A 72,089-nucleotide genomic window follows, 5' to 3' on the forward strand; every position below is an offset into this window, starting at 1 on the left:
AATTGTAGATAAGGCATAGAATTATTAGAGAGTACATGAATCATCTACGAATGCATGAATCATAGAAACTGTATGATCCAAGATATTACATGAGTTTATGAAAACGTACGTACTCCTAGAAGTCCTACAAGTATATGAACACAGTCCCGCTTTAACTATAAATGTAAGCCATTTGTTCTTTTTTTAAGGCACTTTTTAATCAACATTTTTAAAACAAGAAATAGTGCCTTGTATAATCTTAAAAAGAACCAAACAAATGTTAATTTAAGAGTAATAATGTTAATACTTTAGTTCAAATATACATGTTACAGATTCCTTTATGTATATTAATTACATAAACATTTATTACAGATAATCCCCATCTAATATAACCTTCTGTAGTCAGTTTCTGGTATGGCGACATGTTGCTGCTATCAATTTTGACTTTCATCTCATGTACGTTGCTCTGTACTTATATGACCTCATGGCCCCCAAATTGGTTTCAATAAATCTACTCTGTGCTAGTTACGCACCATTGCATGTCGTTAACTGGCTGATACTGGTATCAGGATCCGCGCTGTAGATCTACGGTACTACAATACCATACAGTGGTCAGTTCCGACCATATACTACAATACAATGCAGTGGTCAGTTCCGATCACATACTACAATATACCATACAGTGGTCAGTTCCGACCATGTACTACAATATACCATGCAGTGGTCAGTTCCGACCATATACTACAATACCATACAGTGGTCAGTTCCGACCATATACTACAATACGAGACAGTGGTCAGTTCGGATCATATACTACAATACCATTACAGTGGTCAGTTCCGACCATAGAGTTCATTCATTCATTCATTTTATTCGCTCAAACCACAATGGAAGTGGTACATGAGGTACGATACAGAAATTTCAGATATATGCAATAAATATAATGAATATATATATATATATATGTACAACTATTTGAAGTTGTGTGTTAAGGAGAACAGACTAGTTACAGTACTACAACACCATACAGTGCTCAGTTCTGACCTTAGTGTCACGCAAATGACGTCATGATATCAAGACTTCTCTCAAAACACGGTGCGATACACAGACTTCATTACAGACCTGGTAATGATTCACGAATTCACTGAACAATAACGTCAAAAATTCACTTTATTTGCATTCGCAACATTTTCATTCAACGGACCAAATTTTCAATCTACCATTTTCCCAAGCTGTTTCATCAGAGAAATGCGATTACCGAGATCAAATTAAATTGTGTGATTTATTATATATCAATGTTGCATATTTATGAAAATAATTTTGTCGATGCATTCAGACATAATGTTTATTTTAAAATTTACCTTACAAATAAGATATTCTAATAATTTCCGAGGAAAAATTGAAAATAAAATCACTAACTCTGTGACGTCAGATTGGAACTGTAGAAGGAGTTGCAGCGGGGTGATTTTTTTTTTTTTTTTTTTTTTTTTTTTTTACAATATCTAACTTGAAAATTATTTTATATTAGAGAAATAGAAGAATGCTTTAAACTGAGGACAGGAATTTGGCGATTGGTAAATCAAGTCCTTTCTCAATATTCAAATCAAATTTTGATTAATTTAGGGATTTAAAAATAACGTAGTTATGATGTAAAAATCTTTAAGCTGTAATCAGTTGTCTCGCTACGCATTTTAGAAGATGTGCAGATTATTCAAACCCATGTAACATCACGCACCTGATGCGGCAGTTCACTATCCGACACGGAACCCGCGCGACAGGAATCGGTAGCATATTTCTTAATAACTAAAGTGCAATTAGAAATTTTCTAGTTTTTTTAACTGTCATTTTATTTTTTTTGCTAAGTGATATCAATGTGCCTTTTTAATTAATGTGCAAATTTTACAGACCGTATAACCAACAGACCTTTCTTCATTATGCATCTGATGCAGTATCTATCGAGCTGAGAAATGCGCAATTAAGACTCGCAGAGCCGGCTTGCGCACCTCCAATTATACCTCCGCTTGGGCCGCGAGAACTGACAGAATGATAAAGACATTTACTTCTAAAGATAAACTTAAAATGTAGCTTAAGGGATTTTTAGCGATGTAACCTGCCTGTGATATTCTGTGTCTTTTTATCTAGTTATCTTTAATTTACAATTAATGGCCGGGGTTGATTCGCTACATCAGAGATCCCGACGTTCACTTTCAGCAGCTAATGGTGTTTAATTAAACTCGTTATCTTGCCGTGATGACGATTGACTTTGAAATTCTTTACAGTAGTTAACACATATTTATTACTGTTTTCCAAGCGTGTCCGATTCCTCTATTAATATCAACCGGTATTGCACTGAGTGTCCGTTTTGCTCCGAGTTAGACAATTTAGGCGTGAGCCGTATCCTATTTCGTGTGTCATTTCCGGTTGAGCCTTCGGGAGCATTTATCATAATGCAAAGATAAAACAAACTAAATTTTATGCTGATCAAACACAACATTGATTTTTGTTTAATCACCGCCTCTCGCTCACCTTCCATTTCGAACAACATTTCCTCACCGCGATAAAATACCTTAAATTGATAGATAATTAACGTTAATAAGCTCCGTAAACGAGGCAGAATTCGCATAATGATGCCGATTCTATTTGATATCTTGGGCATGTACGGGGAAAAGTCATAACCGTTTACCGATTTGAATTTAAATATTTTGTTTTCGATGACAGAGAGGGTCCCCTCGGCCACGCGGCCGATCGATCGTCGCGATAGGTACGACAGTCAATCATTATTTCGCAGCATTTGACAAGGAACTATATTGTGATCGCGGAATTCCTGGGAACGAGCACGCGACCGTTTGAGAGAGGTGTACGCGCTGAATAGTCAATATTGCCTTATCGACGATTGCATCTTAAAAGCAGTTTGTTTTTTAGATGATCGACACGCTTTTCAACACTTACACTAAGTCCATTATCCGACATAGTGAATTAAAAGTTTCAAATTTACGCATAATTAAAAGTGATTTGAAATAAATGCCGATTTAATTGAATAGAGAGAAGAAAGGATTTTGTTACTTCTGCATTACAAAGAAACGTTTTCTTGCATTAGCACTTGACGGGACAGGTCATATTAGTACACGAGTTAAAAGGAACTGAACGGGAAAAGAAAGTGTGTGTGAAATGATTTCTAACTGTCGAATGATTTATCATAATGCATGGATTAAATGGCCTCATACACGAGTGTGCGTGAATTAAGAAAGAAAGAAAAAAAAACCCCAAAACTTGTTAACGTTGAAACGTGTATGGAATCCAGGTTCAAATCATTCAAAGCGATAAAGGCACATCTGATAGATTTCATTTTCATCTCATTCAAAATGTTGATTGCGATTTTTAGAATTCGTAGATGCAGGGTGCCGTCACCTAATTTGCTGAACCCTCCCTACCCCCCCCCCCCCCCTCCCTTTCCACCTTACACAGCCTGTGGAATTTAATTACAGACAACAGGCTGATGGGCCTTAACGCTCACCTGAATATCACACACAATGTCCTTACATGTATAAAGGAACTGTTGCATATTGATGGTGCAATGAATGCACAGATTCTATCAAACCCAGAGAATAGAATGTTTTGTGATCGATCACTGCATCTGGTCATAAGCCACTTCTGTGCTAAGTATAAACTTCTAATTTCTCTTTACTACATCACTGTAGACGTAAAATGGGAGGGAAGGACTAAAGATGGACATTTAGACGGACATTCAGATCAGTTGATTCCTATATACCACATCTAGGTCTGGTGTGCAGAGGGTATTGTTATATGAAACTTATTTTGTTTGATATGTGTTCAGGATTAAAGGAGAAAAGCCTTGAAAATCTAATGGGTCTTCTTTTAACTATATAATTCATATATACATGTAGTCCTATCCTTGGATAAGCGCTCTTGCTCCAGCAAGCAGAAATTTCATTTTTTGTAAACGTCTCCAACCATTATAACTGCGCAGACTCGGTTAATACACTGTGGTACACGCTACCTACACGGATCGATACGGAGGATTTTCTTCCTGGACGATCCGGGGTAAAAATTAAACATGTTTATTTTTATTTTTTTCACGGTTTCGCTTGGCCAGGCCGGATTATCCCGGACGACGCCGGATGCATACATGGTTTGTACACGGTGATGGCGGATTGTCATGGACCATCACGGATTGACAATCCGGGATAATCCGGCGTCTCATCCGTGATTGTGTGAAAGGGGCTTTAGCATATTCTAAATAGGTAGTACTTCATTTACATCTTGTGATGTCTCAATGTGAGTGAAAAATTATTGAAGGTACGTACACAAACAAATACTTCATAAGCTGCAGCCTAGCACCGGAAGCCGGACTCAAAGGCAGTGAATGTTTCGTAATATTGGTAGAGGCATTCAATGACTATACGTACAATCTTTCTAGGCCCTAGTAGATGTACCTGAGTAAAGAGGAAAATTTTTAAAGACTGAATCATACTTTTTAAAAATTGATTTTGTTCCTATTCCTCAACCCCTTGGGCGCACGGTGCCACAAGATTCACAATTCGTGTTATCCTTGCCCCCAAACAATACTACACGTCAATTTTGTCAAGTAGTACATGTATATAAGAAGTAGAGAATATTCCAGTGTTAACGTACGATAGAGAACGTACGACGACAGACATACTCGGGGAACCTGAAAACAATATTGTTTTGTTTCAATCTATCAACCTTCTGAGCAGTCGGGAATCCTAATTTTTTAACCTGAGCGTGAAATCCAGCGAAAAATAACACCATCCTCCCAAAGCAGAGGCTGGTTATAAACAAACTCTCGAACTTATCAACGTTAGTAAAATAACATTTTTCAGTAATAAAAAAAAATTAATTCCCGCGAGGCGGATTTGAACCACCGACCTAAGGATAACAGGTCTTTTCCACTACAGTCCTCCGCTCTACCAACTGAGCTATCACGGGTTGGGATATAAATGGATAAAGGTCGGATCGTTTATTTACCTATACACACTACTTGACTGACAACAACCTGTGTCGTATATTAAGACAATTAGATCACCGTCTATACAAGCACCTACACTGTACAAATGGAAGTGCCTGGGAGTTTCATGATTTATATGAAACAGGCACCACAAGTAGTGTGTTCTCGTGTTATTTCACAGTCAATATGAGTAATGGAAACTAATACGTCTATTTGTTATGTGGAGTTGCACTTTTCTATCTTTCTATTTATAAATACTCATATATCTGTCATCGAATATTTTCATCAAATTATTCGTCTAATATTCTGCTAAATTCATGCAAATGTTGGCATCACAGGTGTTTATCATGTTTATATTTTCAATGTAGGGAATAAATTATACCAAATCAACCTTTCAGTCATAGATAAAGTATTGCGTAAATCGTGTTTGTAAGAACGAAATGTAACAAGTATGTATCGGATATAATTCAAAACTGGTCACATTTGGCAATTAATCAAACTATTCTCTCTGTGTATTTAACGTACAAATTAATTAATATCTGGTAATTAAAAAGTACACGCGGTTGTTGTATATACGTCTATGTTTCGTACAGAAATACATCCGGGTCTCTAGGGGTCACCGACTTCGGAGATTTATTTCTTCTTTACAAGATTTCACTTTCAGAAGAGGACCTGTCAGTTTAAAGGCGCAAAGTCTATCCGAGCCAATTGATATACATGTATAGTTCCTTATCATTCATAACCTAATTCGAAATACATGTAACTATTTGAAAATTTCCCATGGTTTGATTTGAAAATGGACCTTTAACAAAACTCGATATGAATTGAAACTACTCGCATACTGCCTTCATTTCTCTTTTCCTGAAACAGTTGTGACAAGTGACGAATTTGTTTCCGTGTACAGTTAAACGTATCATTACACAAATTCTAAGACCCTAACAGACGCTAATATTCAATACAACAACCACAACAACTTTAAATATCCCGTGATAGCTCAGTTGGTAGAGCGGAGGACTGTAGTGTGTATTTACTGGTATCCTTAGGTCGGTGGTTCAAATCCGCCTCGCGGGATTATACCCTTTTTTAAAAGTACAATGTTATACGCAAATTGTCCACTAGATCGGCGCATTATATCACTTTATATATTTCTAAGTTTATCTTCAACATGATGAAATTCAAACCAGATTCATATGAAAGAAAAATCCACCCAGATGAACTAGGGTGAAAGAAGACGGAAGACGCAGTACTATGATTCAGTGGTAATGTCCGAGATATCAGCTCTTCTGTGAAGGAGGAACTTTTAGTATTCTATTTAAAGTATTGTTGACGATGAAAAATAAGAAAAGGAAAATTGTGTTTGTATTGACCAGTGATAGAGAGAATTGCCATGACAAGATGAAATTGATTTTGTAGGTTAGTTTTTGTCATGAATCAAACCATGTTGCCTCCTTGATGTCTAGAAGCAGAGAAGATTTTTTCTAATCTTTGTAAGAAGTAATGCATTTACGATATGTGACCAACTTAGCCCAAACAACCATGGTCCATAAACCCAGGGGTCATGAAATAAAAAAAAAATTCGGCGGAGGGCTCATTGCTTATTACATATGTATAATCATGCAAACATTTTGATTGCTTAATTAATGTCCAGGGGAAAACAGATTTTTGTAGATTGCATTAATTTGATGGTTTTGACCAAGGAGGCAGGGATAATGAAATTCACTATTTATATTCCGTTTACCTGAGAAGGAACTACACTGTACCTGTAAGAATACTACCGACTCACGTCGCCGGACGAAAACAGATAGCAATAGATCATCTATGCCATTCAAGTGAACTAACATACGGCTCACCACATTAAAGTAATTTGAAGGAGAAACAAATCAATTTAAGATTATCAGTTATGAAAAAAATATTAATTCCCGCGAGGCGGATTTGAACCACCGACCTAAGGATACCAGTAAATACACACTACAGTCCTCCGCTCTACCAACTGAGCTATCACGGGATGGATTTATAGCAGGAATTAAGGTTGATCAATGTAGAAATGTTTATTAACATACACAGAAAACTTGATTGTCAACACCTGTTAACACAATAGTTAGTATTAAAGGTGTTTATACATGTATATTCGATTTAGGAAGTAACTGCCGGCAAATCCCTTTCAAGACTTAAATCGTGTTTCTAATCAACGAAATGTAACAGATATGTATCGGATATAATTTAAAACAGATCATATTTTGAAATTATTAAAACTAATATTTTCTTTGTTTATTTAACGGGCAATTATTTTCATATTTGGTTCGTACAAATGTAAAATCATCACATAGTTGTTGTATAAATGTGTGTCTTGCACAAAGAGAGGGGTCTCTGTAGATCTACGAAAAGCTCCTCTTTACAAGATTTCTATTTCAAATAGGGAAAAGTTACAGTACTGTTTAAAGGCACGAAGTCTGTACGTGTCAATTGACATACTTCCTTATCATTCATTACCTGTTTCAAAATTAATGTAACGCATCTAAATGTTTGCAGTATTTGACATTAAAATGTGGACTTTTAATAAATATTGAAAATAACTGAAAATACTAGCATATTGTCTAGATATTAAGATATCTAAGGTTAATCAAGATCTCTCTTTCCCCGAGTAACAAGTGTGTTTCCATGTACAGGTAAACATATTTCATAACAATAACGAACGATTTAAAATGAATAATATACAACACAACGAGAGTCTGTATCCCGTGATAGCTCAGTTGGTAGAGCGGAGGACTGTAGTGTGTAGTTACTGGTATCCTTAGGTCGGTGGTTCAAATCCGCCTCGCGGGATTCTACACTTTTTTTTAGTACAGTGATTACGCAAAAAACATAGTCCACAAGATCAGCAAATTTTTTCAGTTAAGAGGTTCGCACCTGAGATTTTGAGTAATGTTAAAAAGAAATTGGAAAGCGTATACTGCGCAGTTGTGCTCAAAAGTTCAGGAGCCAACTTCCTTATATTTCTGATTTTATCTTCGAAAAACATACATAAGGGATGTACCGAAAGTTAGAGGACATTTACAAAGGATACTAGCACGTGACTGGTAGCTACACCATGGGGTCATTTACAAAGGATATTAGCACGTGACAGCTGGTAGCTATAACATGAGGGCATGTACAAAGGATATTAGCACGTGACTGGTAGCTACAACATGAGGGCATTTACAAAGGATATTAGCACGTGACCGCTGGTAGCTACAACATGAGGACATGTACAAAGGATATTAGCACGTGACTGGTAGCTACAACATGAGGGCATTTACAAAGGATATTAGCACGTGACTGGTAGCTACAACATAACGACATTCTAACCAGTCTGTATTTAAATTCAGATAAACTAGGGAAAAAGAAGTTGGGAAACGCAGTACTGTGATCCAGTACACCATTTTCGAGATGTCAGCTCTTCTGTGAAGGAGGAGTGTTAGTAATCCTAATAAAAATATGTACATTGGTATTGTGGAAAACGGTGAAAGATAAGAAAAAGAGAATCACGTTCATACTGACCATTGGTAGACAAAATTAAGTTATGGGAAGAAAATTATTAACAGGTTTTGCTTTGTAATGAATTTCACATATTCGGTAGAAGCTTGAGTAATTATCACAATCATCCAAAGATTTTGCCTCCTTGGGGTCTAGAAGTTTTTCTAAGGTATAATTCATTTGCGATATATGACCAACTTAGCCCAACCCTCGGGATTGGACCACAAACTCAGGGGGTAATAAAATTCACAATTTCGGTAGAGGGTTCATTAATTAATTGCTTGTTACCTGTATAATCATGCAAACAGTTTGGTTGTTTAATGTCCAGGAGGAGATTTTTGAAGATTGTAATAATTTTGATGGTTTTGACGAACCAGGAAATCAGGGATCATGACATTCACTATTTTATGTTCCGTTTACCTACAGGTGTTATATAAAAATGGTTAGAATTGGTTGGTTCGGCTCTTCAAGAGAATGAACATAGAATGTTAAAATGTTTATAACCGACTCGAGAGTCGCTGGACGAAAACTGACAGTGATAGATGACATGAATCACTATCAAATTAAGATGGGGAAACAGAATCAATATAAGATTTTTAGTAATGAAAAAAATTAGAATCCCGCGAGGCGGATTTGAACAACCGACCTAAGGATACCAGTAAATACACACTACAGTCCTCCGCTCTACCAACTGAGCTATCACGGGATAATGTTTAAACATATAATTCAGGTTGATGGATGTTTAATTGTTTATTAACATATATACAATGCTTGATTGACAACAACACCTGTTAGCAAATGTTGGTATTAAAGGTGTTTATATATTCAATATAGGAAATAACTGCCGGCAAATTCCTTTCAATCATCGATAAAGCCTTGCTTAATCAACGGACTGTAACAGATATGTATAGGATATAATTCAAAACCAGTCATATTTTGAAATTAATAAAGCTATAATTATCTCTGTTTAGTTTAACGTGCAATAACTTTAACTGTTTAATGTTTGGTACGTAAAATCATCACAAAGTTGTATAAATGTGTGTCTTGTATGCAGATAGATCCGGATATTTAGAGGTCTCTGACCTTTTAGAGTTACGGAAAGCTTGTCATGTAATCTTATTTCTTCTTTAAAGATGTCTATTTCAGACAAGGAGGGGTTTAAAGATGTATGTTACATGTACACTAGAGAAATTTGATATGGATGAAAAGTGGGGGATATGTACAACAATATTTTGAAATTGAAAACTTTCAAATTTTCTTTACTTAGTGAAAAAAAAAAAAGAGTTTTAGTAGAAAGCAATCTGCAAAAATATCAATACCTCTGCTGGACTCTAGTCCACGATATAAAGTTCAGAAGTCAATGTGCTAACCTATTGAGCTACTCGGAGATTGTTTAAATGAATATGGAAATATTGTTGATATTTATACTTTCATCCATGTTTTAAAAGGAAGTCAGCCATTATGACGATATAGACTACCATCCTTAAAGGTGCCAAGTCATTTCATGTAATTCCTTATCATACATTGCCTGTTTCGAAATTCATGTAATGCAGTATGTGACAAGAAAATGTGGAGTTTAACGAGCATGTAAATTACGACAAACTACACAGTGACTTAATATTAGGATACCGGGGTTAATCCAGGTCTCTCTCTCCCCGAGGCTGGTGTCACAAGCGTGTTTTCATGCACAGGAAGTGTAAACATATTTCATAACAAAACAGCAACAGTAAATATCCCGTGATAGCTCAGTTGGTAGAGCGGAGGACTGTAGTGTGTATTTACTGGTATCCTTAGGTCGGTGGTTCAAATCCGCCTCGCGGGATTATAAACTTTTCTGAGTACACTGTATGCGTAAAGAAAATAGTCCACTAGATCAATACACAGTCAGTTTTTCTATTTCTACATTTACTTACACGTGGGATGTACCGTAAGTTCATGATCATTTACAAAGGATATCAGCACTTGTACCATAGCTTGGCGTGCTTTCTTTTGTTAAAAGTGTGGGTTATCTGTATATAACCCACACTTTTCTTCAAACCCCACCCACATTCTCGAAAAAACAAAAACAAAACAACATCACTGTCCACTGTATGAAGTTCCTCCAGATGCACATATCAAACACGGATAACTGACTCAGACTAATTAAGTTCTCCAAATACATTATAGATATTCGCACTGAATCTCACTTAAACCTTGATACAAGATAATATCGTCAATGGTCTCGTCCCAAAGACTTCTCCTCAAGTCGAGAAACACGTGCAAGTAGAAATACGGGTATCATATATAAAGAGTTTTATAAAAGACCCAGTCACGTGATAAGAACGCGTTTGAGAGATAAACTTGTATAGCGGACAGAGTGAATCAGACTTGTGTTTCTTTTATGGTTTCGCGTCTTACAATTCTTTTTTTTTTCTCTCTTATGGTTTCACCATTTTTTTTTTTTTTTTTAAATCTATTGTATATACATGTAAACGTTTTTCCAGCCAATTTAGTCAAAATATGTATTAAAATAAAAATATCAAAACCAACAGTCCAAACATTTATATGCACTTTAAAAACGGCTTTTTAAAAACAATTAATGAACATACATTTTTCGGTGATAGAAAGTCATTATGATAGAAATATATGGTGTTCAAAGGGTAATATAAAGACATAACAATTGGCATCATATTGTAAACAGGCGACCGCGCTTCTGAAAGCTATAATAAAATATAATGAATAATAGTAAACTATGGTACAAGTCACTTACCCCATATAATATTGTTGATTATGTTCAGATACCCGATGGGCGCGGTCATAATGACCACACCCATCGGGTATCTGCACATAACCAACAATATCATATGGGTAACTACTACATAGTTGTTTGGTACAACATGAGGAAATTCTAACCAGATATCTGTTGTTCCACTCATATGAAGGAAAAATCCACCCAGATGAACTAGAGAGAAAGACTGATCATATCAAATTAATGTTATGGAGAAACAAATCAATATAAAATTTTCAGTAATTAAAAAATTGCAATCCCGCGAGGCGGATTTGAACCACCGACCTAAGGATACCAGTATCAAATCCACTACAGTCCTCCGCTCTACCAACTGAGCTATCACGGGATAATATTTACTAAGGTAAATGTCAAAGTGTTCATTAACCTTACCTAGACACACTACTTGACTGACAACACCTGCGTCGTATATTAGGCATATTGAACTTTAAATAAAAACCACGTGCAATGGAAGCGCCTTGAGATTGATATGAAACATGGACCATAATCTTTTTAAAAGTGTGTTATATTATATAGCAATCAATACGAGTACTGGAAACTAATACTCCTACTTGTTATGTGGAGTTGCACTTTTCCTATCTTTCTATTTACTTGTATATATCACTAACATACATGTACAGCTGTCAAGAAAAATAATTATAAGCTTATTCGTCTTCTGTCCTTCTACATTTCAGTAAATGTTGGTATTAAAGGATAAAATTCATAGGAAATAAATCAATAAATAAATAAATCAATAAATAAAAAAATAAAGTATGCTTTCAATCGACGAAAAGTAATATGTATGTATCTGATATAATTTCAACTTGTTTATCTCTTTGAAATGATAAACAACATTGCCTTTCTTTAACGTACAGTTACATAGCTACATGTATTAGGTACTCCAATCATCACATAGTTATTGTGAATATCTTGCATGGACATATATTAGGGTTTATCGGGTTCACTGATTTGGAGATTTACGAAAAAGTTTTCGGGTAATATTATTTCTTCTTTCAAGATTTCAATTTCAAACAGGGAACGTTTTAAAGGCAGACTGTCTACACGTGTCCATTAATCAGCTGTTAATATACATGTATATGTAGTTTTTAATAGAACATTGTACATTCATAACCTGTTTCGATATACATGTAGCTTATCTGACTATTTACTGCATTTAACTTAACAAACATTGTAATTGATTGAATCTACTAGCATTTTGCCTTCAGTTTAAGATACCAGAGATTAATTCAGATCTCTCTCTCTCTCTCTCTCTCTCTCTCTCTCTCTCTCTTTGAAACAGGTGTGACAAGTGTGTTAACATGGTAAACGTACTATTACACAAATCCCATAGCAGTAACAAACGATGATCTACAACACAACCTTACGTATCCCGTGATAGCTCAGTTGGTAGAGCGGAGGACTGTAGTGTGTAGTTACTGGTATCCTTAGGTCGGTGGTTCAAATCCGCCTCGCGGGATTCTACACATTTTTGAGTACACTGTATACGCAAAAAACACAGTCCACTAGATCAGCATACACCCAGTTTATCTATTTCTAATTTCATCTTCGGTCTTTCCTATCCCCCTCATTTCTGTCCATGCCTCATACAATATCTGGGAAATCAGTCGCGTTTAGGTTCGAATTTATTTCAGGTTACATTTGATGTGAATCGTTCGAAAACTTAATATATAAATCAATCCATGAATGATTTTTCCGCAAGTGAATCCAATTGAAACCATTCTATTTCAAACTAAATCGACGATAATCGTCGTAATTTCAAATAATACATCCTTTTGCTGTCAAATTCGCCTCCATGATTAACAATGACTTTTAAAAGCGCATGCGTCATCTCAGTTTGTAAGACATTTAGAGGCCCAAGAGGGGTGAAATGCCTTACGTTTAGTAAATCGCACACAAATCCAACTCTTTCTGTTTATTTTGTCATCACCCTCATTGTATATCTGTGAATGCACTTATTGCCCCGAATATGAAAATAATGAATTACTCAAAACAAAATAGAAAAGGCAATTATGAATGAGAAAAATTTTTTAAAAGACGATTTAAAGTGCAGCGTGTATTGCCCACCTCTGGTGTATCCAGGGGTCCGTGTTTGCCCAACTCTCTATTTTGTATTGCTTATAGGAGTTATGAGATTGATCAATGTTCGTTATTTTCACCTTTCTTTCATGAAATGGGATTAAGTACTATATTTAAATTAGGAACCGCCTCTCATGTGTCTATTTCTCTCCCATTTAGTATTCATTCACTTTTATTCTTTTTTTCAATATTACATTTATTCATTTTATTTTCCTTGTATTGACGAAGACTATGTGAGTTTAGTCTCTTCTACTAGGGGATTCCATACCTTATATCACTTCTGAAGGTCAATAAAACCAGCAAGACTAAATCATTTCATTAATTTAATCTTTTCTTTGACAGGACAACAGACATGTGACAGATTATTTGTTTATACACACTGTTAAACTGCAAATCAATATTGAAAGGTATTAATTTCAGTCTACTTAACGTTCATTGGGGGATCTAGAGGGGGTTACTTGTAAGGGTTGCAATCCCCTTTTAATTTTGGATAGAGTTTATTCATGTCGGAAATTGCCTTGCAATCGCCTACATCTCTTCGACACGAGGTCAGCGCTTGGAAACGGAAGTGGTCAGTTGTAGATTCAGTTGAAGCCAAGTGGAATTCTTGTTGGAACTCAATAGAGACATTTTCCAACCTGCAGGAATTATAATTCATCATCGGCTGTACCTTACCCGTTACCAGTTGCAAAGCCGAAAGCACGGCCCTTTTCATTTCAACAACGAACAAAGACGTACAATATACTTACGTTCCACAATGGGCAAAGAGGGACTGTCTGAAGTGGCATCAATGTTTACCCCCAATATCAAACTGGACATTAGTTATCTAACAAAAATATTCATTTACACGCATCCGAAAAGAATCAATTGAACTCTTTTAGGGGAGAGATCAAATGATCAATGTCGGATCGAAATCTAAATTGAAATAGTTATGAGAGAGGGGTTCAAAACACCTGTAAGTTAATGTAATCCGACATCGATTTTCATACACTGATTATCATTTTCAACATCATTAAATTCCGTTTAAGGGGAGGAGGGAGGTGTTGATGAAGTCTATGTGGATTTAGATTTTGTCAGACATGGAACCTTTATCACTAACATTGTAAATTCGTTTGTTATTTTTAATTCTTTTTAAAGAGTGTTATTAATCGGCATCTAACTTATAAAACCGCATGCAGACAATAAAAAAGTATAAAACACGAATGGTATCAGCAAAAGTCAACAAATCCTCTGGTCCCCCCCCCACCCCTGAATATATCCGTACCTGATATTATTATTTAGATCAATTACGAATTATACATTTCCAAAAGTATTTTTGTTGTTACAACAATGACATTTTTCAAAAAAAAAAAAAAAAAAAAAAAAAGGTTGAACAGCACAGCAAACACAAAATGCGCATTTATTTGCAAACATCATCATACTCACCATTGCACTTTCTTTTGTTTTCATTCCACCAAACACTTCGAATTCCTTTTATTTATTTTGTTTTCTGCATATTCATTATTTATTTAGTATTCCATTTAAAAATGTTGGCGTTGGTATTGTAAAAGACGGTGAAAGATATGGGAAAGAGAAAAAGACGGTGAAATATATGAGAAAGAGAATTTCGTTTACGCTGACTAGTGGTAGAGAAAATGATCATGAGAAGATGAAGTTTATTTTAAAAAAAGTTTTGTTTTGTCATCAATTTCACAATTTTTGCATAGTCTTGAGTACTCATTATAATCGTGCAAACGATTTGTCTCCTTGATGCCGAAAAGTTTTTTTTCTATGAAATTGATCACTGTTCGTTATCTTCGACTTTCATACATTTATCAAGACTTGGGCCTGAACGATAAACCCAAGGTCATAAATTCCATGATCTCGGCAGAGGGATCATTGCTCATTGCAATGTATAATCCTATAAACAGTTTGATTACTTAATGTCCAGGAGTAACAGATTGAGCTTTTTGACGATTGCATTAATTCTGAGGGAGTCGGGGATCATGAAATTCAAATTTTAGTTTCCGTTACCTATATATGATACAATATACATGTATACACTAAAATTGGTTAGAATTGGTACAGGTGTTCAAGGAAAGAAACTGAAAATGTTCAAACATTTACAATCGACACAGGTCACCGCACGAACATTCATTCCCCGAGTCAGAGTGTCCTCAGTAAACCTTGCTTACCGTAAGAGGTGATTATTTGGGGTGGTCCTTCGGATTAGACGCTAAAAATAGAGCCCCGTGTCATAGCAGATATGACACTACAAAGGTCCCTTCCTGCTCAAAGGCAGTAAGCGCCGAGCATAGTTCTAACTTTTGCAGCCCTTCACCGGTAATGGCAACATCTCCTTTTGAGTGACAAAATCTCGAGTGGGACATTAAACAATATACAACCTACCAACCAGACGAAAACAGAGATAGCAATAGGTCACCTGAGTCACTCAGGTAAGCTGAAAAACAGTTTATCACATTATCATATCAAATTGAAGTTCTGTGGAAATAAAATCAATATAAGATTTTCAGTATTAGAAAAATTGCAATTGAACCACCGACCTAAGGATACCAGTATCAAATCCACTACAGTCCTCCGCTCTACCAACTGAGCTATCACGGGATAATATTTACATAAGGAATTAAGGTTAATATATGTCGAGTTCTTCATTTACATATACACAATACTTAACCTATGCACAATGCATGATTGATAACAACACCTGTGTCGTATATTAGGAGTATTAGACCATAGATAAACAAAGCACGTACACTGTAATTGAACTTAGATTTTGATGATTTATATGCAATATACACCATAAGCGTTTCTTTTTAAAGTGTGCCATCATATATGTTTTACTGAATTTGAGTAATGGAAAGGCATATGTACGTCTAATTATTAGGTACAGTTGCGCGCTATCTTTTTCTTTATATATACTTGTACATCAAAAGCAAAACATTGGAAAAGTATTTATTTTTGCATCATATCATATGGTTTTGACTACGGATTACTCTGTTTAGCTGTGCAACATATTAGGCTCACGGCGGGTGTGACCGGTCGACAGGGGAAGTTTACTCCTCCTATAGGTACCTGATCCCCCTCTGGTGTGTCCAGGGGTCCGTGTTTGCCCATCTCGTAATTTGGTATTTCTTACAGGAGTTAGGAGATTGATCCCTGCTATCTTCACCTTTTCACGTATCACTAAAATAAATCTGTCATGAAATTGTTATTATATTATTCGTCTAATTATTTTAGTATTAAAGGCTATAAGGAATACATGTACCTGCTGCTAAATCCCGTTCAATCATACATGTAAATTAAGTATTGCTTAAATCGTGTTCTTAATCAACGAAAAGTAACAGGTATTAAAGGCGAAGATAACGAACAATAATCAATCTCATAACTCATATTTGCAATACAAAATAGAGAGTTGGGCAAACACGGACCTCTGGATAGAACAGAGGTGGGATCAGGTGCCTAGGAGGAGTAAGTATCCCCTGTCGACCGGTCACACCCGCCGTTAGCACTATATCTTAATCAGGTATAAACGGAGTTATTCGTAGTCAAAATTAGTGTGCCAAGAACGGCCTAACAATCGGTATGAAACACGACAGATAGCATTTGACCCAATGATAAGTTGTATTGACGAACTAGATCGTTATTATAATAACGACCATAGAATTTGGGAAATGCTGACTTCAATCGAGACTGTTGAAACTCCTGTATCATCAACTTGTTTATCAGTAGCTTGTCTCGATTTAAAAAAAACTGACTATACGCAGAACAAGCTCTTGCGTATCGAATCAGTTGAGATATATAAACACCATATGCAGGTGGTGATAAAATATTGCTAAATACACATGTACATGTATGTGTCGGACATAATTCAAAAATGTTTTATATCTTTAAAAATATCAACGAAATTCCCTTTGTTTATTCTTAAATTACATTACTATTTGGTAGGTAAAAATCATCACTTAGTTGTTGTATGTCTTGCACGGACATAGATTAGGTTCTGTAGGGGCCACTCATTTAGAGATTGACAAAAAACTTTTCGGGTAATATTTCTTTTTTACAAGATTTCAATTTCAGACAAAGAGATGTTTCAAAGGCACTAAGTATATGACTGCCATTTAATATAGTTTCTTCTCATTTACCTATTTCGAAATGCATGTAAGGTATTTGAATATTTGATGTGTTTTGACTTGAATATGTGGGCTTTTAACAAACATTGAAATGAACCGAAACTATTGGCATATTGCCTTGATATGAAGATACCCGAGGTTAATCCAGAGCTGTTTTTCTCAGAACCAGGTGCGACAAGTTTGTTTCCTTGTACCGTAGTTTGACATGTTTTCTTTTGTTAAAAGTGTGGGTTATCTGTACATTTCTTCAAACCCCGCCCACAAACTCGAAACAACAACATCACTATCCACTGTATGAAGTTCTTCCTGATCAAAATTGCCCATTTCAAACTTGGATAACTAACTCTGACTAAGTTCGCCAAATAAATATTCGCACTCAGTCTCATTTGAAGCTTAAGACAAGATAATATCGTCAGTAGTTTCGTCCCAAAGACTTCTTATTTCCACATTCTCCTCCATGTGTGCGAACAAGTTGAGAAACACGTGTAAGTAGAAATACAGGTATCATTTATACAGATTTTTCTAAAAGACCCAGTCACGTGATAAGAACGCGTTTGAGAGATAAACTTGTTTTGTGGACAGGGTGAACAGCGGCGGCCAATCAGACTTGTCGTGTTTCTTTTATGGTTCCGCGCCATACAATTCTTAATATTTTTTTCGCTTATGTTTCACCGATTTTTTTAATTCATTGTATATACATGTAAATGTTTTTCAGCCAATTTAGTCAAAATATGTATTACAATAAAGAATATCAAATAGGATTTTTAAAAGAGTAACTACCATCATCAATTAAATATGTTGTTAATTTTTTAAACAGAAAAATGCACAAATATGGGTTCTTAGAATTTTGATTGCATCTAATTTCAATTCTGTAAAGCAAATACGGGTACTAGAAGTCGTAAAATGAGTACATGTGAAATAAAAATATCAAAACCAACAATCCTAACATTTATATGCATTTTAAAAAAAGTTTTATATCTATATATAAAATTTAATGATCATATAATTTTTTGTAATAGAAAGTCATTTTAATAGAAATATATGGTGTACAAAGTGCAATGTAAAGACCAAAAAAATAAAATAAAAATGGCATCATATTGTAAACAGGCGACCGCGCTTCCGAAAGCTATAATAAAATATGATGAATAATAGTAAACTATGGTACAAGTCACTTACCCCATATAATATTGTTGATTATGTTCAGATACCCGATGGGCGTGGTCATAATGACACGAGGGAGCTACGCTCCCTCGTGTCATTATGACCACGCCCATCGGGTATCTGCACATAACCAGGAATATTGTATGGGGTAACTACTACATATACAGGTAAACGTACTATTACACAAATTCCATAACAATAACAAACGAGGGTATGCAACAGAACTTTAATATCCCGTGATAGCTCAGTTGGTAGAGCGGAGGACTGTAGTGTGTATTTACTGGTATCCTTAGGTCGGTTGTTCAAATCCGCCTCGCGGCATTATAAACTTTTTTATTACACTATATACGCAAAGAAAATAGTCCATTATATTATTTAATCTAAAATCAATATCAACTTTTAGATCTAAAATTGGTTAGAATTGGTTCAGTCGTTCAAGGGAAGAAACTGAAAATGTTCAAACATTTACAAATTGACGCACGTCACCGGACGAATATTCCCTGTGGGGATGTCCTCAGTACCCCTTGCTTACCGAAAGAGGCGATCATTTGCGGCGTTTCTTCGGACGAGACCTCGAAAACCGAGGTCCCGTGTCAACAGGTGTGGCACGTTGAAGATACTTTCCTTATTTTAAAAAAAGGCCATAATCGCCGAGATAGGATTAACTTTCGCACCTCTTCACCGGCAATGAGGAAAAAATTTCTCGAGCAATATTCATCCAACTAACCAGATTGATTCGGGTGATCTGATACACATTTTCTAATATTAATTAATGATACGGGGAAAGAAAAACAGTACAAGTAATGAAAAAATTAGAATCCCGCGAGGCGGATTTGAACCACCGGCCTAAGGATACCAGTAAATACACACTACAGTCCTCCGCTCTACCAACTGAGCTATCACGGGATAATATTCAAGTAAAGAATTAAGGTTGATAAATGTCGAATTGTTAACCTGTACAGAATACATGGTTTACAGCAACACCTGTGTCGTATGTTAGGAGTATTAGACCATAAATAAGAGAAAGCACGTGCAGTGTAATAGCACTAAGATTTTGATTATTTATATGCAATATGCTCCATAACACCATAAGGGTTTCTTTTTAAACTGTGCCATCATATCATATTGTACTTAATTTTTTATCACTGGAAAGTCATATGTATGTTTAATTATTAGGTGCAGTTGTACTTCTATCTTTTTATTTATTAAAGGCAAAACATTGGGAAAAGGTATTTATTTTTGCATGATATCAAGATTTGATTACGGATTATTCTGTTTACCTGATGAAGATACATGTATAGGGCTCACGGCGGATGTAACGGGTCGACTGGGGATGATTACTCCCCCTGGGCACCTGACCCCACCTCTGGTACATGTATGTCCAGGGGTCCGTGTTTGCCCATCTCGTAATTTGGTATTTCGTACAGGAGTTAGGAGATTGATCACTTTATCTTCACCTTTTCACGTATCACTGAAGTAAAACTTTCATGAAATTTTCATTCGATTGTAACGTCTCCATATGAGTGCAAAATTCTCGAGTGAGACGTTAAGCAAGATATAATCAATCAATCAATCATTAGATTGTTCGTCTAATATTCTTCCATATTTCAGTAGATGTTGATATTTAAACATATAGGAAATAACTGCTGGCAAATCGCTTTCAATCATCGATAAGGTATTTCTTAAATCATGTTTTTAATCAACGAAATGTAACATGTATATATGGGATATAATTTAAAACTGTTTATATCTTTAAAAATACCAACAACATTGCTTTTCTTTATATAACGTACAATTACATTAATACACATGTATGTGGTACTCACAATCATCATACAGTTGTTGTGTATGTCTTACACGGGGATAGATGGGGATCAAGAAGGGTAATCAAGGATTTAGGGATTGATGAAAAGCATTTCGGGCAATCTTATTTCTTCTTTGCAAGATTTCAATTTCAGACAAGGAACTGTTCAAAGGCACTATAAAGTATATGAATGCCAGTTAATATATAGGTCACTAGATGAAACCCCGCGTAAGCACGGGAAATCACAATTAAATGATATTGCATAGATGAGGGTTTTTAAATGCGTGTTTGAATTGTTGAGCAAATGAATTGAATGAACCACATCTATAATTTAAATGAATTGAACAATTTTGGAATAATTGCGTGTGTTAGTTACATGTATGTTATATTTCTTGATATCATATCGAGTAAATAAAACTTGATTATTAGGAAGGCACGTGGAGCTGCAAATTAAATGTTCATTATCTAACATGAATTATCTCTCTCCGTGAAAATTGGATAATGATTTTTCGAATGCAATTGTAATCTGTCATGCCGAATATCTGACCAAAGACAAAACCAACGGTCGTTCTTAATTTTAAAATTTGAAATTCAATAATGCGAATGGGTTTCTAATTGTAGTTTTTGTCCAGTTCGATGATTTAAGGGCAAAATTATGCATACATTTTGTTTCTTCTCGTCAAACACAATAATCGAAAACATAAATGCATTATATTAACGACAAACAGAAAAACTGCTATTTATATCTGTGAACTCGAAATAAAAGACACCACAAAGTCGTCCACTTCTGCTTCATACTTAGATATTTGTACTGAAAATGAATATTAACGGCAAACTGGCAACTCAACTTTCTGATAAGCGAGATGATTTCAGCTTCTCCATCGTCAACTCCCCATATTTATGAAGCAATTTTCCATTATCACCTGCATATAGTGTTTATATCTCTCAACTGATTAGATATGCAAGAGCTTGTTCTGCGTATGACCAGGTTTTAAATCGAGGCAGGGTACTGACAAACAAGTTGATGGTGCATAGGTTTCAACAGTCTCGTTTTAAGTCGAATTTCGCAAATTCTATGGTCGTTATAACGATCTAGTTTGTCCAATACAACCTATCATTGGGCCATATGCTGTCTGACGTGTTTCATACCGATCGTGAGGCCGTTCTTGGCACACTGATTTTGACTACGGATAACTTCGTTTACCTGATCAAGACACTTGATATAGTGCTCACGGTGGGTGTGACCAGTCGACAGGGGATGCTAATCCTCCTAGACACCTAATTCCACCTCTGGTATATCCAGGGGTCCGTGTTTACCTAACTATAATTTGTATTGCTGATAGGAGTTATGAGATTGATCACTGTTCATTATCTTCACCTTTCATATTGGCCTGGTTTCTTGGACATTGTAAAGTAGTGTACAACCTAATTTCGTTAAAAAAAATAACTTTAAAGTTATAAAGCACAAAGTTCCCAGAACAGTCCCGGACCATTCAATATCTGACAAATTGGACAGTTTTCGATTTATTACTTACTTTCAAGATCCGTGTCATCACAAGACATGTTCAACCAAAATAAACACTTTTTGTATACATCCCTGTTGGTTTCAGGAAGGGGCGCCCTTCGTTGAATGAGATGTGTATACGTAATATGATTATTAATCTTCATAAAATGATAAATATAAACCTAGTCAAAACTATTATCGGTATAACTAATACTGCACACCTACACAATGTCATGCTGTTCATGTTGTAAACCAATTGCAACTTCTCGAATTACCGGAAAGGCCCAATAATGTGCGATTGGTTGTAGACCTAAGCTGCTACGATGTTGTCTCGTTCTATGAAAAAAGAAAACTGGCTTGTGAAAGGTGAATATAGCAAACAGTGATCAATCTCATCACTCCTATAAACAATAAAAAAAAATTGAGAGTTGGGCAAAACGGACCCCTGGATATGTCTGCCTAAATCTGCTTATACTGGCTAAAGCGTGTACGCCACTTTACTATCATTTTTGCTATTTCAGGGTACTTTATCGAAAACGAAAGTATGTTTTTAATTAATTTTACGATATCTACTAAACAAGTAAGATTCTATTGTAGCTTACGGACTTCACCTCACATATGAAACAATATTAATGGTGCAAGCAGTAACTATGGAGGAAGCGTTTCGGAGTTAACTGGCAATTTTTTTTTATTTATAAGTATAAATTATCATTCTAACCAGTTTCGAAATACATGTAACGTATTTAGATTTGTGATGTGTTTTCACTTGAAAATGTCGGCTTTTTACAAAAATTGAAATTAACTGCACTATTAGGATATTGCCTTGATATTACTATACCTGGGGTTAATCCAGATATAAAACTTTGCCTGAAACAGATGTGAAGTTTGTTTTCGTGTACAGGTATAAACGTACCAGTACACACATTCTACACGATAATATTCAATGCAACAACCACGATAACAGTAAATATCCCGTGATAGCTCAGTTGGTAGAGCGGAGGACTGTAGTGTGTATTTACTGGTATCCTTAGGTCGGTGGTTCAAATCCGCCTCGCGGGATTATAAACTTTTTTATTACACTGTATACGCAAAGAAAATTGTCCACTAGATACGCATACTTTATCGTTTTATATACATGAAAAAAGAAAGGAATTGGTCTATATATGTGGTTCATATTTTCCACATTTCATTGGAAGAAACATTTGAAAGATAAAATGCCCTATATAACAGAGCTTAGCTACCGATTATTCTAATAAGATAATCGCTATTATTCAAGCATGGCTATTTTTAAATGACGAGTACAATGGGTATTAGCTCGTGCAAAAGGATCTGAAACCACATGGATCTGTTCATGTTTGGCTTACACAAATGTCTATCGTTAATCCTTAGAGAAAATCAGATAATTTCCATTTTTCCATAGGCCACGACTATCCAAAGATGAGCGTTCTCTAGAGATGCTCAAGGCAAGCATGTCCTACACTGCAGTAGCACAGACTGTGGGGACTACTCAGAAGACAATAAGTCTTCTCTGGAGACGTTATCAAAGTCATCGATCCCCTGATGATTGACCGACAGTGACAGACCCCAAGTTACGACCCCCTAAAGAAGACCGTACAATTCGCTTCCTAAATTTGCGGAACAGATTCTTATCTGCAGTAAGCACGGCTCGGAAAGATTTAGGGAGAAGAACTAGAGCTCAGACAGTGCGGAACCGGCTGAAACCTATGTATCACAGATGTGTTGCAGTACTGAATGCAGGAGGTGGTCACACACGAACGGATTTGTGAACTTCAGATGATAGCCAATGGTAGGTTGAAGCATCATTAAATGTGTATTAAGCCTCTGTGAATGATACTGTTAAACACAAGTATCTTGTAATGATTAAGAATAGGATAGTAATTGTAAATTGTTTGATAAAATAACAGCAGACTGAAATGATTATACCTTTTACAAAGTGTATTTGTAAGTGTATTTGTACGTGTATTTGTACGTGTTTGCTAGCTAGAACATGACAAAATTCTAACCAGGTGTCTGTATTTCCATTCATATGAAAGAACAATCCACCCAGAGAAAAAAGACGAAAACCGATTTACTGCGATTCAGTACGCAATTTCCGATACACGAGCTCTTCTATGGAGGACCTTTTTGTATTCTGTTTAAGACTGTTTGCGGAAAACTATATTAAAAAACAGAATTGCGTCTATACTGACCAGCGGTACATAAAATGACCATCACATGATGAATTTGATTTAATAAAAAATTTTGGTAATTATTTGCAATTACTATATCAATTTCCACTTTGACATGATCACACGTCCTTCAATATCAAATGAAAGACAGCTATGTTCGATATTGATTCTGAGTTACTTTATCTCCGAAACACTTATAAAGTTCTGTGCTAAACTGGATACGTCTTAAATCAATTGCACTATACACCACGAATTCAAAGACTTGTTTACATTTCTCTAATAATTAATTTAAAATACTTCTGTATAGTATATTTCACAGATAACCATGGGTAAGGTTATTTTCTTTAAATATCCTCTCACATAAGAAAGAAAACATTTAATTATAGTTTACTGTAATTTCAATAGCATTCTTATCAAGGAAGAGATGTTGACGGCAAACTAACAACTAACAATAAAATATCCAAGTATGAAGCAAATATGGAAGACTGTATGGTGTCTTTTCATTCGAGTTCACTGGGATATATCGAATCGACATATGAATGAAAATGATTATTGTTAATAGATGAAACATCGTCGATATATCTAAATGTCGAGATGAAGGTCACGGCAAGATATTTTTCTTCTCGTGTAGGTTTTGAATAAATTCTGGCTCCTCAGGTCAGCTAATAAAGGAGCAGAATTGGTTCACATAGGAATTCCAACAGACTGTTGGAAGACCTGATCACCAAAGACTACAAAGATATTGTCAATGAGGAACTCCAGCATGTAAGATGAAGATAACGAACAGCGACCACAATAAATACAAAATAAAGAGTTGTGCAAACACGGACGCCTGGACACACCAGACGTGGGATCAGGTGCCTAGGAGAAGCAAGCATCTCCTGCGATCGGCCACACCCGCTGTGAGCCCCATGTCTTCATGGTAAACGAAGTAATCCGTAGTCAAAATCAGTAAGCCAAGATAGGCCTAACAATCGGTATGAAACACGTCAGACAATATTTGACCTAATGATAGGTTGTATCGGCAAACTAGATCGTTATAACGACCATAGAGTTTGCCAAATGCTGACTTAAATGAGACTGATGAAACACCGGCATCAACTTGTTTGTCAGAAGCTGCCTCGATTTAAAAACTGACCATACGAAGACCACTCTCTCGCGCACCGAATTAGCCGAGAGACACAAACACCATATGCAGTCAACAATGGAACAGTGCCACATAAATACATGCACGAGAAGCCGGCGAGGGAGAAGCTGAAATTATCCCGTTTAGGATAAAGTTGAATTGTTAGTTTGTCATCCATATCCATTTTTAATAAAATATCTAAATACACAGCAGATGTGGAAGACTCTGTTGTGTCTTTTATCTCGAGTTCACGGGGATATATCGAATGCCTCACAAGAATATAAAAACAGGTCAGCTAACAAAGGAGGACAATTCGTGTCCATGGGAATTCCAACAGACTGTTGGAAGACCTGATCACCAAAGACTACGAATATATTGTCAATGAAGAACTCCAGCATATTTCAACTTCAGAGTACTTGTGGGGGTAATCAGAGTGCTGTTTAGCAAAGAAATTTTTGAATGACTGATCTCCATAAATGAATATTTCTTTTTTCCATTTTTATTAAAAAAACAACTGTCTATGATGTCAAAAAGTATGGTCTTCAATTCATCGCGAGGAATGGTCATGTAAAATGTTGACAAGTCATACGTTTTCATGGTGTAGATTTGTGAAGTTTTGAGATTTAAGATTTACTAAAAGTTCTTTGCAAATGTTTAGAATCCACATTTGATTTACACCACTTCTCCACCGATCTCGAATATGCTGTGGTACTTTCTCCTTCAAAACAGCAACATTTCTTTGAGGAGCAAAGATAAGGGCTTGATAGAACATTTACTGATTATACTATTGAAGTATTAGTTGTCAAGAATAGTACATGTAAAGGGTCAATTCTTTCTTCATTGATTATGTTTTGAATGAAGAATGCGTAAGGATGTAAAATGAGCTATAGAAAATCATGATCTGCTTGCCAAATGTCTCTTGGTTTTTTTTTAATGTAAAAAGTTTAATAATTAATGATGATAGGTAAACTTTAATTAAACTAAGGCTCTTGGATGCTTACCCATAAAAGAAAGCAATCCACGTTTTCAATCATCTTTGATGTACTTTCAAATTGTTCATTTTAAAGATCGCATCTGACAAAAATTCTGTGACTTTCACTTCTCATTCCAGACGCTTAGTGAAGGAACAATCACTACCTCAGGGTAATTCGATTTTATGCGGACGCCGAACCCGAGGTTCGCCGAACCCGAGGCTCGGTTGTGAGGGCAAACTATCTTCTAAACTCTGTGCACTGGATGGTGGTACATTTCGTTTTACAACCAGGACAAATTCTCATATATTTTCAACAAAGTAAAATAACCTTGGTACAAAGTCATGGCTCGATGTCTCTTTAACTTTAACTTCACCTAATGAAATTGATTTGTTGTCTGATCCTAATTAACATGAACGTAACACAGTATGAAATAATAATGTATTACCATTACAAAGTAATGCCTTAAGGAAAATTCTCCATACCAGTGACCTTGACATTGTTTAAATAACACTAATTTAAATTCAAGACACACTTCTTATGGGCAACCTTTGTACGAAGTTATAAAATTGTGGTCTAGTTCAAATATTTCCAACTTCTTTATATCAATGACCTTGAACTTAACCATGATATCGACTCAGTGGTAAGAGTAATCTGTATGAATTGATAATATTTTTTCTATAACACTTTATGATTGAGACACAGGGCGAGATAGATGATTAGAGGATGGAGAAACAGGCCTAAGCAGGCGATAATGCACCAACGGAAAACAACTACTGTGTCACTCGAAAATTGCGTATTGCCGCCTTGCTTTCAGTAAACATGACCTCTATACTTAACATGATCTCTACATACATAACAGTGCGGGATGAAAGGTCAAAATAAAAGATTTTTATTTAATTAGTCCCATTTAAAAAAAAATACATGCCTATCAAGATATAAAAAGAGAGAAACAAAGACAGAATATGAAATGTGAAGATAACGAACAGTGATCAATCTATTAACTCCTATAAGCAATACAAAATAGAAAGATGGGCAAACACGGACCCCTGAACACATCAAAGGTGGGATGATCAGGTGTCTATGAAGAATAAGCATCCCTTGTCGACAGTGTATCACGTTCCCATCATTAGAACTCTTAAACAAACTACATACCTTGTGTGTACCCCTAACTCTATTGAAAGACCAACTAGTTTCACAACATTTCTGTACACAATTTCTAATGAATTACATGTACAAGGTACTTGTTTGTTTGTTGTCTTAGTCTCATACGAGAATTTTTCACCAGCTTTAAGGGACCCCTCCATATGAGTGAAAAATTCTCGTTAAACTATATACAACCAACCACCAGCTTTATGGTCATACACTTTGACCTTGAACTGATGTATGGTATTTACGCTCGTAATAGTGAGTGGTTTTCTACGTCCCGCTGAGAATTTGTCACTCATAATGAGACGTCATCAGCTTTAAAATCCATGACGTCATTCTTTTGTTCGAACACTCCATTATTTTTCAGGAATGGAGTGTTCGGAAAGTAGGTCAACCTTTATACAAGTAGATATAAATGCATGCAACAAAAGAATGAAAAACGTAAGACATGATCAAAATGCACAAAGTTTAGTTTTTATTAATTCAGCAAAGGTGGATTTTAAGTGGGTCAATGTACTCGTATCGCTCCATTCCTTAAAAGCAATGGGCCTCGCTTTGGGGCCTCGGTCCATTACTTTTAAGGAATGGAGCGATACTCATACATTAACTCTTACGTAAGTGAAGTACTGCAAATTTAAGGTCATATCCGAAAGACCTGTGCTTCACACCTCTAAATGCCGAGCGTTTGGCGAAGGAGCAATCACTACCTTTGTTTACGTCTTAAGTTTGACACAGCCATGGCACGAGCTGAGCTCGGACTCACAACCTCCCGGTTACGGAGTACATTTATGCTCTACCACTAAGCTACCGTGGCTGGTACATTGTAGTCGAATATGCCTACCGTAACGTAGAACCCCCTTCCTTAAGGTCATACACGAAATACCCGTAATTTTCACGTCTGTTGTCGGGCGGTTGGCAAAGAAATAATCACTACCTATGTCAAATGCCCTAAGTTTGACCAGATGGATCGAGACTCGAACCACAAGACTGCCGCGACCGAAAATGGTGATAATACAAAGTGTCAGATCTCACCGTATATAACTTTGCTTATTGTCTTTAATGCATTTATTGCAATGTTTTAGAGTTGAAATTGTAATTACATGAAATCTTATCCTGAGGATTGATTTGACAACAGGGTTACATCTCCCTGGTAATGAATGTCGAGAACACATAACAGTGGAGGTACATGTATTACCACTTATACGATATATCAATCTCATCACAGGTTTTCAATTAATACGCGTCATTTTCGCTTCATTTCGGAGTAAAAAGATATTAGCAATCTTTATTTCTATCGAAAAGTTTTATGGTTAATCAAAGTTACATATATTTGTTTGCCTTCTGGGGTCTCCAGTGATAATACAAATTTATTGACTGAGTCCGAGGAGAACAGTTGATTTATTTCAACCGTTCAAGGGTCAAACAATACAGCTGTTGTCGGAGGATCCAGTCTATAATTGTTTTGTTATTACAATGCATGTGCACCATGATTTTGTCAGGATTCTTTTTTTTTTATGTAAATAACCTTGCTACATTGACGTCCCATTTCGAAATCGTGATATCACGTGTGTCATAGATTATTAGTGGAGTATCATGTGACATGCAGTAACCAATGGGAATAAGGCAATCAGTGAACAGATTGATTTCATTCCAATAGATCATGGTCTATTGACCTGACAGTAGAAGATGTACTGTGGGATTGTTGGGAATTGTAGAATTGTACAAAAACAGTCAAAATGTTGAACTGTAAAAGAATATACGGTGGAAATAATCATCATATGCACGGCTTCGCCCTGGTCATCTTTTTTTTAAATACTATTTTGTACCTCTCAAGGTTTAGCTTACATTTCCCGCGGCTTTCTATGATACTGAAACATGACGTCACTGACGATGCAATACGCTATAAAACTCATTTTAACAGCGTAATACTCTAAGCGTTTAAAGAATGCTTTTTGAAAATTTGCGATGACCTAGTGGTTGGGCGCTCGCTTCGTATGCGAAAGGCTCTGGCTCGATTCTTTTCGTCAAACCCAAGTAGTGGCTGCTCTTTCGCCAAGCGCCCGGCATTAGAAGGGAAAGTCGCCATGTTTTGGAGGTCCTGTGTCACGATAGGCGTTGCCACGATAAAGAACCCTCACTGCTAAGGCCTTAAGCGTCATACATGAATTTAAATTTGCGGTACTTCAGTTACAGCTGGTGTCGTCTCTATATGAGTGAAAGTTTCCCGAATGGGACGTAAAACATCAAACAAGAAACTCTCTTTGTACATCCTTTGTGAAAATAGACAGCGATGTAGTGCATGTCTGAAAATCATCAATTTTATAAGACAATGTGTGTTATTACATTTCCAGTGTTGTGTAATGTGTTCATTTTTATTAAAGTTGCATCCCTTTATTTTTGATGTAGTTTGTCGATGTTTACATTGTAAGAATCCATGGTGTCCACAATTGGGAGTGGCTATGAAATAGATGAAGACAGCGAACAGCGACCAGTCTCATAAATCCTTTGAAAATTACAAAATTAAGAGCACACTCCTGGAAATACCACAGGTAGTATCACGTGCTATCACAGGTAGTATCAGGTGCTATCACCGGTAGTATCAGGTGTAAAGGATAGTAAGCATCCCAGTTGATTGGTCATAACCGCCGTGAGCTCTATATTTTGATCAGGCAAACGGAATAATCCGTAGTCAAAATCAGTATGCCACGAACGGTCTAACAATCGGTATGAAACAAATCAGACAGCATTTGACCCAATGATAGGTTGTATTTGCAAATTATGTCGTTATAACGACCATAGAATTTGCGAAATGCTGACTTTAAACGAGACTGTTGAAACCCTTGTACCATCAACTTGTTTCTCAGCAGCTTGCCTCGATTCAAATACTGACCATATGCAAAATAAACTCTTGTGTATCGAATCAGTTGAGAGATATAAACACCATATGCAGGTGATGGAATATTGCTACATGGATATGGGAAGTTGACGATGGAGAAGCTGAAATCATCCCGTTTGTCAAGTTGAGTTGTTAGTTTGCCGTTGATATCTACTTTGAAGTATGAAGCAGAAGTGGACGACTCTGTGGTGTCTTTTATTTCGAGCTCGCAGGGATATATCGAATCGACATATGAATGAAAGTTATTATTGTTAATAGATGAAACGTTGTCGATATATCTAAATGTCGAATTGAACCCACAGCAAGAGAATTTTTCTGCTCACGTAGAAATTTCTGAATAAATTCTGCTTCACATGAATATAAAAACTGGTCAACTAACAAAGGAGCACAGACTGTTGGAAGACCTGATCACCAAAGACCACAAAGATATTGTCAGCGAGGAACTCTAGCATATTTTTTTATTTCAAAATCAGAATACCTGTGCGTGGAATCAGAGTGGTGTTTAACAAAGTGATTTTTAGGAAGACCGATCACTTGATATGAATATTTCCGTTTTCCATTTTTGTTGAAGAAGCAACTGTCTATGATTTCAAAAAGTATAGTCTTTAATTCATTGTGAGGAATGTTCGCGTAAAGTGTTGAAAAGTCATAGGTTTTGATGTTGTTGATCTGAGAAAAGTTTTGCGATTTCAAGTTAGCTAAAAGTTCTTTAGAATCCACATTTGATTTACACCACTTCTGGTATATGTAGTCGCACAGTAAGTTTGAAGTTTCTCCTTCACAACTGTTAGTATGTTCGTGAGGAGCAAAGATAGGGGCTTGTTAGAGCACTTACTGGATCCAGCGATGTATCTTTGTTTGTAAGGGTTATTTTAGAAATCCAGTATAGGTACGGTAACTCAAATTCATTCGACCCACTACATGTAACTAGGATACCAAATGTGCCTAAAACTGAAGCATGGTTTTTGAAGAATTTCATCTTTTGAAAGGGCAGTTGGAGTATAAGTACGATTACAAAAAGATGACCGATTTAAAAGACTTCGTTCATCTCGAGTTCACTGGGATATATCGAATCGACACATGAATGAAAATGTTTTATTTTATACGTGTTGGAGAGAAGGTTCTCGGTGAAATAAAATCTAGGTTTTTTCTCATATGTCCTTAACAAAGTTGAAGTATGGGAAGTAAATATGCCTGTAATACATTAGTTCTGATTATACGTGAAATGATTGTAGAAAAACGCGAATTGCTGTTGGTATTACATATGTAATGGCAACATTAATTGCATGGGGTGACAAAGTGCCCAACAGCCAGGTCCTAGAACTGACCAGCCTCCCCACCATGTATATGTTACTCAGACAACAGCCAGGTCATAGAGCTGACCGGCCTCCCCACCATGTATACTTACTCAGACAACAGCCAGATCCTAGAACTTCCCGGCTTCCTCACCATGTATACGCTACTCAGACAACAGTCAAGTCCTAGAATTCACCGACCTCCTCACCATGTACACGCTGCTCAGACAACAGTCAGGTCCTAGAACTGACCAGCCTCCTCACCATGTATACGCTGCTCAGACAACAGCCAGATCCTAGAACGGACCGGTCTCTTCACCATGTATACGCTGCTCATACAACAGTCAGATCCTAGAACTGACCGGCCTCCTCTCACCATGTATACGCTGCTCAGACAACGCAGGCTGCGCTGGCTTGGACATGTGCGCAGGATGGACGATGGTCGCATACCAAAGAACATTCTGTATGTCCAGCTTTCAGCAGGCAAGAGACATATCGGACGTCCCCAGCTACACTACAAACAAGATGTCTGCAAATGTGTTATCAAAGCTCTGGACATTAACACAGAGAGCTGAGAGGAAAAAGCAGCTGACCGTGACTTGTGGCGCTGTACGTTCTGAAAACACGCCCTGGGTAGGATTTTTGCCGAGGATAGGATAGCCAGACGGAAAACACATGTCTATGAATCAAACCAAACGACCATCCACACTTGCATCAGATGCGGAAGAGAATGCCGCTCTCAAATCGGACTCTTCAGCCACAGCCGACGCTGCTCCACCCACAACAACACAACAAGTGATGGAAGGGCTTATTCATGGTCGACACCGACGGATGAAGACCACATATTACATTTATGGCAACAACGAAGAATTATTTCCATCCACACGTAACCATTTTCGGTAACCTACAAGCTTGACGTACTCGTACATTCCAAACTCAACCAGAAAATACTACATTCAAGATATTTCCTTCTCTGTGCAATGCATGTTTTTTCAACGAATGCCTATTTTCATGATTCTTGTGCATATACTATTCATTCTATCTTTCTCTTGTCGCGAATTTCCCCTTCTCTTTGTTCACAATCCTTTCGGTGACTGTCATTTTATTTTTTTCAAAATGAAAGAACCATTTTGATCGATTAGACATGACGGTTGTAACGAAGAGATATAGAGAAACTTGTTTATTTTAACGAAATCTTTTTAAAGAATAGCCCAGTGAATACTATATAATATCTTACAGCTCATTGATATACACGACGGTCAATATCTTATAGTTTATTGATATGCATGGTAGTTAATATCGTGTGTAATTGTTAACATTTCTGAGGTTAAAATGGTGTCTAACTACCTGAGAATTAAAATATTTACAATGTACGTCTATAATATATTTTCAGTATTTGTTTTACGTCCCATCACGGATTGTTCACTCATATTGAGACGTCACCAGCTGCAGTACCTCCAATAGACCTATGCTTAGCGCAGGGTCGTAGCAATTGGTGGTTCTTTAACGCGCCAACGCCAGTCGCGACCTCGCTTTTTAAGGTCATATCCGAAAGACTCGTGGCTCTCACTTTTAAATGTTGAGCGTTTGGTGAAGGAGCAATCACTACCTATATATTTTAGTCTTAGGTTTGAAACGGCCATGGCACGAACTGGGGGTCGACCTCGTGAACTCCCAGTCACTAAGTGAACCTCTATTATACAATGTATATTTCAAGTCTATGAAATGTCACGTGTTTAGTGAGTCCGCTTCTGATAATGTTGAGGATACACATGAAGAACTTCGGTTTGCTTTATATCACGTGATACTAATGGCGATAACACAATTATTAGGGAAAATTTCAAGAACACGGACCCTATAGACTTTCAAATATTCCTGTAAAATTTACCCACTGGATTAAAAAAAATTACCTTCAGCTAAGGCTGTCCCGTTATTTTAGTGGATTTATAAGTCAGATGTCGTAATGTAGGAATACGACATTGACATATTTACAAAGTATCTTCAATTAAGAACGCCAGGTTATCCTCTCCTGTTCTCTTTTTTGAAGATTCAATCGTCATATGTAATGATATTGGTATAACGTGACAATATATTTTACCGCTAACTCTAGTAATTTTGTCAGACTAGTTGGGATATCAATATTTTCTGTATTTTCATTACAGATTAAATATTTTAAAGATTGTACTTACATAATCTAATTTAAAGTAACATAATTACAAGAAAACTTCAATGATTAAGTTACTGCAAATAATGTCTATACTTTATCCAGTTCTTGATTTTGAGCTACTGAGAATCACAACAATTTCGCAAGGCTTTATTTTCGCGATATTTTTATAGGTTATAGACTTTGTATGGGAAAATATGACGACCGAGTTTTTTGGCGTGTAGACGGAACGAGCTTGCGAGGTCTGTCCGCGACAAAAAACGAGGTCGTCATATTTTTTCATACAAAGTCTATAAACTTTTTATTATGTACTTTAAATTTCATTTAGAAACTAACAATAATTTTATTTTTAACAATTTCTTTATTAGTTTCACTGAGTAAAAGATGGAAAACACGAAAAATTTGAAAATTAACGGCGTAGTTCCGGCTTATGTATTGATTGTGACGTAATGTTTGCGGGCCGGAATGTTTCCGGGCACATATCGTGTAATATATTCCCGCAAACTTTTAAAGAAAAAAGAAGAGATGAAATTGAAGGTACATGTATATAATAAACATTGTTACTCATACATTATAAAATTTAAAAACTTTGTTAATGACCCAATAAGCATATGCAATATTAACTATCTCAAAAGACTAAATTTACACAAGTAAAAAATTTAAAAAAGCTTTGTTTCTTTTCTTTTCTGATATTTCCCCAGTTAAGGATAAAGACATAGTTGGTGACAATATGACGTGGGCGAATATATCCCTGTGTACATTATGCCTACAGTGGTTCATTCAAAATGTTACCGTTACAGTTAGCAATTCCAAGCTGTGGTATAGTCCTACACCAAAATCAACAAATGAAGTTTTACCAAAACATATGTTAACTAACTGTATAGTATATTGGTATATAGCACCTATGGTAAGAATTAATTAAGTTCATGACCTTACTTTAAAAGAAGATACCCAAACCTATATGTCTAAACTATTCTTAACATTGCATATCAGATGTTAAAGTTGTTTTCTGTTTAACATAGTTTCTGGATGCATGCACTGCAATAGTGCATTAATTTCCCCCAAAGAATGAAAACAGTTTCAACAAGCTTTAACAACATCAAAAATTGATTATGATTAATCACATAGGTGGCCAAGAGTCACAACCAATTCTTCGATTTCACAAATCGGCTTGTTGTCTTTTAACATCAAGAAGTCAGGACGACCGGGGGTTTGGCTGACTATTGACAATCAGCAGGAATCCCCTCAAAAGCAGCAAAGTGTCATTAGATTCCTCTTAGTAGCGACATAGTCAGTTCTATTGTTGACAAAAGTCAACTTACAAGCCGGAAAGGAGAGCGTAATGGAGTCTTCTATTATACTCGCCTTATTCCTGTCAAGCTTTATGGATGGTCTATTGAGAGACAAGGAGCTAACACTCCATCGTATATGGGTAAGCCCCTTGAAGCATTGGAGGAAGAATAGACGGGAGCAAAGCGTTTTAATTTTTCTGATTGAAAGACTCTCTCAATCTGTTTACAAAAGATTAGTCCGCGTTTGATTTCTTTGTCGGCGGAGTGCTGTACGAGATACCGCGGGGTTGATGGACCCTGTAAAGAGAAGCCCTCTAACAGCCCAGAGGGCGTTACCGCGGGAATGAATCAACTGACCATTTATAGCTAATGTTAATTGTCTATCTTACACTTCAGACGAGGGTGGTCTCCATACCAACAGTTCGTATTAAAAGACTACTTTCCAATACTGCTGGTTTGCGTGAAACATCATGGATACTCGGTTGTCGAGATAAACAACAGCTTCACTACCTTTGGCCTATCTGATCCCTCTTGTCCTTTATGAGCTTGCAGTATTATCTTACAACCAGTCTGTTCACGACTGACGATTACCCAGCAAACATGACATCGCTATTAAATAATTTTCTTCGATAAAATAGAGATTTTCACTATGTATCAGTGACATATTCAATTCTTCGATTAAAGTGTCAGTTTTCTGTGTCTATCTCCCCGAGCTGTGCAGGGGACTATTTTTTCTTTACATGTTAATACACGTCCACACATTTGCATGTAACGTTAGAAGGAGAGAGTGAAAGGATGGCGTTACTAGCACATCCATGTGCGCTAATCTCAGGTGTATTCTGTTTTTAATTACCATTGATTATGCATTCTTGAGCAATCTATTGCTTACAAGTTTTCAACACAAGAGCAGATGTTGATTTATAATTTACAGTGTATATCGTATTTTATGAACAATGATCGCTGATATCAAATGTTGACTGCGTAAAAAAACAAAATATGTGGCTTTAAGGGAGCATACATTATCGTTTGTTGTGGATATCAATTGATTTCGACGTTATCGATTAGAGTTGCGGTACACGGTACGCGCCATTCTCGTACTTCATATACATGTACAACGCACTTATTACATGTAGCTACACGCAGCCGCACACACGCCATTAATGAAATAATCACAAACATGTTAGATATACAGTATATCTATATAGTGTGATTTTATATTTGCTTTATTCAGCGAGTTGTAATGATATGATTATATAATTCATACTGGTCGCCTTTACTGACTTTGAAAAGTTCAATTCAATATGGCATGTAGGTCTCCGGAATAAAATCTCATTAAACAATGTACATGTAGGTGGAAATTCTACAAGGTTATAACAAATTTGTATTGTGTTGTTTATTGGCTTTGAGTCTTACGGCTCATCGGCATAATGCACACTCACTTACAGAGTGTAAACAAAGAAGCAGTATAGAATATGAAAAGTGGAGTGAATATTAGATGATGGACATACATGAAGAGAGTTATAAGTCAAGTTTACATAAAAAAAACCAAAAAACAGCATATACATTAGATGATGAATTGACTAGATCGTAAGAGTAAACACCTTTTTAAAAATTTAACCAGATTACAGAGTTTTCTATTTTGAGTTGACATCTGTTGTACCAGTTTAAAAATGGAAGCACAGGACCAATAATACTTTTTAATATATGTACATCTGAGTTTTTGTACAAAGGACATACTAAAATAAAATGATATTCGTCCTCAATTTCGTTCAAATTACAAAATTTACACAATCGATTTTGTCTTTCTGTGCCATCATATCTACCTTATTCTAGTCTAAGCTGGTGAGCTGACAATCTACATTTTGATTAGACTAATATAAATTTTTCGGAATAGATTTTGTCAAGTACCATTTACATTGCTCTTACATTTAAAAGAGAGAAAAAGGAACCTTCAGTTGCTATTTGAACCGTAGTTATTTATTATACTTATGTCCTTTCTATGTATTTTATTATTCCTAAGGGTTGTTTTAAATGGTTTTATATGTAATTAGGGTAATTATATCATTACATTAGGAGCTATATATTAATACTGATAATATTGGATTTTAATTCTGACACTATGGATATTTTATTCACATGTATGTGCACATCGATTTTATATCATCTTTTCTCTCACATTTGTAAAGCGCTTTAGAGAACTGTTGCTGATAGGACGCACTATATAAATCCTTTAATTACAATTACAACTGAATGGTAACATTATCAATAAGGTGAATTATCAAAAAAATTGTACAATGGCATTAAATCAAGAATGCCATGCAATAGCCGATAATCAGAAATCCACTCATGCATTGTCGGAGTCAGACGAGGTGAAGATGTATCACCTCTCCTTTTGCTATAGATTTGAATAATTTTGAACACTTCATGTACACTAATAATGGTAAAGATCTTTCTGAATTATCTGTGAAATTAGAAGATGATTTAGATGCTTAGTTAAGATTATTTGTTTTAATGCATGCAAATGACACGATATAGTTGTCGGAAACACCAACAGAACTTCAGAATCAACTGGATGTTGTATTTCATGAGTACTGTAAGACATGACACTTAGTAGTTCAGTCTAAACTTCCTCTATCGAGACCGCCTCTGAATATAACAATGAAATAGTTGAGAGTTTCAGATACTATGGGGTTACATTTAGTAAAAGTGATATATTTAACATAAATATCAAGACATTATTTAACAAAGCCAATAGAGTTATGAATGGTGTCATTGGAGAATGTAGAAATCATAACCTATCCATTCCATGTAACTAAACTCGACATTTTTGAGAAAGTTGTAAAATCCATTATCTTTTATGGATGCGAAGCATGGGGTTTTAATAAATTGCCTTTGTTAGAGAGACTCCATTTAATTTTTTCCACACCTAAATACATGGTATATGGTGAACTAGGAAGATATCCTATTGCAATTAACGTAAAAGTACGAATGGTTTTCTTTTGGGCCAAATTACTTTCACAGGAGACTAAGATTTCTTCAAAACTTTATAATAGAGTGAAAAATTACAACAGTCCTTGGTTTAACTACATAACACAGATTTTGATAGTGAATTATCTTACAGATGGCACAAACAGAATTTTTTAAACATACAGTCTGTGTTAAAAAGAATTTACTTAGAGCGGGGGGGGGGGGGGGGGGGTAATTTTGTAAATTCTGAACTAGCAATACAAGATTACGTATAGAAACAGGAAGATAGAGTGACACACCAAGAGAGTGTAGAATTTATAAACTAGGAAACAGAAATGAAATCTGTGATGAATTTCATTATTCAATGTATGCGTAAAACAAACTAGACTATCCAATATTTCAAGGTATTATTTTAAAATTCTAACATTTATAAATTCAATGAACTTTTAATGTACATGTAACTAATGGGGAAAATCATTAATCAGATTATGGGGAAAATCATTAATCAGATTAATTAAACGTATAAACATTATCATAGAGTTAATTTGGTAACTTTCACAGGCCTTGTGTGCCTTTATTTGTAATATCTGTATTATTATCTGTTTCAATGCTTTACTTTGTATTGCAAGAACTAAAGCAATGATTGGAAAAATAAGTTTGATGTTGGGGGAGGGGTGCGGAGGGGGGATACATGTAATTATATGGATATATTGGCTGCACAAATTTGACACAAAGAGGCTGTTAATGGTCATGTTGCTATCATAATCCTGAACCAAGGTCACTGGGGTTTCTTTTTTTTTTTTTTAAGTTTGCAATAATTGTTCCAGTGTTGTTGTTTTTTTTAATTCCTTTGGATTTTTAATACATGAACATTAGAAATTCCTATCTGTTTTCTTTTTTAGGTCGCATTTCAGAATTCACAAATTTTGACCGTTGCATGGCGCTTAGGACTGAAACAGTGGTGGTTTTTCTGGAACCAACACCTACTTCCGTTTTTAAGATCATATTCAAGATCCCCATGAGTTTCGTTTCTAAAACCGAGAGATTGACGACAGAGGGATCACGATGCCTATGTTAAACATTTTTACTGAAGCGATCGTCGAGACCGAGAATCGAATCCAGAACCTCCGGTGCACAGAGCATGCGTCCTCACCACAGGATTCCCGCCACTTGTAGTCAGACGGAGCATGCATGTCATAAACCTAACAAGGGCATTTGGCAAAGGACAGGTAAACTACAAACATAGTCTGGTTCATAATTATATATATGTACTGCAGGAAGTGTAGTATTGTATGAATGTGCTGTTCAAATCTGATTTGAACATGTTTTCTTTTATAATATACAATAGGTTTGAACACAAGTTCTGACATGCAACTTACGAGGTTCTCACTTAAAATCAATTAATAACAATTGTCATAAAACATGTATAGACAAAATAAATACATAATTATACATGTACATAAAGCTTAAAATTATTACTATATTAAGAATCTGCTTGAATTCAGTATAAATTTGTGAACAGCATTAAAATATTTACTGTTAATTTCACACCGCAAATTGTCACTGTCCCAAAGTAAAAATCCATGTATCAATAATAGATAAGTTTTGTATTTGAAAGAGTTCGTTGAACATAACATTTCTTACTACTGAAAATAATTTACAAAGAAAGAAAAACATAATATGCATCTTCGCTAATACCACAAACAAACACAGTTAGGAGAATCGACGATGTTTCTTCTGTGCAAACCATGATAGTTAAACAAACAGTTACTTTAGTAGAAATTATATTTACTATTCTTTTGCCAAGAAGAAAATGTTTAGGCACTTTTGAAATACTGATATTATAAGAAATGTTTCGGCGGAACTGACAGATAGATGCTGCTTGATGATATTCATGATCCCTGCGAGGGCATTAGTCCCGTTAGGACAGGTCTGGGTGAAATTTGTGTATCACTTCCTTTCAGAATTCTATACACCCAAGGAGAGAGGTATAGTTTTGTGATAGCGATGGAAAGTGAAATATCGTGATGTAAAATTCTGAAACATACGATCCCTCAAAGGACATACCAAACCTGAACCGAAATATCACGACTATAAAACATTACATAATTTATTATGATCCCTTGAAATATTTTACCAACGCTGCAATATTATTCATTTTTACTTGACCCGATACCCAACTTATCCAGAGTTTAACATAAATAATACACAGCTCTGCATTGAAATCTCTTGGTGCATCATGAAAGACTTCTCCACTCGTGAAAGTCAATCCCTGGTTGCTCTATAACAGGTGTTGGGAAATCGGGATCGGGTTTCCGTTTATTTTGAACACCTGTAGGGACAGCAGACGAGTGTTACGTAAAGCCAAACTTACTCATTCCGGCCCGGCTCCCATGATGTTACAGAGGTGTTCCCGGGGCCCTGCACATAGTGCAAACTTGGTTCGTTGATAAAACCGCCATTGTTCGGTAGAAGTTTCAAACTCTACACGAATTCGCTTCTGACTCAGAGAACGACTCTCGCACGCTTGTTGTATCAGTGTTCCAAACAAAATGGTGCATATAGCTGAAGTCAGATCGTAGATAATGCTTGGCATTCATCAATTAAATTAGTTGTAAAGGATAGCTTTTATTGAAACTTAGACAAACTGTTATATAATATAATGAGCTCCATTCATCCAAAAGGGTCCGAGAAATTCGTGAGAAACAGGAACTGCTCGACCTTATGCTCGGCACGTGTATTTTCTAATCTTTGTCATCAATACCTTAAGCTGATTAAATCTTCTACTTGCTATTGTACGAAATGTAGTGACAATAAGAAATCGATTTTGCCCCAAATATTCTTCACCTCCACATACGATGAACACAAATTACCCCAGTTCGCATTGTTAATTTTGCAAATCTCTTAAGACAGCTGACCTTGAGAACTTGTAATATAACGTTTGCAATAACTTTTAAGTCAAAATCTCTTTGGCATTTTCGGATTCCAGAGATATATGTGTGGTTCTCTAGAGATGTGATTCGTGTGATAGAAACCAACGAAGAATTTTAGTCGGAGACATCAGTTCATCGAATGTGAACTCCCAGTTGAAGCAGGTGCTTACCAATCAAAGTACCTACCAACCGAAGTACCCACCGACCGATGTACCTATCAACCGAAACAGGTACCCACCAACCGAACCAGGTACCCACTTGAAAGTGAGAGGCACGTTCATTATCCGGCTGCATTTTAGAGTCTCGTTTCATCAAAATAACAATTTTATCATTTAGACACTGGAATGGCTAAAGTTCTTTGCACCTCGTGATAAGTATGAATTACCGACTTAGTGACCAGAAGCACTAAACGAAGTTACGCTGTCCTGCCCATAAATCTAAATGAATGCAGAGCAGAATGACCGCTAGACAGAGCAGTGGGTGGCAAAACAGTTCTATTCATGGACCCCGACCTTGCCATCTATAGAATGACTCTATCGAGCTTTAGCGGTATATTATTAATGTGTGTTGTGGTTTAGTATAGTAATCCTTTTTATGAATGAAGAGACTCTCTGTGTTTCCTCCTCCTCTACATTTTTGCCATTTTTCATATTCCTATTAACTCGTAGTCGACATGCTGCCACTAATTACAGACCCGGGCACGATAAATTGATTTTTAACACCAGAAACACACATTGGTTTGTTGTAAAAACAATGAACAATTCATAAATAGATAATGTTTGTGCAGAGTTAATACTCAACCGCTTGTGCGATGATTTATGCTAAATCAGATAAGATTCATAATGAGACTCAACATGTTATTTTTTGGCGGCTCCTAATGGTTTCTCATAAGGCTGTCGAGACCTTTTGAACAACGCGTTGAGTATTGGACTACAGCCCGGTGTTTGGAGCATGAAAACGGAATCTAATCATTCAGAAAATAATTGTATACCTATGAAATATTTGAAGTTCAAAAGGTCAGTCAAAATATACGCCTTGATTGACCCGGGCGAGCAGGAAATGACGATGATAAGATCTAGAGTATTTAGGAGGTTAGATCTTAATCCCTTGTTGGGTGGGGAAGGCTACAAAACCCCATATATCATGTAACAGTCAGAGGGTTGTGTTTTCCCTTTCTGGTAATCAATCGTTGCTTACCGATTTACATCCCTAATGACACATTGGGCCGCTCGAGCGTATGGGCCTTAGCAATACACAACATTTCGTGTAGGGGTTTCGGTGGAAACAGATTAAGATGAAACATTAGCCTAGAACCCAAGATTGGAGATTTCAGTTGGTGATAGCAGAAGACAACATGACATGAAATACTTGCCCTGAGAAACAATAGGCTGTCTATTTCGGCAATGTAAGGTGTTTTTTTAATGTTGTGGCAAGCTATCATTCTGTTTGAGGTTAGTTTATGCAGTTAAGAGGTCAGTTTTGACATCCGAAGGACAAGGAAAGTTTTATCTGGTTCTTGAAAGAAACACGAGGGACCAACCAAAGGGAAATGAGATTCTCATACTCTCGACCAAAAAAACGAGCATGATATATAAAACATTTTAGTTTTGCAACTGCAAATATCTGATTAGTATTCATCACGTACCAAGAGAATCGACAGGAATTATGCTTTGTTTTTTAAAAGAAACACATTTTGTCAAAACATTCCATATCTATAGCTGTAAATAGCTTCAATCTTCTGTAGGGTAATAGTGAATGTCACTAGACAGTGATGCAGCTATCAACGGATGTTTCCTGTCTCTATTGTGGAAGTTGGTGCGTTGATTCTCATCAGGAAGCGTGGCCTTGTTACAATCAAACAGACGCAATTGATGAAGAATTGTGTTGACAGCAGCCCCAGGAGGAACCAAGGTCACCCAGAACTCGTTGATTACACGCACTTGATAGATCTGAGCGTAATTACAAGGTTTTATCTATATCAAGGTCACTGATCCGCTTTACTTTTATTTTACTTCAGTGGTGTTCATACATTGTTATTGCTACTAATGACAGCAGAAGAAAAACGCATTCAGGACTAATCTCTGTGAGAATTTATTTCTGTGAGAATAAATTATGGATCTTTGTTTAAAATTAAAAAACGTGCACTTCTACCTGGACCAGGTGTGATTCTAAAATTGCCTGCATTAGAGCGTACCCCCAGGTATCGATTACAGGTAATAAAATTCAGAGCCCCCCTCTTTTTTGTACGAGAACCCGTTGTATTGCAGTAGTCTCAGGTTACTGAACACGGAAATGACGTAGAATGTCCACGGCTGTTTGTCGCAAGTTGTACGTACACAGAGCGTATGGTGGGGATGTGACATGACAGTCACGTGTGACATGAAAGTCACGTGTAACAATCACTTAGAACGGCTTCTGAAGGTGTCACATAGATCCCAAAGTCCGAAAAAGAATCCCTACAGTTTGAGCCTTTTCTCTAGTATGTAACTAAAAACTCAACAATCGTACACTCTACTAAATACTGTCGCTGTAAAATGAAGATTGTGGCCAATCAGACCCCGTTGGTTCATCAAGCTTTCCATTCAATCTTCCTCCTATCAAAGATTTGAGAAAAAATATAATTAATACGTTATTTTTCATATTGAAAAAAGTGACAAGACCTGATGCGGAACGCATTAATATGAACAGGTAATGCTCAAGTGATAGATATGGCTCACGACGGGTGTGACCGGTCGACAGGGGATGCTTAATTCTCCTAGGTACCCGATCCCACCTCTGGTGTGTCCAGGGGTCCGTGTTTGCCCAACACTCTATTTTGTATTGGTTATAAGAGTTATGAGATTGATCACTGTTCGTTATTTTCACCTTTCATACATGTATGTAACAGTGATAATGGTGAATTTCTGCACTTGGACCTTTTTTTCTTGGCTGTAAATTGTTGATTTCCCTCTCGAGAATTTTTCACTGATATGGAGATGTCACCATTGCCGATAAAGGGCTGCAAAATTTAAGCCTATGCTCGGCGCTTACGGCCTTCGAGCAGGGAGGAATTTTTATCGTGCCAGAACTGCTATGACACGGAGCTTCGTTTTTTTTGCGATCTCATCCGAAGGACCACCCCATTTAGTAGCCTCCTACAAGCCAGGGGTACTGAGGACCTATTCTAACCCGGATACCCATGGGAGGTTTCCCTTTAGCATGTGGCTGAAAACTCATCAATCTTGAAATCTACCAAATCCATTCGCTGTAGTACAATAAAGACTGTTACAAATCAGTTCCCGTCGAGTTCTTTAAATTGTCCTGTTTGTCAATGTAGTCTAATATTGTGTGAAAATATATACTGTATCTGACGTTAAGATTTTTTATTTCATATTGAAAATGTGACAATAACACCTGTCGTGATAGGCATGAACAGGTAAAGGTCGGGTGATAGATATGCAACAGTGATAAAATTACCCGGACGTATAGCACAGAGCAGGTATTTTCAAATTTCAGGGAATGAAAATAGAAGAAACAAAAATTATTTCCTCGTAAAGGTGTCATATATTGGTAGCGAGAGACGGAGAGTAAGATTCTGACTGTGTTTATGAAATGTACAAGGTCTCTTTTAATTGGACGTGTTTTTCTGAATGCGTTCTCTTTAATCCACCATGTCAAGGATCAGCTCACAAGAGATAGAAACATTACAGCTCAGAGTGACTCCCATCCCTAATTTGTACTTCAACACAATCGTGATGAGACTATCTTTAAAATCTTTGTATTCTCCCCATTGTTGTGTGATTTGAATAGAGAGGCGATAAAACAAACCATAAAAGAAGTTTGTCAAACCAGACTTATAATAGAGCCGGTATCGGGAGTCTAGCAACCCCCCAGTTAGGTGCTATCAAATTCCGGGACTGTAAATCCCCTCCATACACGGTTCTTCATAAATAAAATTTTTGGGGGTTCTAGATTGCGCGTTGCAATTATATTACCCGCGTTCGGTTGCAGTGAAAAATGGGATCGGGCTCGGAATTTGCATATCGACGAAGCATTTACATATATCCCCGTCATTATTCAGCTCCTACACTGCACCCCTTCTGTGCTGATTTACATATGTTCCTCGGGTATCTCATTTCAGCACGGTATGTGCAACGTCATAATGTTTTATTACAATGTAAAGTTTTTTTCTTCTTGTTACTAACCTTCAAAGCAAGAAATATAATTTGTCTCATGTTATGATGTGACATAACGAATTATAGATATCTTGTTATATTCATAATGTTTCTTCGAGACTAAAAATACCTCTCTAAGACATAGAGTTAGAAGGAACGAACAACGCACTGATCGATGACAATTGACTCCGAATTGTTTCAGAGTGTCCAATCAGCAAAACATTACCATATATCCACAAGCGTTTTTTCTTTTATCGTACCTTACGATTAAATGCCGACGTGCGGGCAAATTCTAGCGCTTTAATCCGCAAAGACGAGAATTACAGTATTAAATATTTTCTGTCCGACAGAAAGGGAACATTGATCGTGTTGATTGCATAATTATTTTCAGAATTGGAGTGAGTACTTTCAGAGTATTTCACTAGGTCAGAAATAACTCCCAGTACACAGGGGTTATTTTCAATAAAGTTGATATCAAAACGAACCATGCTCCGTTGTGATACACTAATCTGTGTCAAACAGCACAAGGCCGTGAAGATTCTTAGAAATAGTCATCTAATCGTGAAGATGTTCAGAAATAGTCACCTAATCGTGAAGATTTTCAGAAATAGTCACCTAATCGTGAAGATTTTCAGAAATAGTCATCTAATCGTGAAGATTTTCAGAAATAGTCATCTAATCGTGAAGATTTTCAGAAATAGTCATCTAATCGTGAAGATTTTCAGAAATAGTCATCTAATCGTGAAGATTTTCAGAAATAGTTATCTAATCGTGAATATTTTCAGAAATAGTCATCTAATTGTGAAGATTTTCAGAAATAGTCATCTAATCGTGAAGATTTTCAGAAATAGTCATCTTATCGTGAATATTTTCGGAGATAGTCATATAACTGCGGAGGTCAATCACGTGGAAGCTAGATCTAAAGTGCGTTTTGTAACACATATTTCATTTGAGAAAGCAATCAATGTATTAACACTTGAAATATTGCAGATTTTGTTTTCAATCAAGACTGGTTTGTGAAAAATAAAACTTATGAGATTTTATTTATTTGTAATCATTGTTTTCAGACCAGACAAAAAAGTAGAGCATTATCCTGTCTTCACATATTTATGTCCTCAAATCAACTGAAATTGCGTGCTTCGTTCTCAAACAGATGCGTCTCTTCTCTTGGCGCCTTGATTTGTCTTTCCATAACAATCATCTTGTGACGAGTTTGGCATCACTAACGCACCATTGCTGGATGCTAAGGCGCTAAATGTTATTGTTTAGGGTCCCTAGTTAGTAATATATCTAATTCCCAGGAACCGACAAACAAGTCGGCAGACTAATGTCTTCACTTGCGGTGCGATCCTTCAAGAGAAATGTACGAGTGTCACGAAGACTTCTCGCAATCCTCGCCTGATGTTTCTCGGTAATCTATAGATGGTTAAGCGTTTCCTGGATTCAGCGTCCGAGCGTACGCCTCTGTGGAGACAGACTTTTTCCGAGGCTCGGAACGGTCATTCGTGTCTTGTGATAATCTCACGAGAGTTGGTTTAGTTCGTCACTGAATTTGCGATCAGACTGTATCTTAGACAACTAGGGCGAGACTCCAGGCGCCCCCGTCAAACGCTATAGAATTATTCGTTACAAGGTACTTAAAAAACGTGCGACGATTGATGGAAAATGGATTTAGTGCTTTTGTAATCCATGGATGAAGTATCTTCTTTGAACAGGAGATCATTCTAGAAACATAAATATATTTTTATGGCCACATTAGAATCAAAGTCAAATATCATTTGTTGAAGAAAAGCATACTTGACCGTTAAATCTGATGCGATACACTTTCAATGTTGGTTGAACAAGACAACAATGTAATGGATGTTGTGAAGAACTCTAAATATTTGTGTAGTTGAATTTAAAATTAAAGACCTGCCTATTCAGAGGGTAAATTGCGAACCATGGGAGGCGAACGTCGCGTCTCCATCGTTTACAGCAATTCAACTCCTTCAAAAGGAAATGCGTTGCAATTCCGCAGAAATAAGTCCCGCAGCATGCGGCATACACAAAAGAAAAGACAGGAGATTTTTCGTTTTATCAGCTGGTTTGTTTGTTTGACTCTAATTGTTATTCAAAGTGCAACATTAAATTTCAACAGACGCTGTTAATTTAATGCAGAAACGAATTCCGGAATAGTCCCTTCTCCATATCTCGCCGACGTTATATTTACTGCGAGATCTGAGTTATAGCGTTTTCTTTGTAGAAAGTAACAATGAACGAAAACAGCCAATTACCGCTTATTAATGCAGTTAAAGATTGGTCTTCATCTCATTGCGCAATTTATCCAAGACTTTGTGTCTTTTTCCACGTGCAGCCAGAGAATGCACGACCGATATTATTCAAGACAAACCAATATTTAATTGTAATAAATCGTGCGCTTTAAATTTCGTCAGCATTTACAACGAGACATAAAAATTTCCGGTGGCTTTTTCACATGTTCATATGATTTTTTCTGGGATAATAAAACGTGATTTGCATTGTTAACTGTGTCTGTCAGTTCCCGGGACTGAGGGTTTGGTAAACCAAAGCCCAATACTGCTCATCATTCGATCGTGAAAGTGACAGAACTCGTAGAGAAAAAAAAACTTGCTATGTAATCTCCAGTAACCGAACATTAGTGGTTGTAAAACAGAGATTAGCTAGACAATAGCTTATTTTCAAGAATGCAGAAAAAGTACAGATGTCTGAATGAATCTTATCTGCTATTGTAAGACTGTGTATAAAACAAAGGAAAGTGAAATTGCCTCGACTGCTGTTGTCAGTCTATACACCACAGGAGAAACCCTCTCTAAATCAAAGAAACCATTATCTCATTTTGAAACAGACCAAGATTCCTAATACACAAAATATATATAACAGGCACCTTCTTAGCAGCCGACTTTTGCCTTAGCAGTCGGTCTTACATGTACCTTCTTGCCAGTTGATTTGACCTTTTTAGCAGCTAATTTTTACCTTTTTAGCAGCCGACTTTTACCTTCTTAGCAGTCGATTTTACCTTCTTACCTACATGTACAGCAGTCGAACACATAACAGATCCTTCTTTGCAGCCGACTTCAAACGAACCTTCTACTGGGAGTAACTTTGAGTTATTTTTACGCCTGGATATTTATTTTTAATTTCATTAAATCCAAATCATTTGAAATTCTTTTCTTAAACGTTTTATTCTCTTAACACACAAATTGACTTGAATCAATTAATATTCTGCATTCATTAATAGTTGATAAATATTTTGTTTTATTTCTATCTTTTTTATTGAATGCTTATCCCCCCCCCCCCCTATTATTGGTCTATCCCCCTTTATTTCTTTAGGTTGTATTTGTATCGGTCCCGCGGTGTACGTTTTATTCAGGTGATCTGTTCACCGACCACTCTATCATCCATAAGGTGCTTTCGTGAAGTAAATAAGTCCGCGCTTTTACATCCTTCAGGCATGCACATTAATTTAAGTGTCAATAGCTTTGAATTAAAACGAACCCGTCATTAGGATCACACCCGATTCTCACGTAGAAGCGAGGGTATATAATTATCAACCACCAACAGCATGAATACCAAAATAACAATTAAAACGTTTTACTGAGCCAGATCAAGAAGAACTCCGCGAGTTTCCTATTAACTCTTCGTTTTTCGCGCAGGCTCGATAAAAATTTTCTCTCCGGGTGGCACAGGTGTTTGAAAATAAAATGGCGTTTTCTGTAGTGATTGTCATATTATAGTGTCACTACAAATAGAATTTGATTGGACAGTAATAATAAATCGTATTTCATACTGCTGTTTACTCTTCAATTAAGTCCCGGGAGCTTGTTTATGGCGGTTTATCACTCGGACTGTGTTCGTGTTATTGACTGAAATTTCCTGACTTTATTCCCGCAATGCTCAGAACATCTATTGCATTCCAAAACTCAGACGGAAGCACACAAAAAAAAGATATTCTTTAAAAATTATAAGTAACATTTTCATATACTGCTAAACTTTACATGATCATGATCATCTTTGATATCTTGCAGTTGATCTATTCATCTCTGACGTGAAACTGTTTTTGCATCAAAGTGTGTTTGTTCTGTGATAAATCCCGGTAGCTTTATTTCTTTTCTTTTTTGAACTTTTTACCAAAACATATCATCAAAGATAAATTCATTTGAACAAAATATATATCGCCGATAACCGTTTAATAGTTGTTTTTTTTTAATGAATTGCTTGCATTTACTCGACTCACCACTGTCTTAACCGCTATAGATTGAAAACCAGATTCATATATCCTTATGTCAGCCTCAACAAAATTCAACTGTTGTATTGCGCAAACAATAATGATTTACCGTTTAATGGAAAGAGAGGTTTATCAAATTTGATCTTCAAAAGAGGGGATCCCAGCTTAATTTTTTCATTAATAAAACATTCTATTTATGGAACTCAGCAAGGCCAGGCTACCCCTCTAGATTTATAAACGATGTATCAATCAACCTATGGAATACACCGATAAGTATTAAAACATCGCTCGAACTTTCTTTTCGTGCAACCATCCTCAGAAACAATCATCAAATTTGCACCCGGGATACGTTTTTGCGACATAAAATGAAATTTAGATTGAGCTCGGCCAGGTGTTTATTGCGTTCTATGCTTCACTCCTGACATTAATATCAAAGTTTGAATTACGGTTTTCTGACTTGATAACAATTAATACATAGCAACCCCGTCCCCTGAACCCTCACTGAACGCACCTGTGGGTCAGGCGACGCTTACCGCCATTGTTTATCCGAGTTACTTTGCGTTCCTTGTCTAAGGAGCGCGAATTATCTGCATGTAAAAAAATATCGTGTTCGAAATGGATGAAGATTTAATTGGAGCTCCAAACTATTAATCTTACCATTGATATGGGCAAATGATACTCATAAAGAAATATATAAAACCCGTAAAACTCACGGAAGGCTTGGTCGACAGATTTCTTTAGAATAACTAATAAAAAAGACTGTTTTTCATTGAAACATTTATATTCACAATTAATAGCTGACTTTAAAGTTGACTTTAGTGACTATAGTTTTAGTATCTGTTAACTTTGCACGAGAGTAAAAAAAATAATAATTCTGGTTCCGCTTTGTATGACGGAGGACTACTGTGTACTATGAAGATAACACCGTGTTCCGAGAGTTCCGACAAACACATTTTTACTCGACAATTTGGTCACCAAATATTTATTTTCCTACACCTTTTACTCTGAAATATGAGAAATATAATTCCATGGCACGGTTGAGGCAATTCTATAGATATCAACTTTTTTATAATGACTCGAAAATTATTGATCCAGTAAATACATGTATGTTACTTCCCGTCGTATATATATATATTTTCCCCAGGAATTATAATTGTATAGGTGGGGCGGTGATGCGGTCAGTGATAACGAAACTAGACAACTGTTCCTCATACATTGCATTTACAAAATTTGGTTCTGTTCAGGCTCGTAATTTGGTTCTCTTCATGCTCGTAATTTGGTTCTCTTCAGGCTCGTAATTTTGCATATTACATGTATTTTTACGTATTTCCAAACGTTTTGGTGATCTTGAAGTCACAGTAACTGTTTTAGAGTAAACAGATTCACTCCTGTTCTGTACCTACAGGGAATTCAAATATGTTCTATCTAAAATGGTTGATTTAAGACAATTTGAAAATTTTGCAAAAGTACGTAATAAGGTATTTTGAACTGAAAACTAATCAAAACATCTTTAATTACATCTCGCAAGTTCTGGTTGGCTTGCAATCTGAATTTACATTTTCAAAATTTATCAATATTGGGTAATATTGTTTTGATTGTTTTAAACATATTTTATTAAATATGCAAGGTATTGGAGATAAGTTCTTTCAGCTTATAATTACTGGCTCCTCTCCTTAAATTTTACGATATGTCATGCTCATATTCTTTGACAGTTGATCATGTGCATTCGTCGATTAAAGTACCAACAAAAAAAATATAACAATCAATTGGTTTTAAAAACGTGAGGGAGAAAAATGAGAAAATATAAGTAGCTTAATTTTAAAAAAGAAAAACCATTACTTTTCATCAAGTCTTCTTTGGAAGAAGAATGAGGTGTACATACTGAAGATGTTTGAACCTCAAATAAAAAAAATTAACGGAGTTTCCTCGTTTTCTAACAAAGTTGAGGAAACGAAAAACGTGATGTGAAAATAATTATATACAAAAATACATCAATGCAGGCATATACAGGCTGTACATAATAAGGAGGGTGTGTAGATAGGTAGGCAATATCGAACAGGAGATAACAATGGACAATGTTAAATCGTTCTTTTGATGTTGATATATAATGTTAGGTAATCAAAACGTATGTCACGTGTTTTATCATTCTACATATACATATAAATATGTAGAATGATAAAACACGTGTCATACGTTTTGATTTACACACACACACACACACACACACACACACACACACACACATATATATATATATATATATATATATATATATATTAAAAGAAATAAAATGTTAAAAATTTAACTCAAGCGCTTTCATTTTATAATTTATACCGGACACTGTGATTTTTTAAAAACACAATTTGGATATATATATATATATATATATATATATATATATATATATATATATATATATATATACAAAGCACTAAAATGACCAACGACACGAACAACCAGATTGTTAAATTTTCGGGACGACCCGTCCCTTCTTCAGGACAAACGAAAAGAATTACATAATGTGGCCAATATCAACAGAGAATAATAACAAAAACTACATATAAATACATCTAGCACTACAACTACACTAATCTACAAACGTATTTACAAAAGTATTTATAAAGTTAAAGAAATGTCCAGTTAATATATTCGATGAAGAAGTCAAGATTCATAATTCAAGACACACACATACAAACGCGCACACACACGATAGGTCTTTCAATACCAGCCTTCAGCAAAAGTTTAAATTTTATTGTTTGTGCTAATAGTATGTCTTGATATTTTCCAATTTATTAATCACTCGTTACATACAATCTAGGTGATTTATTTATTAAGTGCGGTGTTTTTGGGATAACCGTATTGGCAAATAATGGAAAGTTACATGTACGTGTATCTATGTATGTAATAATTAAATCGCAGTATTAATTATGTTAATGAACGATTTAATTACTTGTTTATGTTTCAATAAGAAAGAAGAATAAACGTGTTTCTTTGTGTTTGATTTACTACATCAAACTTTTTTTCTATGCTTGATTGAGAGAATTATTTTATTATTTATTTGAAGTTATCAAGCATTACTCAGCCATATCTAGTCTCGATTGGGTACGAAGGGAAAAAAATATTGTTTGTTGTTTTAAGCTCCCAACAAGGAGGCCCAGAATTTTCTGATGATCGGTTAAATTTAGTCAAAGTCTTATTATCACCAATCTACATGTACAACCCGTGCCATATTTTAATTATAATGAAATAAGTAACGTTAAAGTAATTCCACCCTCCTGTGATGTCATCAGATTTTGCAAAATCAATTATTTATTTATGTTTATGCATGATAGGAACATAAATTTTGTTGGAGTATTTTCCGATACTTATTGTAAAAAATCTTGTTAGAAATAAACTATTTCAAAAGTCTAAGTTATAGAGGAATAATCAATGATACATGTCAAAATATTGAATCCAAGGGCAATAACTCTGTTTCTATTGATTTCTTTATCAAGTCTATTATGCGATAGATTTCTTTTATTTTTTACAGACATTTTGTATATTTTTGTGAAGATATAGTTTCATGAAATTGTTATGAATGTTACTATATCGTCATAACCAGGTTTTATGAAAATTTGATAAGGTTGTTTAAAGAAAATAGCAATTTTCTGACGGTGATATATGATTCTGTTTATGTACGTCTCTCATCTTAAAAAGTGTGATGACCTATGTATTTTATTTGATAATTTGTTAGTTTTAACTCTAATGAATGGAAATAAATACACTTTTCAAACTTGTATCAGATAAAACTGCGAGTATGGAGTCACCTTAATCTCGTAGTAGAATTAACCAAATAACTAAAACACGAACTCGACCTTTGTTGTACTAAATGTCTGTGTGGAGCAGAGTCTCTCTATATTTGTTATTCAGTATGTATTAACATATTTTTATAGAAGTTGGTTGTAAATTAAGTTATAAATTAAACAATTATGAGAAAAAAAGCAAGGTTTTCTTTAATTGATAAATGTGTGTATTTCATCAAATTTGAATAACAAAGGATTTTTTTAAGATGTGTAAGATACATTTTCATAGAGAAAAAAAATATACACGGAATCTTACTTTTGTAAGTTAGAGGTGCTGCACCTTGTTTTCTGCATTTTATTGTAGAATTTTAAGAATAGTTCTGAATACATTATGGCATGTACCTGTGCTCTGTGAAATGGATTTCGGGTACATTTTTAATGTCGTTTTGGTCTGAATATTTTACATTGTATAATAATTTGCATTTAATTTACAGATTCATTTCTTGCGATTTTATCAACATGCATTCAAAACTCATTCTTTTATAATAGCTATATACAAAGATGATATCTATATCCTACAGTGTGATTTTATATGGAGAGATTCGCGAAGCTTAGCAGAACGAATTTATATACCGTACACTGCTTCGAGGATTGTGGAGTCTCACTATTGTAGATGTGATCTCTATCTGTGAATTCTCACTATTGTAGATGTGATATCTATATCTGTGAATTCTCACTATTGTAGATGTGATATCTATATCTGTGAATTCTCACTATTGTAGATGTGATATCTATATCTGTGAATTCTCACTATTGTAGATGTGATATCTATATCTGTGAATTCTCACTATTGTAGATGTGATATCTATCTGTGAATTCTCACTATTGTAGATGTGATATCTATATCTGTGAATTCTCACTATTGTAGATGTGATATCTATATCTGTGAGTTCTCACTATTGTAGATGTGATATCTATCTGTGAGTTCTCACTATTGTAGATGTGATATCTATCTGTGAATTCTCACTATTGTAGATGTGATATCTATCTGTGAATTCTCACTATTGTAGATGTGATATCTATCTGTGAGTTCTCACTATTGTAGATGTGATATCTATCTGTGAATTCTCACTATTGTAGATGTGATCTCTATCTGTGAATTCTCACTATTGTAGATGTGATCTCTATCTGTGAATTCTCACTATTGTAGATGTGATATCTATCTGTGAGTTCTCACTATTGTAAATGTGATATCTATCTGTGAGTTCTCACTATTGTAGATGTGATATCTATATCTGTGAATTCTCACTATTGTAGATGTGATATCTATCTGTGAATTCTCACTATTGTAGATTTAACATCTAACTGTTGCTTTTTGATATTTGTTTTACGTCCTTTCGAGAATTGAGACGTCACCAACTGTAGATAGAGTGCCACAAATTTAGACCGGTACTGTAGCAGTGAGCGTTTTTTATCGTGCCTACGCCCGTCATGAAACAGGACCTAGGTCTTAAGGTCTCATTCGAAAGACTCACAATTTTGTAGAGCATTTAGCAACGGAGTAGTCACTACTTATTGTGTACGTCTCGGGTTTGACGAGGCCATGGCACGAGCGGGGTTGAATCCCACGAAACCTTTCCTACGATGTCGAGTTCCCTAACCACTGAATCACCACAGTAAATACTTTTGAATTTGTTTCTATCACAGATGTAACTTCTCGCGAGATGTGCGCGACAGCCAGAAATACCTTTTGTTGGATAAAGCTGCTTTATCTACTGTTTGATATTAACCATGATATCTATTTGGGAGTATTTATATCCATAAGTAATGCACGCAAGTAAAATAAACGTAATTATATGATTATAAAAAGCGTAAATTTTCCATTTGTTAGTTGTCTGATGTAAAGTATTGTGGTAGCTAGTTTAGTTAATTGGTGAATAAAATCAATCACCACAGTCAGTGTAAGACTATCAGATTTGAACATGACATTTGCGTCGAGTAGAGTACTGAAACGATTTTCCGTAATCGGAGTCTTGCCAGTGAAGTATCGGTTTCGTTTTATGTTTAGTTTGTTATTTCGTATGTAGGAAGAAGAAAGGAAGGCATTCTGTTTACAGATATTTCTGTTTTCAATGCATATCCATCGCCAACTGGTGAAATAGTTTGGTCAGCCCATCTTCATGATGGTAGACCCCAATGTGGCTGAAGTAGCGTGATTCGATGGGATAAAGGTAACACGAGGAGAGAAGAAGCATTTCTCTACAACCACAAACATGATGCTTCACCATCTTTTAACTCCTACACAAATAGTTCTGTTGATGGACCATCCCTGATCTCGCGTGCTCTACGTCGACTGACGAACAGGTGATACAATTGTATATAGAAAGAATATTGTACAAGAATTTTATTTTTTTATTTCTATAATGTGTAAATCTTTGAATAGAAATATATTTAAGCTGGGTTTGACCCACGTCAATGAATCGTATTACAAGAATAGTTTGCCATCGTCATTGTACAAACAAACAGTTGTATATATTTTATGATACTTGTAAAACACAGAACACAGATGAGAAAATATAATAGACCTATGGAGTATATCAGCAGACTGAAATGGGGGAAACATATTGTATATGAAAATTTATGATGCATATAGTTTATAAATATTCAAAATGAGTTTCTAATCAGTTCTGTATATTTCTCTACTTATTGAAGCCTTTGTGCATCAGTCTGAGCTGACGTCAATTTCTTCATCTGATGTTTCAGCAGACGATAGGTCTGCAACAAATGACTGTCCCATAGCTACATGCAAATCTCTCTCGTCTGCAGACGACCTACTTTCACTGTCCAAACCAGTTTGTCGCGCGTGCACTTTCCTGTGTCTTTCCAAATTACTTTTGTGACTAGTAGCATAATCGCATAAATGACACCGGAAATCCTTTTTGCCATTATGAACCGACAGGTGTCGCTTTAATAACGCTTTTCTACAAAATCGCCTCCCGCAATATAAACATACGTAACCATGAGAATGAAAAATCATAGAGTGTTCACGTAAAGATGCTTTGGTTCCGAATACTATTCCACAACACTCCAGTAGCTTGGAGGATTGCTGGTGCATGGTCAGCAAATGTCTTTTCAGGTTGTTTCGTCTATCCGTGGTGTATCTGCACTGGGGACACGGGAACAGCTTTCTCCCGGCTATGATTGTGTTTTGTAAATCTACGAGACTGGTTGAACGTGAAGGATAATGCTGGAGGGGTTCCGCAGGAAATGGATGACTAGAATGTAACGAATCACTATCTGCCAATGCCGTTGCTGCTGCGTTTGTTGTAGCGAGTGAAAGCGAGGCTTGAAAAAATTTCCATTGCTCTTTATAATAGTTGAGGATATCAGCGGTGTTATGGCTGAAGTAGTCAGAAAACACAGAGGGTGGGGCGGGCTTTGGTCTGGGGTCTGGCTTGAATGCTGAGTTCCGTCCACATTCTGATTTCCAGGGTTGGAATAATTTGGTGTCTTTACTACTGTCTCTCGCACCAGTGTCTGTTTTCAGGACATGTGGAATAAAGTTGTAGGTCGGAATTGGCCTGAAAGGAATAATACAGACTCCATACAGAATGCTATTGATTGATATAAAACAAAATTATCACATCCTCAAGTCTCATGGAAATTTTCCATGTGCCAAAGCTACTTGAAACAAAAATGTATGTTAAAGAAGCAGAGTATCATACTGATCTCATCTTAACGTCAATTTTTCGTTCAATTAGAAACCAAGGTTAAAATTCCTAGTCCTACAGACACGGTGGGGAAAGTACAAAGGGATGCACGACTAGTACAGTCGGTACTAACACTGCAGTGGGTTCTAAGATTTGGACTAGTACAGTCGGTACTAACACTGCAGTTGGTTCTAAGATTTGGTATTTTAAATTCAGAATTCTTTTTGAAAAAATTCTTATATTTGATTTCTTTTTTTTTCAAATGACATACAAAATAAATAATTTTATTTCGTCAAAATTATTTTTAATGAAATTAAACGGAAAGCAGAATACAGATGTGTTCACAGTGCACGCTCTGTGACGTAAAGAACGCTAACTGCTGCTAAAGAAGAAAGAGACTTCCTTTTATTAAACTAAATACGTATAAAAAATCATCAAGACCAGTCAATATCACTATATATAAAACAGAGTCAGAGCTGTACTAAAAACGTCATGTAAACGTCACAAAACGTAATAACGACGTGTAGACACAAAGCAGTTTATCCTCAGCGAAAAGAGAAATATATTTATAGAGGATGTAAATCATCGATAAATACCCAATAAACACAATAACAGAGATCGATATACACAGTGAAGTGAAGTTTTATAACGCGACGATGTCAGATTTTCGAGTGTTCATTATTTTCTCAAATTTTAGTGAAAATGAAGCATAATCGATAAAAAGCACTCAAAACGAGATGCTATAAAATTAGTCTTCCAAGCTGGTTGGTATTTTATGACAAAACCCATATAAACATCACATTTTCCGCCCCATTACAGATCATAATTCTCAAGGGTAATGATGAAATAATACGAGTCTCGGTTACGGAGTCTGGACAAGGAATATTTCTCTAGCTGGACCCCCTAAAAACCCTAAAAAGACAGATGGATCTGATTGACTTTTTTCTAATGGCCGTTGATGATGTTCGGCAATTTGTCGCGATCAGTGTTCATTGTACCGTGAAATAAACAAGCCAATTTATACCAAGATATATATTGATGGATGTTCGTCCATTTTGTCATATTCGTATTATCAATTAGGAATTACATGTTGAATATCCCTGATGAAAAATGATATTGTATAATACTTGAATATGCATGTTTATGGACGTAACAATTCCGAGATAGTTATCGGTTTCAGTTTTAGCAATGGGATCTTATTTACTTTTTAAATAGGCAAGAACACACTTTTCGCAGGGAATGATAGTTATTCATGGTCAATGTTTACCATCTTCTCCAAGTAAAAAAGAATTCTTTTGTGTCTTCATCTTCATTTAGAAGCATTTTTCCCTAACTTATTTTTTTCCTGAAATAATTAAAATGATGTATGATATTGAACTTTAACAAGTGACGGTTACCGTTTTAGTCCGAATGTTAGATGTCATGAATATCTGCTCCGCATTCAACTGTTTACATTGTAAAAGTAAAAACCAACACCAAAGGAATCGCAGATAAACGCCCGAAAAAAACCTTGGAAATTTTGGACATATTTTTAATTTAAACAAACAAAAGACAAGAAAGAGAGAGAGAGAGAGAGAGAGAGAGAGAGAGAGAGAGAGAGAGAATAGTGAAAATGAGAAAACACAAGAAATTATCATTTAAAAGAGAAGATGTTTTAGAAGTAAATTTACAAAGTTCAGTGTATGCGCAGTCTCACACAAGAGTATGTATCAATGAACGTCTAATCCGTAATTTTAAAAAGGCATTTATCAATGTATTTAAATTGACGAGGTAAGAATTTAATAATACAAAAAAAGCATCTGTAAAAAGATTGAATTTTATAACCCAGGATATGTCCATCCTTTTTCTGAAAGATAAGAAGAATGAGAGAGGGCTATGTAAGTTTACAGAACTCATCATTATGTGCTTTTGAATGATTTTCTAAACAAACCGAGGACCATGCTTAATGGAGTCTGACTGTGTGATTGACCGGTACACGTAAGGCGCTAACCATATCAGTCAACTTTATTCATAAAGAAAGATTGAAAACAACTGATATGAATTACCAAAAAATTATCAAACGATCATTAAAGATATTTTAAAAGTCGTGTTTTATCTTTTCTGTTCATTCCATTTTCAATGAAAAACATCCCCTATGAATTACCTTAAAGCAACTTTAATGATAGTTTTTATAAGTTGGCGTTTCAATCTAATAGCAATGCAATGCCAACAATTTTCTTCGTAAAATTCATTTGAAATCTAGCAATATAAACTTCACGAAGAAGCATCAAATGCAGACAATAAAATTTGTAAATAAGATTTGAATCATTATCTTAATTTTAAAAAAACAACAACAATGTTTCTTTTTTCTTTTCTTTTCTTTTTTCTTTACTTTTCTTGTTTTGAGAACTGTAGAAAGTTGATAATAAATATTTCTCATACTGTTTTTTCCAGATTTCAATCTTTACATACACTCTGTCAGCGAAGTAAATACAAGCTTATGAAATATTTTATTTTGCGGTATGAAATATTATCCTCTCTACAATTACATATTTTGTTAAGCGGTAACGGAGTGAATAAACCGTGCAAAAAGTAACATCTTTATCATTGTATTTTGTCATTATATGTAATATCCGGATTTCACCCATTTAAAGAAAATTAACAAATCATATTTGTAGCACTGTGCATAGTACAATTCAAGTTAATGTCAAAGCAAATATAAGAAAATGAGAAAAGAATGTATCTAAATAAACACTCGTAAAAATTTATTGAATTATCATGAATTCACCGGTGTCTGTTTGTCTTTAATGTTCAAATAACCCAAAGCGTATTACCATTTAAAAAAGAACATAGTTTGATTAAGCTGAAAAGTTTTATGGTATTATACTAAACTACCTTTAGTATCATTTCTGAAAACCCAGAAACCTATTAATGCATGCAGCGACAGTGGTTTATAGCGATGTACCTTACATCTTAAAAGTTCTTACCTCAGAGGGGGTATATTCCGAACACCCGGGACACCGTTTTCCATGGCGACAGTCTGTACATGCAAAATAAAAATATTTTGTCTTTGATCTAATTCTTATTATCTAATATCATCCACTTATGTATAATCTCTGCCTATCGTCAACTTTTGCGTTACGGGACACTAAAATTGGACATAAAACTATTTTGAAACCAGCATCCAATCAGACGTGGTTTTGTAATTTATGCTGATGAGACAAGTTCCGGTTGACCGATTCTTAAGTGAAATGGGCGTCCTCTTTAGGGTTACGAATTTCACGTCTCGGTGGGTCCATGACCAAACAACATCTTTTTTCTAAAGTTTAATCCACTCGTCCGGGATTTGAGGGAAATTATTAATCTGATTTATAATAATTACAGAGAAAGATCTTGGGATAACACGGATTTCTTCCAGTGCAAACGGGAGGGGGCGCTGTTCAGGGAACTCTTTGTACAAAGTCTCCGTCAATTTTAATGACTCAGTTTAAACGTAAGGGGGAAAAAACCAAATGGTACTTTAATTGCCGTTTTGCAAGTTTTAAAATACAATGTGCAAATGAATACTGAAAAATAAAATGCTTTATTATGTCTGTATGTAAATTGAACATCTACTAGGATCAATATTGTGGCTCATTGGTTTTTTTTAATGTGTTTTCTTTTATTAGTTTTCAATAGATTTACTATTCTACTCTGGTTATTTGAAACATTTTATCTTTAATGTATTACACAGCTAGTTATTCCACAAAATTCAAAGTATTGTCATTTTAATGAATAAAGTGCAAATACTACATAAGATGAAACACATTTCTTTATTGGTTCGTATTTGAAAATCTAAGACACCAAAAATATTCAACGGTGTCATAACAAAGCCTGCATCATTTATTCTTAACCTCAGGTGAATGTGTGATAGTAACGAAAATATCGACATCGTCTGTTTACAGAATGGAATAAATCTATCTCACCTATCTCGTCAAATTGAAATAAAAATCACACAAGATATCAAATCTGCAACACCAAATATCAGAACGGAATATTTTATCATCTTTGTGCACATGTTTTCTACTGTATTATATAATTTGAATGAAATAAGCAAATATTCTCATTTTATTAATTCGAAGTGTCATAAATCAGTATAGACAAATGTATCTTCTTTGAACACTAGGCATAAATTCGTGTTATAGTGTTTTATATATATATATATATATATATATATATATATATATATATATATATATATCACATGGCTAGTATGTTTGAGACACCCAATGAAGACATAGTTTATCGTCTTTGGTACTCTAAAAGACATTTTTGTAACACTTCATTGACATTTCTTTAATCATCCATTCTCACACTGTCGACAGTTTATGAATGCTCTATATTTCTTTCTGTATCGTGTGTTGTGTCTGTACGCTTTGTGTTGCCTCTCTGATACATTCTATTTAATATTGTCTAATCATCGTTTATTACATATAATTATGTATAGACTCCATGACGTTTTAAGAATGAATCCCATCGAGGAAGCAGCTGCAAAGTATCAGAAAACGCTTTCTGAAGAAAAAAAATACAACTCTTAAAAATTATGATTTTGGAGCAATCGAATGTGAAAAAATGCACTTTCTATAATTACAGAAGGAATTTTGAAAATGCGGGTAGTTTTTAAGTTTATTTCAAAAGTCTTCCTGTTTGAAATTTGAGGTATTCGATGTATGATATCTAGAGTTAAATAGATTTTAAATCGATGACATAGCACGAATTCACATTGTCCATCATGGCTTAAATCTTTCAATTTCATACAAGCTAAATTATTTTCAGAGTTATCCACTCTTACAAAAATTGAAAAGTGAATTTAGATAATCGATAGACAGTTCTTTTACATACTTATATACCTATGATTTTTATGGGGAAAAACAGTTTACTTTTTTTTGCAAAACACAAATTTCAATGTTGAATTGATAGGCCATTATTTTCAAAGAATATGACAATTTTTCTTAAAATGATCTTGGTTATAATCATTTTCTATGTTTCTGTGAGCTACTGTAGTTTTCCATGATACCTCTTTCTACAAAAACCTTATGGAGTACACGCATTTGCACAAGTACTATTAAGCTTAATTAATCAATATTATACTCCAAAGTTTTACACACATTTATTCCCGAATAGCGAGACATTCTAAATCAGATAGAGAATTCCATACCGAGTAGTACAGCAGGTGCTTGCTGTTGTATTGTATCCACCAAGACAGGGGTGTTGTAATTTTACTAATATAAGCATATCCTTCTTGTATACATCTAATCATTATAATTTCTTTCTAAAAGCAAATAATTCAACACTTGCATGTCGGCTTCTAAACTTTTAAGTTCGTACATGTATTACGATATTTTATAAACCGACAGTGGTCATTCTGAAAATAAGAAAATACATGAATGCGAGGAATATTCACACATATCATACATCTCCTTGATATGGATTTTCTGTTGTTTACGGATCGGTTTGACAATCCTCTACGTAGAATCTTAAACTATATTTATGACCGTACTGAAAAAATATTACAAATAATGATTTTCTTTTATTATTTTTCTTCATGTCAAATATTATTTTTGTTTTGTTTTAATTTGTAGAGTCAATAGAGATTACTTTTAAACAGCTCTTCAAATTTCCTTGTCATTATGATCACAAAATAAATTTGAAAACTGAGAGAGCAGCTGGAAAAAGTCCCGGGATTCTATAAAAAGTCCGTACATGGACTACAACACAAACCATCACGGCACAGTTGCTAGTGATTAAATTTGTCAAGATTTCGTAGTTTATGACTTCAATTTAAAATTTATGAATCAAATATCCGGGATGATGTATGAAGAAAGCGCAATCTACGACCCCACTATATGTGTCATCGAGATGTTTTTATGATTATCAAGTATTTTTTGACATTTTTCATTTATTTCTTATATCACATATTCAATTTCAACCCAAACGCCATAAAAAGTATATAAAATTGTAATAAAGAGGAGCGGAATTGAATTTCTTTAAAAAGTTTACGGTTCAAATCTACCCCGCTCTATCGCCAGGATTGTACCAAACAATGGCCAAATTAAGGATCTTCATCTCCGTTGACACTTTGATGGCATCAGACTAAGTTTCACCTCGCTCCAAAGTTCGCATCCAGCGCATAAAACTGGAATTTACCTTTCAGTTTTATTGAAATGAGGGACTTAAAATCAAACCTCGAGAATGTCTTGGGCATCAAATCTGACCCTAGTGAAACGGGTATCTCCTCAACTAGAGAGGGTGTATTGTGGTGTGTCATAGAGCTACTCTTCCCTTACCATTACGCAATAACGTCACGCTTTCTCGTTAGTTTTACTAAAGCTGTTAAGAAACAATAACCCACTAAATGTTGAATTTTTTTTAGCTGCGGTTGCGCAGGTGCTATATGTACATGTATAATGATATTTAGTATGCAGAGCTCCATTTTACTTATTTCAATTTCCCCCATTTAAAACAGTTTCTTTTACTCAGTACTATCAACATTGATTTGAATTTGGATTACGTTCTGTACAATACTTCTACAGTACAAGGATGCGTGTCAGGAAAAGCGGCTGTGACTTACTAAAAGCTACCGTGAATTAAACAATGGCGAGGAAGGAAGAAAGGAGACTAGTCTTATTGGTTTGTGAAATCTGAAATGCACTTAGTTACAAGCTATATAGCATTCTCTCTTGGGTTCAAGCCCTGTTCGTACATGTACCATGAACATGTCAAATATAATACGTTTAATACGTAGTGATTGCTCCTTAAACGAGAGTCGCGGGTCTTTCGGATGACGTTAAGGAGGTACTCTACATCGTCATAATGGCTGACTTCCTTTTAAAACAGGAATGAAAATATGAATATCAGCAATATTTGTCTATCCATTTCAAATATCATTGCCTAGCTGAGAAGCTCAGTAGGTTAGCACGTCCATTACTGAGCTTCTCAGTGGGTTCGAGTCCAGCAGTTTTTTGGTTTTTTTAAATTCACATTACTTTCTACTAAAGCTTCATTTTTTGACTAAATAAAGTAAATTTGAAAGTTTTCAATTTCAAAATATTATTGCACATATCTTTCACTTTTCGTCCACATCAATTTTTGTGATGTAGCATTCCTCCTTAAAAACGGAGGTCCCGTGTCGCGGAAGGCGTGAGCACGATTAAAGAACCCTCGTTGCTACGGCCTGGAGCGTCAGGCAGCATGGTCGTAAATTTGAAACACTTCACCTACAGCTGGTGACGTCTTAATATGAGTGAAAAATTCTCGAAGAGACATAAAACAAATAACAAACAAATAAAATTATAAAATTCACCATACACTGTATATTCACCAGTACCTTTCTAGGAGTGCCTGTAATTCTTACGTAATTATCTGATGGGTGTGTCCACCAACAAGCTGAGACAGCAGTAGAATAGTCATAACTGCGTCATCGTAATGGTCCGGGTGTCCATATGACGTCATCTTATTATCAAGTGTGACGGTGAGTTGATTCGGGTTGATATCTCTCAAATCTTGAAGAGGCCATGGCACGAGCGGGGCTCGAAACTCACGACCTCCCGTTTACGAAGCGAACGCTCTACCACTCAGCAACCGCGACCAGTCGGAACTTGTCACTTAATTGTATTCAATATACATTTCAAATGTATTTCAATTATTGTGGAAAATTATGAAAATTTACAGTTGTCTTGTTTGCTCATCAACAAGATGAATTGATGAGAATTGAATAGATCTATACAAAATTTATTCAAAGAGTAGGCGTGGATTCACAAGCTCGTAATTAAATTCTAAAATACATCCTTTGGTGGATTCAGGATTTAAAGGAGTGGAATATATGCGATAAAGTCACAGAGTTTCAGGACGATCTTGTTTATTTTACCAGTACACAAACTGCTAACAGTCATTGTCCGAGCTCTCTCATTAAATAAATGGGCAGCATGGATCAACAGGTTAAATTAGATCCGCACAACTTTCCCCTTAAAGCCTGCCTGCCATGATTTTTCTAACTATACATTTTTTTCCCTCTTGGTGCAAATTAAAATTTATTTTTGAATTTACATGAAAATATGTTTTTTCGAAGATTTTATTCATAGATTTAAAATCTATAAACAAATAACATTTTCAATTTTCATAAATATTTTTTTTTTCTATAAAATTAGAACGTTTATATCTGAATCATTTAAGCATGTTTTATTAGATATTCATATCATCCACCCAATCACAGCAAAAAAATTTCATATAAAATAATTGAGTGCTTGTATCACTCTTTCGATGGTGGACTCATACTTCATATAAAAGGTGTTTTAACGAGCCATTAAATAAAATTTTTAGTGTAATGAGCTACCTTAACAAAAGTAAAAGAAACAAAATATTAGATAAACGATGTCACATATATTTGATAGTGGAATGTGTTTCCAGTTAAATCTTTGCAGTAATTTGATAAGATAAAAAAACATAATTTCAAAAACCCAATTACACAGAACATGGAATAACGGTGACAAAATGAGCAGACATCAGTTCCTTGAAAGGAATATCATAAGATCAGGTCATCTCCAAAAATTACTATCTTAAATTTCATTTAAACAATAAATTTCGTTTTTGAACAAAAGCGATCGATTAATGGGTATTTCAGAAGCGTGACATGACCGCTTCCTTACATGATAAATCTACAAATGGTCACATTGGTTTCCCGACACTGTACCCGCAGCACGAGGCCGCGAGACGGCGCTTTCACGGATCGGTCCCGCGCCGTGTTCCGTACCTTTCAGAGCGTGATTGGTTTTGAAGATTAGCGTGCATATCGAGAAGTGAATCAGAGACGGTTCCAGGATTTCAGCCTCACACGAGGCACTTAATATTTATACCGATAATTCATAACCGATTCCGTCCCCACCAGTCCTCTTTATCGCACGAATGAATCTATAATTGCGCTATATCGATACAATTACAAGGAGATTGGAGGAAATTATGTTGGGGGGTGACTTTTGTTCAATCTCCTGATCGACGTCTTGTGTTTTCAGTAACATGTCGATCTCTTTCAACGTCAAACTTCCAATCATGATCAAACCAAGAGATGTAAACGCTCGACCTTGTCGTGTTTTTATCTTTACAGAGCGAACGGATTCTCCTCGGGCCATTTTTCTCCCTTTTACGGATGGCGGTGCTGCTCCGGCCTACGAGAATGATACTCTCTTTACTTCAAACGGTGATCAATGTCAGCTTGCTCGTGTCGGTAGGCAATGGGAGATGCATAAACTGTTATATACTTGCATAAAGGTATCGATAAACCGTGGAGCTCTCTTGCATTTGTGCCGTGTTTCGTCTTCAAACGGCTTGTAATTGCTGTTACACCCGGCAGCTCGTTGTTATAAAATAAAATTACGTTTGATTGGTGGCTTCCCTCAGAGTACGCCCGGAACGGAACGGAGCAAAACCGGAAGTCAAGATCTACAGAGTTTCCGGGTTGTTACATTTTACGTGCAATCATCACTAGTTAAAATCTGGAGGGGAAATTAAAATCGACAGCCTACGTGTGCGGAGACGGTAAAGTGCGAGCTGCCGAACATTTGATGTTTGTCCTCGTATCTGTGAATTATCATATCTTTGAATTTCAAAAAAAAAAAAAAAAAAAAAAAAATATCTTTGAATTTCGTCACACCTCCAGAATTACCAATCATGGGTTATGAAGTTTCGATTCACGCTTTCTGTTTGATTCCAAACTATTTAGTTTATATATGGCGTACATTCAAAAACAGGAGAGCAATAAAATATTACTTTATTGAAAATTTCACCCTGTGTAAATTTTGCATTTCATTACACCAAAGATCAGTTTTCACGGAAGAATAGGATATTCAATAATTTACACGCATCCTAAAAGCATATAAAGCACGTGAATCGGGGCATGTAGCTTTTATCGACAACATTGTAACGTACGGCATCATGATACATTGTAGATTATTATTGATAACTCTGTTATACACATCTACTTGTCTGCTTGAAACTGCTCCCAGTCAGACCATATAACTGTCACACTCACGTAATTAGGAGAGAAAAACAAACAGTTCTTCTGAACAAGACAACGGTACTGAAGTTTGCAGTCTATTGTAAACATGCAGATTTTATCATTATACCTTTACTAATATTTTCTCTATGTAAAAGTAATACGATAAAACGGTCTGTTTCCCTGAAAATACACTATTCTTCCCTATCTGAGGACTACACCCTGCAAAATCCGTACTACTCTCTGGGACTACTTCCTCATTAATATTCATTGCTATTCTTAACCAATCAAAATGCTCAGTGGGTGGATCATTCTAAGAATCCGGAGATCTGTGACGTAAATGTTATTAGAAGACGTCATAATATATCAACTGTAATGATGATGGAAGGAAGTTTTGATCAAGCTCTACAATTGATTATTTGATCTACAATAAATCAAGTTCTAACATTAAAACAGCCATCAAGACGGTATAAAAAACAAACAAACAAAACTTCGAACTCATGTGAGGTCGGAAGTGTGAAGGATTTGGCCAATGTCAAAATGGTGCCTGATAAAGAATCTTTTTCCCATTGCTTCGGCAAACTATCATAAAACAGTTGAAGTATGGATAATTCGGAAAATAGCAAATTTATGATCCCCCAAATCATAAAAGCTATTTCTCTAATATTGAATGGACCTCTTTGGTTTCGGGGGACCGGTATACTAGTATGAATACGTTTTCAGCAGTGTAAAATTTTATTACGGACATAAAGTCGACAGTGTAAAACGCTACTTTAAAACGGAAGAAAAAACCCCGCAAAACACTAAAGAAACATGCACGAAAGTGCGTAGTACAATAAGTCTGATAAAACATGAAATTACAGAGTAAAACACTTATCAATGTCAATAGTAGTATAGTAGTGTAAAACACTAATAAAATCGTCTCCATGGTAGTGTAAAACACTAATAAAATAGTCTCCATAGTAGTGTAAAACAAAACATTAATAAATCATGTCAACAATGCATCTCACTAATACACACTCAAAGTTAACAGAGTGAAACATAAACATATCTCTACACAACAGCATAAAACACTTCATACTAATCAAAGATATCATTTATCATGCAAACTACTGATAAAGAATATCAATAGCCGCACAAAACACTAATGAAAAACTTGCCATCGGGCGTGTAAAACACTAATAAAATAAATCAGTAGCCAAACAAAACACTGATAAAAGTATAGATGACAATATCAGTGTTAGTCACTTGCAAAACAAAACAGTGATAAAGCATGTCAATAGGAAGGGACAACACGTTGACAATGTGTCAGTAACATTCTGGAGTAAAATCCGTATTCTATGAAGCCCTACAGAAATATGTACACTAATCTAGTAACTACATATATCTAAACAATAAAATGTTTTCTTTGTTGTTTCATCGGGTGATGAAGGTAGGTAGCATTGCAGAACAAATGCAAACGCACCCGATAAAACAACAAAGAAAGGCATTTTAATGTTTATATTTATATGCATTATCAAAATTATAAACTAGAATTAAGATATAAAATATCATCTGGTTGACCCATTTGATACGTTAAATGGAACAGTCAATGCACCCTTTGACCTTGATGACACTCCATATTTTAAAACACATTTAAAGTAGTTTTAGGCATGAAAAGAATTATTTTTGCTGAAAATATAAAAAAGTTTAGAAACATGCGATGTATCCTTTAAGTGTGTGAAAAAGAATTGACAGTTGTTTGTTTGTGTCCTTTCTAGAATTTTATTCTCATAGTGAAACATCACCAACTGCAGGTGAAATACCACGACTTAAGACGCTCGGGGTCGTAGCAGAGGAGGTTCTTTATTGTGCCAGGGCTTGCCACGATATGGGACCTCGGTCTTTAAAGTCTCAATCTTAAACACCTACAACTTACACTTCAAAATGTCGATTGGTGAAGCAGCAATCACTGCTTATTTTTACGTCTAAGGTCGTACGCCCCCAAAGACACGAACGGTGCTCGAACCAGCAACCTCCCGGTCACGAAGCGAACGGTTTAACCACTGAGCTACCGTCACCGGTCATCACTGTTGTCGAACATCTTGTGTTTCGAATACAAAACATTCTAACTAGTGAGATAATTAATTATGATATAACCATTAGTCATTACATCGGGAACAATTGAATGGACAAATATCTATAATCCATACTGTTATTGCCACTAGAGTTACTGATCATCATAAGATACAAACGGCTTTCGGTATTTCAAGTACTTTGATTATCTTGTTCACGGGGATAGGAAAATCCTGAATGTGTTTCATGTTCGTTCATTGCAAATGTCCGGCGTCGTGTTCTTTAAGGTAATTTCGATTGAATACATGGATCTGAAATATCAGCATGAAAACTCGAAAGATAAACTTAAAAACGGTATTAATATTGACATTACATTAGTAGAATATATATTATGTGACAACTTGTATTGAAAGAATAATGCTTTTGGAGCAAAGCTGTGGTATTAGAAATAAAGAATACCATTTAAAGCATATTATTCCCAAATCGTCAGAGAAAAGTCCATGCTGCATATTAGAATTCTGTTCAGCATAGAGTGTATGTACATTTCTATATGTGTTATGTCTTTATGAATTTACTGGTCTGAAGTAAACACAATCACAATATGACACATGTACAAAGCGAGACAACTCGTCCGAATCGTCGGCAATTTAATTAATACTCAATGAATGCTGAACTTCGATTTTATAACATGTGTAAATGTCTAGTATTATGAAAAATAGAAGGTAATTATGTAGGTTCGTATGATTATTTGATCCTATGCAATGTATGTGAAAAGAAAAAGACAAAATCAGCATAAGAAAAGAGATATCTCCATGCTTTCACTGAAAGTTCCGTGAACCGAATTGGCGCCACCATTTTGTTGAATTATCAGTATCTCCAGCTATCTTCGTTTTATTTTGTTCATATTAAATTGTTTGATTATCATTGTAACAGTTTTTATTGATTATCATTGTAACAGATTTTATTGATTATCATTGTAACAGTTTTTATTGATTATCATTGTAACAGTTTTTATTGATTATCATGGTAACAGTTTTTATCGATTATCATTATTAACAGTTTTTATCGATTATCATTGTACAGTTTTTATTGATTATCATGGTAACAGTTTTTATTGATTATCATTGTACAGTTTTTATTGATTATCATGGTAACAGTTTGGTAACAGTTTTTATTGATTATCATGGTAATAGTTTTTATTGATTATCATGGTAACAGTTTTTATTGATTATCATGGTAACAGTTTTTAGCAAAGAGGTGAAGAGAACGAGCATTGATCAATCTCATAACTCCTGGATATACCAGAGGTGGGATCAGGTGCCTAGGAGGAGTAGCATCCCCTGTAGATCGGTGGCACCCGCCATGAGTCCTATATCTTGATCAGGTAAACTGCGTAACCCGTTGTCTAGATCATTGTTTAAATAACGGCCTAACAATTGGTATGGAACATGTCAGACGGCATTTGATCAAATGACTGGTTGTATTGGCAAACTAGATCGTTATAACGATCATATAATTTGCAAAAAGCTGGATCTAAACGAAACTGTTGAAAACCCTGTAACGTCAAATTGTTTGTCAGTAGCCAGCCTCCATGTAAATACTGATCATACACCGAATAAGTTTTTGTGATTCGAATCAGTTGAGAGACATAAACACCATATGCGGGTGATAATGGAATATGGCTACATAAATATGGAAAGTTGAGGATAGAAAAGCTAAAGTTATCCCGTTTGTCATAAAGTTGAGTTGTTCATTTGCCGTAAACATTTATCTTCAATGAAATATCTTAGTACAAAGAACAGATGTGGAGGACTCTGTGGTGTCTTTTATTTGGAGTTCACTGGGATTATCGAATCGACATACATCTATAAAAAAGATTATTGTTAATGGATAAAATGTTGTCGATATATCTAAATGTCGAGATGATGGTCACAGCAAGAAAGTTTTTCATGTCATGTAGAAGCTTTTGAATAAATCCTGCTTCTTAAGAATATTATAACAGGTCAGCTAACAAATGAATTCATGAGAATGAGGAACCCCAGCATCTTTTAATATCATTATCAGAGTTTTTGTGTGTAGAAACAGAATGGTGTTTAACAAAGTAGTTTTTGAACTACCGATTTCTAGATATATTTCCCTTTTCCATTTTTGTTGAAGATGCAACTGCCTATGATGTCAGAAAGTCTAGTCTTTAATTTATCGTGAGGAATAATCGGGTACAGCATTGAAAAGTCATATGTTTGATGTTGTAGATTTGAGAAACATTTTGTTATTTCAGATTTACCAAACTCTCTCTAAGTAAAGGATAATGTCCGAAAACTGTCCATTCTGTTAGAGAAAGAACTATTCGAGGCTCCAAGTGCCGATAATAGTATTTCCCTCACAGAATGGACAGTTTAAAGACTTTATCTTACTTTTAAACATTTTCTTTATTGTTAACTCAATAGACGGTCCCAGGTGATGGTTATTATGTAATGCACTTGATTGTCTCGAGACTGATATTTCAATACACAACAACATTAGGGTAAAGAAACAGGTGTATTGTACCAGGTAAATTCAGATTTAAATGATCTATAACTCATCTACTTCCCATGTAAACGTTGATGAGTGTGGGTGTCCTCATTGGATAGAGAAATATAATTCTAACTCAATCAAAATACAGAGATCCCGAGGAGGTGTCGATGCAGCTATAGATGACATTTTAAGCCATATACTAGATATGGAAAAACAAAATAGCCGGCGCGGGCACAGTCAAAATTTGAAAATAATCTGGATTTGTTCTCAGATGTTTCGGAGGATGAATTAGTGGAAGATAGGCGAGGTGTTGAGAATGCAGAGATGACAAGTGTATGAAAAAGATTAAAACTTTTGGTTCCTGTCCTAAAATGATTCCGCTTGTAGTGCATCTAGTGAGATTAACATTTTATCAGGAAATATGTCTTTCTCATGAAAGGTGAAGATAACAAACAGTGATCAATCTCACAACTCCTATATGCAATACAAAACAGAGTTGGGCAAACACGGACCCCTGGATATACCATTTAAATTTTGACCCCAAAAGAGGATATGCCGTTAGATATATTTTAAAACATTTATTAAAGGGATCTACCATTTTCAGCATTCATATAAATTGTGTGAAAAGGATGAAACGTAATGTTTACTGTTAAAGAAAACGTCTTGATTTGCAAGTTGAGAAATATTATAAAAAAGGATATTAAGTG

The 72,089-nt window shown here is 35.5% G+C and overlaps 1 protein-coding gene and 11 non-coding genes across 12 annotated transcripts; 6 read left to right on the forward strand and 6 right to left on the reverse strand.

Annotated features, from left to right (window-relative positions):
• Positions 1 to 4,859: 4,859 nt before the first annotated feature.
• On the reverse strand, positions 4,860 to 4,947 carry Trnay-gua (transfer RNA tyrosine (anticodon GUA)). The gene is given in 2 exon segments: positions 4,860 to 4,895; positions 4,911 to 4,947. It is a non-coding gene; the product is annotated as a tRNA-Tyr (tRNA).
• Positions 4,948 to 5,949: 1,002 nt separating this feature from the next.
• Trnay-gua (transfer RNA tyrosine (anticodon GUA)) lies at positions 5,950 to 6,037 on the forward strand. The gene is given in 2 exon segments: positions 5,950 to 5,986; positions 6,002 to 6,037. It is a non-coding gene; the product is annotated as a tRNA-Tyr (tRNA).
• Positions 6,038 to 6,883: 846 nt separating this feature from the next.
• On the reverse strand, positions 6,884 to 6,971 carry Trnay-gua (transfer RNA tyrosine (anticodon GUA)). Its single transcript is given in 2 exon segments — positions 6,884 to 6,919; positions 6,935 to 6,971. It is a non-coding gene; the product is annotated as a tRNA-Tyr (tRNA).
• A 730-nt stretch (positions 6,972 to 7,701) lies between these two features.
• Positions 7,702 to 7,789, forward strand: Trnay-gua (transfer RNA tyrosine (anticodon GUA)). The gene is given in 2 exon segments: positions 7,702 to 7,738; positions 7,754 to 7,789. It is a non-coding gene; the product is annotated as a tRNA-Tyr (tRNA).
• Positions 7,790 to 9,097: 1,308 nt separating this feature from the next.
• Trnay-gua (transfer RNA tyrosine (anticodon GUA)) lies at positions 9,098 to 9,185 on the reverse strand. The gene is given in 2 exon segments: positions 9,098 to 9,133; positions 9,149 to 9,185. It is a non-coding gene; the product is annotated as a tRNA-Tyr (tRNA).
• A 1,028-nt stretch (positions 9,186 to 10,213) lies between these two features.
• Positions 10,214 to 10,301, forward strand: Trnay-gua (transfer RNA tyrosine (anticodon GUA)). Its single transcript is given in 2 exon segments — positions 10,214 to 10,250; positions 10,266 to 10,301. It is a non-coding gene; the product is annotated as a tRNA-Tyr (tRNA).
• Positions 10,302 to 11,503: 1,202 nt separating this feature from the next.
• Trnay-gua (transfer RNA tyrosine (anticodon GUA)) lies at positions 11,504 to 11,592 on the reverse strand. Its single transcript is given in 2 exon segments — positions 11,504 to 11,539; positions 11,556 to 11,592. It is a non-coding gene; the product is annotated as a tRNA-Tyr (tRNA).
• A 1,040-nt stretch (positions 11,593 to 12,632) lies between these two features.
• Positions 12,633 to 12,720, forward strand: Trnay-gua (transfer RNA tyrosine (anticodon GUA)). Its single transcript is given in 2 exon segments — positions 12,633 to 12,669; positions 12,685 to 12,720. It is a non-coding gene; the product is annotated as a tRNA-Tyr (tRNA).
• A 6,141-nt stretch (positions 12,721 to 18,861) lies between these two features.
• On the forward strand, positions 18,862 to 18,949 carry Trnay-gua (transfer RNA tyrosine (anticodon GUA)). The gene is given in 2 exon segments: positions 18,862 to 18,898; positions 18,914 to 18,949. It is a non-coding gene; the product is annotated as a tRNA-Tyr (tRNA).
• A 497-nt stretch (positions 18,950 to 19,446) lies between these two features.
• Trnay-gua (transfer RNA tyrosine (anticodon GUA)) lies at positions 19,447 to 19,534 on the reverse strand. Its single transcript is given in 2 exon segments — positions 19,447 to 19,482; positions 19,498 to 19,534. It is a non-coding gene; the product is annotated as a tRNA-Tyr (tRNA).
• A 3,373-nt stretch (positions 19,535 to 22,907) lies between these two features.
• Trnay-gua (transfer RNA tyrosine (anticodon GUA)) lies at positions 22,908 to 22,995 on the forward strand. The gene is given in 2 exon segments: positions 22,908 to 22,944; positions 22,960 to 22,995. It is a non-coding gene; the product is annotated as a tRNA-Tyr (tRNA).
• Positions 22,996 to 55,495: 32,500 nt separating this feature from the next.
• Positions 55,496 to 59,949, reverse strand: LOC125658627 (zinc finger protein 667-like). The gene is made up of 2 exons (XM_048889937.2): positions 59,774 to 59,949; positions 55,496 to 56,678 (listed from the first exon to the last, which is right to left on the reverse strand). The coding sequence occupies exons 1-2, from the start codon at positions 59,815 to 59,817 to the stop codon at positions 55,820 to 55,822; spliced, it is 903 nt and encodes a 300-aa protein (XP_048745894.2). The 5' UTR covers positions 59,818 to 59,949; the 3' UTR covers positions 55,496 to 55,819.
• Between the last annotated feature and the right edge of the window lie 12,140 nt (positions 59,950 to 72,089).

This window comes from Ostrea edulis, chromosome 9, assembly GCF_947568905.1.
Source record: "Ostrea edulis chromosome 9, xbOstEdul1.1, whole genome shotgun sequence".
Lineage (NCBI taxonomy): Eukaryota > Metazoa > Mollusca > Bivalvia > Ostreida > Ostreidae > Ostrea > Ostrea edulis.

Bases quoted from the DNA above. Each gene is read 5' to 3' on its own strand.
- LOC125658627 (XM_048889937.2), bottom strand. From the start codon at position 59,817: ATGGAAAACGGTGTCCCGGGTGTTCGGAATATACCCCCTCTGAG. The intron at 56,679-59,773 runs GTAAGAACTTTT...TATTCCTTTCAG, and splicing joins CGGAATATACCCCCTCTGAG to GCCAATTCCGACCTACAACT.